Genomic DNA, 72,089 nt, shown 5'->3' on the forward strand with positions numbered 1-72,089 from the left:
TAGTGACACATCAACATTAGCTGTTGGCGGAATAGATGGTATCTTGAGATTGCTAAATCAGAACGATGGCAGTGTTGTTTCGAGTTGTGTTATGGGAGATAAATTGTTTTCACTAGATCCTCTGTTTTTGAATAATAAATTGTAACCTTTTTGGATTCTTTTTTGACAACATAGTTTTCACTCTAATTCAAATTTTTGAGAATAGGACACAGAGTAACATTTTTGTAGTAAATGTGAAAACAAAAAATCCTGACTTGCTCACAACAAACGATCCTTTATTTGTCTTGCATTCTGCATTCATACAAATATTTATGAAAACAAAGGCAATTGTTCAATGCATACCTTGGAATGTATTTGCATCAATTATTACAAAATTTATTAGCATATATTCAATGTATATTTTGGAGTGTAGAGTGGGATCCTTGGGGTGTTCCAGATGATTACAGATGTAAGGTGATTGAGAATGATGCACCAGTTCCCAAGCATGTTCCTCTCCCTATAGAATTTGACAAGACGCTAGAGGCACTTTGATAGAACCAGCAGGGCTACTGGCTTCGAGGGCCTGCTCCCTTAAGAAGAAGAAGAAGCAGAAGAACTAAAAAGGAGAGGAATTCTGTGTTTTTCATTGATTTCCCACTTGCTTTATTACATGGCTATTTATTATGATTCCTTACTAACAGAATTTGTCTCTTTGTGATTACAGGAATATTACAAAATGCCCAAAGGAAACGCCAGACGATGAGACTGTTAATGAATTAGAATAAATTTGAATGAATCTGATTGATAAGAAGGAGCCCAAGTATTTGACTGCATGAAATGGGAATAAGTCCCTCAATACAGAATGACATTCACAGAAACAGACTTACACTTATAAAACAGGAACAGAAATAGTGCAGGTACTTGGAGGGGTGGTGGGTGGGCTTCCTCCCTTCCCAAATGTTACTCACAATTCTCTGTCTTTCCCCTCTCCACTCTTCTCCCTTTATCCCATTCCCATTACTCAAATCTGTTTCCTGGCCCTAGATGCCATGTGGACAGGTTGTTACAAGCCACTCTCTCTATGTACTGATGACACTTCCCTTGCACACTGCCCAAAACAGCCTCTAATCTCCTACATTCCCTCCTAGTTTTCTTTATACCCACCCACTTGTTATGGATGAATATGTTTCACTGGTGCTGCAAGTGGCCAGCTCCAAGGAGTATCATGCTTTGTAATTTGACAACTGAGGATGCTCTTAACTGCAACTGTAATAACTAATGAAGGGGGTCTGGGGATTAAAGAAATATCTAAATTCAATGTAGCTTTGCTTGGCAAATGGATATGGGCCTTAGCTTCTGGTCAGCAGCATTTATGGGCTAGAATCATTAACTCCAAATATGGAGGTTGGACATAGTTCCAGTTTGGACGAGAGTAAAGGGGATTTTCCTACTGGTGGAGGGACTTGAGGAAGCTTTATCATCAGAAATGTGGCTATCCAAGAAATGTGGCTATGTCTTCACTTGGAGGCTCCTCAAGGACAGGCTCCCCACTAAGGGTAATCTCTTAAGAAGAAATGTGGCTATCCAAGAGGCTGTTTGTCCTCTCTGTGGTCAAGTGCAGGAGGAAGTGGGTCATCTCCTCTTTAATTGTAAAAGGAAAATAGGTCTATGGTGGGAATCCATGAGATGGATTCAGGCTGTAGGACCTCTTCCAGCTTCCCCAGCAAGCCATTTTGCCCAATTTTGTGATGGGTTTGGTGCAGACATAAATGATAGCAGTTGGTGTGGGTGGTGGGTTGCTCTAACTAGTGCTATATGACAGCATAGGAACCTCCTGATCTTTCAAGGAAATCCTTTTGATTCCTCCAAAGTCATGGAAGAGGCTATGTTTCTAGTTTGGTCTTGGCTAAAACCTAGAGACAAAGGCTTCAACACTAGTTTTAACCACTGGTCTTCCAACATATCAGACTCCTTTGGTTCATCTATATGGGGTTGCCTTTCCTGCTGGGTTAGTTTGGGTTTTCTTTTGGAGGGCAGCACCAGAGGTGCTTTGTATTTCCTTTCATTCACTACCCCTTGTACTGCTTACATTATCTTAATAATATATTATATTTTCTGCCTTAAAAAAAACTCTACAAACAAAATATCCTACTTCGTATTTAATAAGCAATCAACAGACCTTTCTATTTCTATTTTTTACACGTTTAAAACTCAAACATATAAAATATAAAATATATAACAAACTAACATAGATAAAGACAAAAAAAAGAAAATATAAACTCACCTCATTTTTTCACTAGAAGGAACAGATTGTACGAAGGATAGAGGTTGAGATATTCCAGTGGTTGTAACCTATGAACAAAGAAGCTATCAGTAAAGCAATAAATAATTATACCCATTTGAATTCAGTTTAATTTTTTATGACAATATTGAACGCAGCTGCAAGTAAAAATGTTATTATGATCACAAATAAATATCAATCAAATTTGGTAACTAACTTAAGCAATTTGGTCTTCAAGTTGGTGTGTATCAAGCAACCAAATTGACTGGTTCAGAACTTTATTTTTCAATATTAAGGATAAATTTACCTAAATATTAATTTCTCAAACTAAATTGAAAATTTTAAAAGTTAATGATTAAATTCATTTTTGTAATATGAAAAGGATTTAAATTGATTAATAGAACTAGTATGAAAGCCACCAAATTGATGCAGTGCAATTTCTAGAACAGCACAACAATCTTATAACCTTGACAAATTTTTGCAGTTTCCTTGACAAGTAAAGACAAGTCAAACATCACCATGGATGCTTTGCATTGTGACTCAACTTGAGGAAACCAACCAAATGATGAAAATGGTTCCGGTTTTGATTACTACATGCATTCCAAGCTCATTGACTGATAGCTGTCAAATCAACCTTGAGAGGAACTATTCTGATGACTCCCCTATTATCCTCAAATCCAAGATCATTGACTGGGGCCCTAAGCCTTTTAATGTCTTTGATGTCTGGTTAAAGATGAAGCACTACCAGCAAGTGGTGAAGGATTGCTGGTCTGCTTATCAGCCCATGGGGTGGGGGGGCTTTGCCTTAAAAAACAAGCTTAAGAACCTTAAACACAGGTTGAAAAGATGGAGTAAGGAGAATTCAACAGATATATATACTCAAATAAAGCACCTCCAACAGAATATGAATGAGTTGGAGAATTCTATGTCATCTCAGCCTTCAGAGCAACAAATCAAGCAGCTGAAGGAACTTCAATCTAAGCTATGGGAAAAGGCTAATCTCCATGAATGTATCTTGAGACAGAAAGCTAGAAGTTGATGGGTTAAAGAGGGGGACAACAACAGTTCGTATTTCCACAAACTAATCAATTACAGTAGGAGGAGAAATGCTATCAGGGGTTTGTTGATTGATGGTTCTTGGGTTGAAGACCCTCTCTTGGTTAAGGCTGAGGTTTTACAGCACTTTCAAAATAGATTCCATGAACCTCAGCTTCAAAGACCTAACCTAGATGGAGTGCATTTCAGTGTCTTATCTGCTTTTCAAAAAGATAGCATGGTAGAACCTTTTAAAGAAGAGGAGATCACTTGTGCTGTGTAGACTTCTCCCCTTGGTGGAAGGATCTAAGAGCTGTTTTCCAGCAGCAGCATAGCAACAGTCTCATCAATAATATGAGGTGGAAGGTGGGTGATGGGGTCCGGATTAGGTTTTGGAAGGATAAATGGAGAGAAGGAGACTTAACCCTACAAGACAAATACCCAGCATTGTACCAAGTGAGTACACAGCAGAACCACTCCATCAACTCAATGGGCCTCTTAGTTGATAACAGATGGGAATGGAAATTCCAATGGAGGAGAAATCTCTTTGATCATCAAATTGGTACAGCGACAGCTTTCATGGCAGACATTGAAGATGTTCACATACAACCTTCAAGTAGGGACCTTCTTTTATGGAGTGCTGACTCTGGTGGTTCTTATACCACAAAGTCAGCTTACAATCTCTTAAAGGCTGAGGACAGACATGCTTCTAAAGACGGCGCTTCCAAGATTATTTGGAGTTTGAAAATTCCACCAAGACTGACTGCGTTTTCTTGGAGAATCTTCAAGAACAAATTACCTACCAAGGATAATCTAAGGAGGAGACATGTGGAATTGCCTTCTTATAATTGTCCTCTCTATGATACGAAAGAAGAAATTGTTGGTCATGTCATATGTATTCATGTATAAAAACTAGGAATGTTTGGTGGGACATTTTGAGTTGGGTCAATAGAGTGGGTCCTTTCCCCATTGAACCTAGATATCATTTTATGCAATTTTTTAATAGGAGTGGGAAAACCTCAGTAGACAAGACATGGCAAGTGTTATGGGTAGCTCTATCTATGACTATTTGGAAGCATAGAAATTCTCTAATATTCAAAAATCAGACTTTTCGCCCCGAAAAAGTCATGGATGAAGCTTTATTCCACACTTGGTCTTGGTTAAATTGTATGGAGCAAGATTTCCGTACTCATTTTAATCAGTGGTCTGTTAGATTGAAGGAAGAAATGTCGTAGGGTTGTTTGATTGTTGGGTATCCAGCTACTGTGCTTTTATCTATAGTAGTTGGGTAAGTGGAGGTGGAACTTATTCCAGCATGAAGGGCAGCTGTGGGCAAGAGTCTTGCAATCCAAATATGGAGGGTGGAGAGGTCTAGAAGAAGAACCTGGCAGCAATAAAGATTCATTGTGGTGGAGGGACCTAAAGCTAATCTTTCAAGCCTCACAAAAGGGCGAGCAACTCAAAAAAGGAACCATGTGGAAGGTAGGGAGAGGTGACAGGGTTAAATTTTGGGAAGACGAATGGATACAAGGTGAGGCCTCATTAATCACAAAGTATCCAAGACTGTATGTAGTCTCCCAACAATAGAATCAAATAATACAAAAGTTGGGAGAATTCAAGGATAATGTATGGGAATGGAACTTGTCATGGAGGAGGCCGTTGTTTGATAATGAGATAACAATGGCTTCAAATTTCCTAACGGACATTGGGACGAATACAATACAGAGAAACAGAAAGCATGAGTGGGTGTGGAAGGAGTATCAAAGCGGAAAATTCACAGTGCAGTCAGCTTATAAATTATTGACAAGGGAAGCAGTTGAGGGGGAAAGGGATCGAGCATTTGAGGAGCTGTGGAATTTAAAGGTGCTAAGCAAAGTTGCAGTTTTTGCTTGGAGGCTTCTTAGAGATAGGCTGCCTACTAAAGTTAATTTGTACAGGAGACAAGTAGAGGTTGCGGATACAAGCTGTCCATTTTGTGGAAATATGGAAGAGGATGCAGGGCATTTATTTTTTCACTGTAGCAAAATCCTCCCCTTGTGGTGGGAAACACTATCTTGGCTGAATATTTCAGTAGCTCTACCGATTGACCCAAAGCAACATTTTCTCCAACATGGTTCCATAATGGTTGGTGGCACAAGGATTAATAGATGGAAGTGCTGGTGGCTTGCTGTAACTTGGACAATATGGCAGAAAAGAAATAAGATTATCTTCAACAATGAGTCCTTGGACAAAAACAAACTGATTGATGATACGTCTTTTCTTTTGTGGACATGGTTATCAAATCTGGAGAAAGGCTTTGCAGAACACTTCAATCAATGGTCTACTAATATCAGACAGGGCTTTTTGTACTAGTATATTAATCTGGAGAAAGGCTTTTTGTACTAGCAATTCATTTTAATTATGGCAGGGTGTAGCCTTTTTGGTTCCTAATCAGAGTCTATTTTAGTCTGATCTGGAACCAGATTATGGCCATCCAACTAATTGAATCTCAAGTACCTCTGGTACTTTTCTCATATATATGAATATATATAATTATATTTGCTGAGCAAAAAAAATATCTATAGTAGTTGGGTTTGGCAGGATTTGCCTTTGTATGTATTTTCTATTTTCAGTACATCTAGTACTGAACTATTATTAATATAATTAATTTTTGCTGTGCAAAAAAAAAAAAAACCAGACCAACTTTGGAATAGGATTCTGGTTTCTAAATACAATGGTTGGAGGGGTTTGGGTCAGGGGCCTAGAAAGCTATACTTCTCTACTTGGTGGGCTGACTTAAGGGTCATCATAATGGAAAGGAAAAACATGCATTCCTGAGTCTAAATTAGCTCTGTCTGGTACTTTATCTATTCTAATATAAATTATCTTTGCTTTCCAAAAAAAAATGCATTCCAAGCATCATCATAGCTCAAACCACTACACTCTTTATCAGACAAGGCACCACACTGGACAGGAGAATGGGACCCTATTTTGAAATCCCTCCAGCATGTCTCATAGCACTTGTAAGCAACTATAATGACTTAGTATCGTCTTAGTCTAATTTAAATCTCCAAATTCACAGAAACATGAACGGGTAACAAAATATATTGTTTGGAAAAACAATCATATTGCCTAGTCTCAGCTTACTCAAATATCAATCATATTAGTTAGTCTAACTAGGGTTTCGAAACATCACAACAGAGATAGACCATTGAACAATGGATTTTCATCATTAACATACAACAGAGACATACCTTCGATGGCTTCCCTGGGAGTCTTTAAGCCAAGCACAATGGACTTCCAAAATCGAGTCCCACCCTTTCCGGGACTTGATTTTTTCCTAGTTTTCTTCGACCTGCGAAAGTGAGCAAATGTTCAAATGAGGAACGCCTAATGTTAAAACCAAAGGACGTACCTCAAAAGATAAGTGCCAGACACGCACTCCATAAACACGAACTCGACAATGTGGTTGCAGTCACGGAAGCGCAACCCAATTTGCAACAAACACGAACTCAGGCAGAAGGAGAAACAACAAGAACGCCCTGGGAGTACCCTTTCCGGGACTCTTTCCTTTCCTAGTTTTGTTCGACCTGCGAAAGTGAGCAAATGTTAAAACGAAGAACGCCTAATGTTAAAACGAAAGGACGTACCTCAATCGATAAGTGGCAGAGACGATCTCCACAAACACGATCTCCACAATGTGGCTGCAGTCACGGAAGCGCAGGCCAGTTTGAGACAAAGACGAACTCAGGCAGAAGGAGAAAGAAGAAGAACGATAGGGTTCAAGCGCGCGGGTTGTGCGATTTCAGAATTTTAATATATAATGATAACAACATCAGTTTTTTAAAAATAACCAATGTTAACATCAACTACGTAACATCGGTTTTCTTAAAACCGATGTTAACATCGACTCGATAACATCCGTTTTTACAAAACCGATGTTAACAACAGTATACTAACATCGGTTTCGGAAAATTACTTGGTTGCCGAAAAAACAATCATCTTACCGTTTGTGATTCGTGAATTCCATGAGGGGGAATCCCTTTAGGTGCAACTTGCTTTGTCAAATCCTTCAGTTCATCGATGGTACATCCTGAAGGAATTTCAAATTTCTTTAGATTTTTTTCTGTGAACGCGCATCCTATAAATTTGTTCTAGGTGGCATGTTCCATCTCCCGTTGTAATACAGGAGCGCGTCATGAGTAGGGGTCATAGTGCATTCAAGTAAGTTTATTACTTTATCTGGTGTTCTTCCAACGGTGCATAATAACTCAATCGGACCAACACACAAAAATTGATCATTACACATTAGCATTGTGTTGACATCATCATCATTTATAAATTGCATACATTGAAAGCAAATTTGGTTACCTGTATGGGTGAATGAATGGCGGTAGTGAATTTCATCCAAAAATTGTTTGTCGGTTAGTTGAAGGGTATTGTGTATTCTGGTTTTTAGGTTTGCAAAATCACAACTGTTTGGTACTCGAATGGGCATCGGAGTGGAAGTTTGGAAGTAAACCCCACTATCATTGTGAATAATCGATCCATTTGGAAAAATGAAACCCAGCCTTGAGTTGACAATCGTCTGACTGCTAGTTTCTCCTAAAAATGTCATACTTTGTGTATCAATTTGGAGAGTATGTGAAAGCATGGCAATGTGTGATTTATTAGCATTTTTCGTGTCTCATATATATACATGGTTCTCAACGATAGATTGCTTCACTTTTTTTTACAAAAAAATAGACACGCGTGAACATGTTACGTGTTTATGTTTCCTACTAAACCAATGTCGTGCATCAAAATGTGTTGTCAAGTCAGTCAATGTTGTGTCACGCTCAAACTTTAATACACATGCATATCATTAAGTGTTGTCAATTATGACAACAATGTATCGTACATGCGTAATTGATTTTGGTTGCACTAACTAATTTTTTTCTTAACGCAATGAGTACTTAATAATTATCCTTTAATGGCTTACAACAAATTATATCGCATAATGAATACAATTAGATAAACAATGCATGTTCAGTCTTCATTTAGGTCGACATAGTCTCTTTTGAATGACATCAAGCTTGTGTACTGCTGCATTCTACTAATATATGGAGTTGGCCACTACTTTGTTTGAGAATAACAATTGGTTGACCACAACAACGCTAGAGGCAGTCTTTCAAATAAACCTGTTGTGCGTGAACAAACATTATTAACTCAAATGAACTAGGGAAGTGATTGCATAATTCTTAGACTAACTACCTTCAATGTACCTGAATAAAATGATTTCCAAACACGTGACCGACACATATCATGTGGTGCACAGAAGAACCGGGTGGTGGTTGACTTCTAAGTGGAAAAAATGTCATGCTTTGTTGTGGGGACAACAATACAAGGATTATGTTATACCGTGATGCAATGACATATCCCATCTCCGTTATATCCATCCACTTGTCCTTACTAACCTGAATCAAGCAAACATACACATCTAAGTTATTTAAAGTTTGTTCTTAAAAAAATAACCTAAAAACATACCTTGGAAAACCCATCAACAAGTAGGGACAACCTTAATTGTTCAAATCTCTCTATGGCACCGAAGAGGTTGGTGTAGTCATGCGACCATCTATCAAGTTCTTTAATCAATTTGTTGCGCACTAACGGTCAAGAATCTTCCCCCATACCTAATAAAGCGGCAATGGATCGATATCCACAGTTATCATCCGCTTTCACATCCACAACGTTGTAAATGAATCCCTATAAATGGCGCAAATTGATCCAACATCGGGATGATCCTTGTTGGCTTTGACGGTTCAGAAGATGATGCACTATGTTTCACTGAAGAGTTGCTGCTTTCAACAGAATGAAAAGCATCAACATACTCCCAGTAAGATGGATCACGCTTTGTGGATCTTTGGTTTCTTTTCATCGGTTTCGTCGGTGCACCTTTAGTGTTGACCTTTGACGGAGGAGGGCACATAGAGTTTTGATCAGGGTATGCAATATCTCAAAGTTTACTCTTGAGAGTTACTTTGCCATACACATCAAGTTCCTCAAATCTTTTATATATGGTCTCAACCTCTTCCTTGATGCTCACTTCGGCCTCACATAACCCTTGATCTAAAAAGCAAAGTCTCCTCCAGAACATATGGACTGAATCCATTGGGATACTGCCAACAATATACCTAGAAAGCTCACATGCACAAGGAAGACCATGCGTGCTTCTCATCCACAACCAGAAGAAGAGGGATCATTGTCGAGATAACGTAGATGTTCAACCTCAACAACAATCTCATTTAAAGTGTTCCTTGAAACCATTCCAATAAGCCTCTTGTATAAGGTTTTTTTAAATACATGTCCAACCACATGCGTACTGGTTTCGAAGGATGCTTTAATTTCAATGTACTGTAGCGTGATCATGTTGTTCATGGCATCCCAAACACTACACAGGTCTCCAAGGCTATTTTGTAATAGTCTTTTTAGAGCCCAATGAGTAGATTCAACCCTACATTTAAAATACACAACAAACATGAAAAATATACAACAATTAAATACCATTTATTAATAATCCTTACTAGAAAAAAAATAAGATTTTAATACTTGTTTATTGTTGTGTTGCCTAGGTGCATGACCTTATTCGTCCAGGTTGTAGTAAATTTTTCCTTGTGTGGGATATTCCATGTGTCGTTAACATAGTCAATGAACATTGACTAAGGTGAACAAGCAATTTGAAACTTGTGAAGGGACTCAGCGAATTGTTCGGACAGACAATCAACCAAAGTACCCGAGTTATCCATCACATAGTCCCAGGCATTTTTTTGACTGATTAAAGATTTGCACTTGGCTTTGACATTCTTATCAATGTGAAACCTGCACAACAAGTTTGTACACTCCGGGAACACAATTTTCACTGCATTCATCAGTGCTAGGTCTTTGTCAGTCAAAATAACAATAGGGAGGCGATCGTTTTTTTAAAAATAGACCTCGAAATCGTTCTGAAGCCCGTACAATATTATTAACACGCTCACCCTCCAGATATGCAAGCGCAGCAGAGAATGTCATCATCGTTGGTTTCACCCCAACAAACTCAAGTAGTGGGTGACACCAAAATAGATCACGCACCACAACTTCATCCTTCAATCTATGCCAATGAATGTATTGATCATGTTCAAGAAGCTTCATTAGATGTTGCATTTCGGTATTAGCTCCTCTAATGGAAGAACGATATGCACTTCTTGCATTGTAAATTTGTTTGATTGTCAAGCAATTATTGACCTTATGCTCCTTCAACATTAGCAAGATGTTTTTTGGTTTCACCATCGACTTTGTCATATCAGCAATAATTTTCTTTTCATCCTTGGTCAATCACCCAACGTATGGATGTCCAACTAAAGACTTGGCCAATTCATGATTGTGAATCCTACAAATCAACTTCACCATCCAACCTTCCCTTCCATGCACTGGTTTCTCACGAAGCCTGAAGGGACAACCACATTTCTTACTCCAAGTGTCTCTTCTAACAAATTCATTATTCCTACACTTGTGCAGACCACTCCTTTCACACCCAATTAACACAAATGAACTTCTTCCTCTGCTACCAGTATCTATGTCAGACCTCATAATCACTGCAACAAATCCTTTTTCATGGGCAACTGTTTGAGCCCACTGCAAAACATTATCTCGAGTACCAAAGACCTACAATGCAACCCCGATGTATTAATTTTTATACGAAACATACGTTCAACCAAATGACTCAAACTAATGAACATGATTACCTGACAGGTATTAAACGCATTCGAACAATCAACATGTGGTTGATCCACACCACATTCTTCTTCATTATCATAATCCATATGAACTTCTTGTGACATTGTATAGTCATACGTCCATTGATCTTCGTCCATCTTAACGACGTATTAATAAATTATGCATCATACACATATTACCACAACTAAAAATTGACTAAATAATAACTAACATACATATTAACAACTAATACAACTACATTCAAAATGTAAAACTAAATTATTTACATAAACTAAATTTAACAATATAACTAACAACTAATTAAACATTTTGCTACTACAACAAAATACAATTATTTTACCTAAATCATTTAATATTATACCTAATTATCCACAATTTCAAAAATATGAAATACAAATATTATAAATTATAGTATTCATATATATATTAATTTTTTCACATTTCTCCTTGCTAATGCCATATTTTTCACAGACAATGTCGTCCACACCATCCTTGTCGGCTGCAAGTGCTCATTTCCTAGTCAAGTCAGATTTAAACTGCCTCTAGTGCTCGCCGACAATCTGAAGAATTTTCTTCTTTGTCCTACTGTCAGAAACTTCAGGGGTTTCAAATTCCGCCTGACAAACAATAAATTAGGTTTTATTGTAAGTAAATAACAAATTTAGACTATTAAAGAAAATCAACGAAGAAAACTCAAATACCTGAATATCCTCCCATATCAAATCCTTTTGAGTAGTAATGGGTAGCTCCCAAGAGGACTTCAGGAGCTCTATACCACAAGGTTAGTATCTGAAAATAGATACATATATTGGCATACAAAGGTTTAATATTAACCAAGGTAGAGAAAAATAGACACAAAAAAAAATCTCTTTTTACCTCATGTGTATATTAATTGCTTGATTGGCACTGAATTTAAAATGTTTGAGCTAGTCCAAGACCAGCCATTTTAAGCATCACTGTTTTTTCGGTCCGTCAAGAGCAAGAGGTTATGAGACTAGTCATTTTTTTACCAATAAATATTAATTATTAATTTATTAGGTTTTTTTTTTTAGAAAAAGAGATCAAATCTATGAATTTTTCCTTATTTTCTTATTTCATAATTACCAAATTAATCTTATATAAAATCGGTTGTATCACTAATTGTTTTATTCTAAAGATGAAATTTAGATATGGGTGTAAAATTCCTAAAAAAAAAAAAGGAAACCTGAACAACATGGTTAATAAAGTAGAAAAATATTTTAATATAAAAATAGTTAATTAAAATAATTAATATTTAAAAATATATCAAATGCTTAAGAGAATATTTTATAAAAAACATTGCATTTAAATTATATGTTATCATCTTAATGACATTGACCTCCATATTTGTATCTAAATTTCGGCCACTGATTGTATAAGTCTATAAGAGTTCATCAACCAAATGAAAAAAATTTATATAGTATTTATTAATCATGTTAGAAATGCTTAGAAAACTTCCACTAGACCCTTAGAAAGTCCACCAATCATGTTCCAACCAGTAGCAATAAAATAAACCCCTATCCCTCTGCACTAACCCACCACGTAAGAAAGGCACCCAAAGCTACACACCACTAAACCTGATAAAAGCCACTAATTGCGAACATGTCCCTACACCAATGTGCAAATCAATACATTACAGCATCACCATAAAGAATTTGAATACCATTCATAGAAAGAGAAATGAAATCCCTTAAGTTTTGCATTTATCCAATCCCAAGATCTATATTTGATTTCAGAAGCCGCAGAACCAATTAGCTTCTTCGTCACCCAAGATAATCTAATTTTGTCTATATATAACATTCGAAAATCGATATATATAACATACTATTTACTTAGGATCAATCTAATCTCGATTATAACATTCAAAAATGTATAAAAATACAATGATGAAAGCATTAAGAAAATCGATATAACATTGTTCTAACTATATTATCGACGCAATTGGAATTAAAATGTGAGTTTGGAAGGTGTGGCTTTGCACTTACAGGGCTTCTATTGCTTCTGCTATGGCTGCACTCCGATTCCGTCCACGCTGCAGTGGCGATGGATTCAGAAGAGGAAAAACTGAAAAAGCCCTAATTCTAAAACCCTTCATGTTGTTTTTATTATTTTTAAAGGGTTCATTGCGGGTTAACCCGTTAAACTATTTGACCCGAATAAATTCAATAAGTCTCACCTAATTACCCAACTGAGAACGGGCTTTCCCAAGTTTAACATGGCTTCCCCATGGCTCTCTTACACACACAACACACAGTTCTTCTCTCTCACTCTCTTTCTCCAAAAGAAACAAAAACAAGAGCACCTTTGAGGTTGGTTATTGGAAATTACAAAATAGAAACTAAGCTTAAGTTTAAAATATACGGACCTCAACTCTCTCCTTAAATCTGCCTCATTGTTTTAGCCTTGGAGTCCGCGTTCCGTTTGCATCAGTTCATCTCCCTTGTCATTCACGTACCAAAAATAAATAAAACATAAGGCGCTGTCAGATTTTCAATTTTCTTTTATTTTTTATGCTGTGATCATTATGTATTTTTCAATTCTAAAAATACTGTTTTCAATCCTACTCCAGCTTGATAGAATTACAGGAAGTTTGTAAATTTTTGTTTTCAATATACAACCCAATCGCAAGATTTAAGATTTAACGTTAAGTTAAAATAAATTTAGGTCAATTGATCTATATGTGTAATTTCCTAAAACTACTTTAAATTATTAACAAATAAAAAACAAATAATTCATACAATATAAATGTTTTGTAATTGTGTTCAAAGTAAACTGTTATATACCATTTTTTTTTTGTTTTTCTATAATCACTCTAAAAAAAATATGTCAAAAGTGAATTTTAATTAATTAACAATATAACAAAATTATATTCACATAATCACATTACATGTTTATTATACTAAAAAATATTAACGAGAAGTTAAGTCTAACAAATGAAATTATATTCACATATTCAGCATTTACAAAATTAATTTTAAATGGAATTGGTTTTGCATATTTGATTTTGATTTTGGGTGATATAATTCATGTTTAGAGATTTTTATTTTTAACACAAGTTCATAATAAAATTCAATATATATTTTTTATCTAACATGTGATAGTCTCAATGTTTATCATAACATCATTTTGTCAAACAAATAAAGTTAACGCCAAAATCTAAAGATAATAAAGAAAAGTTTGAAGACTTTGACAAACCAAATATTTGTTCAAATATTAAAATTATAATTTTAAAAAAATACAGACTAAAAATAATTAATCCGAAATGCTTTTTCTTTGTTTCTTCTTTCCTAAATGAGTATTAAAATATATTTAATTGAGTATTAAAATAACTTTTGACAAAAAAAATTCATCACTATTTAAATATAATTCTTTTTCTTTGTTTCTTCTTTCCTAAATAATTTTTTTTATTAAATTTATTAACAAAAAATTCACATAATTAACAAATGAGGTTAAAAATAATAAAAAAAATGACAAATGTAAATAAATTACATGTGAATTATAATTAACTCTAAATTTAAAGACTTGAAACATAATTTTCGTGTCATGAAAATATTTTTATTTTTGTTCCGAAAAATTTGTTTAAAAATAATGAAAATATCATTTTTTTAAAATGCTACAAATATATGAGATAACTATAATTATTTAAATTAAACCACTGTAACATATATTTTCAATTAATCAAATTAATATATACAAATATTTTAATTTACTTTAAATTTAAAGATAATACGACAATATAAATATAGTAGGATTTCATAGAATTTTTAAACAATATTCTCTACTTACCTTTTTAAGAAGAAAAAAACTATTTTTTTAATTTTATAATAATTAAATAAAAATATATTAATAAAAGATTTTAATTTTTTTATGATATAATTGTTTTTACCAACATTCTATAAAAATTCTATAAAAGTTAAACTCTATTATTAAAAACAGTTTTTTTATATTTTCAAATTAACTAATATCAAATAATTTATATAAATGTGTGTTATATTTAAATGATAATCATGAAATAATAAAATTAAAATTACAAAATTCATTTTAAAAATTTAGTTTAATTTTTAAATGCTTACCTTTTGAATTTATTATTGTTTATTAATTATTTTATTTTTTAATTGAAATATAATTAATAACGCAATATATGATTTTTTAAAAAAATATATAAATAATTAAAAAAAAGTTTATATTAACATCGGTTTTTCAAAAAACTGATGTTAACATATCATTAGTTGACATCGGTTTTTGAAAAACCAATGTTAGCGTGTATGCATTAACATCGGTTTTTTGGAAAACCGATGTTAACATCATTAGTTAACATCGGTTTTTGAAAAACCGATGTTAACGTGTATGTATTAACATCGGTTTTTTGAAAAACTGATGTTAAGAAGGATACTTGATTTACAAATATGCTACCGCGTTTAATTTAACATCAATTTTGTCCAAAACCGATGTTAATAAGCCAATGTTAAAACTGCTTTTTGTAGTAGTGCCACTACATATGGTATGGTCCAACATTAATGATTGATTTTTTAATTGTCTCGCATGAGACTCTGAAGTCTTGGTCCCAAACCTAATCATAAGGGACTACTTGGGTGCCTCCATTGTCCCTGAGGTATCCACTGAAACTAAAATGTCCCCAACAAGTTAATAGGAATTGTGAGACCTACGAGTTATTTTATAGCAATTAAGACGAATTATGTATAATTTGATATTAACGGTGGATTGAAGTGTTGATTATCGTAAATTAATTCTCATACTATAAGAATAAAAGTGAGTTGGATTGATGTTAAAGTATAAGTTTGATTAGTGTTTAAATTTAAGATTTGAGTTTAATTTCCCTTTACTTAATGTAGGGGTTTTTTTTCTTTAAAAAGAATTTAACTTGATTTTAGAACTTATGTAAAATCTTATTTTTATAGTAAGACCTCTTAAAATCTTATTTTTTTTCCCTTTACTGTCAAATATTGTTCTCTCGTTGTTTCGCCTCAAAGAGAATAAACTATCCCAACATCGTCAACTAATCCACCAACCATGATGTTGCAATTGGCCCTATCCATGATGGTCTTCAATTCCTCTTGTCGATGATGCATTGTGGCCGTTTGCAATATCCTTAATGTGTGTTCTCCGTCAGGGATTCTGAGTGAACACATTGATCCTCTATTCAACTAACTCTATCCATGACTAGTTAGGAGCATTTCTAATGAAGTAATTTTTTTGTTGATGCTTAAATGGAGCTCCCTTTGTACACATAATTTATTTTTATTCTTTCATATATAAGTATTTCATAAGCTCTTAATCTCTTCAATGAAGTAACTCTGCTTAGGTGCTTAAATGAATCTAGTTTTGTACATACCACTTATTTTTATTCTTTCCTATTAAAGCGCCTCATAAGCTCTAAATCTCTTTAATGGGACAATTCTCTTTGAGTGCTTAAATGAGTCTCATCAAAATGCTTAGATTGTTACATTTTATCGATAACTTATTTATTAAGTTATAATTATCTTTATTTATGAATTAATTAAAATTAAAAATTAAGAAATTTTTCAGACTATTACTATGTGAAATATTTATGATAAAAAATAAAATAAAAAATAGTTCAACTATATTTTATTTAAAATGATGGCTATTATTATGCTAAAATCACATAGTTACCACAACATAAAAAACTCTAGCATTAACTAAAATAATAAAAATTACATAATTATTTGCAATTTTTAACCAAAAAGCTCTAAGTTTTTTTGTCTACCCATACAATTGCATTCTTGGAAACATTTAGCCATAATTCGATAAGACATTAATCTTCCTTTGTGGTGAACCATGTTCCTTGTTGTGTTTGAGAATTGTTTTTCTCATCCTTCTTCATTGACCATTATATTATCCAACCCAACTTGGGTAAAAAAATGGTGGGGTTTATGGTTTTGATGTAGATTCGAATGGTGTGTCATGTTCTTTTTCATTACACTGGCCACCACTAGTATCAATTGAAGATCCTTGATCCATTGAAGGGTTAGTTGGTGGTAATGGAAAGATAGTAAATTTATTTGGAAATAGGAGTGTAGGAAATTGAAAGTTGGCCATATTTGGGTTATATTGTAGGCTTGGTAAATGGGGAGAATTTTGAAATTTTGTATTTGTTGGAAGCATTGACATAATTTCATTTTTTACCCTTGACTTTATATATTTTTGGTAAATTTTATCCCTAAAATTTTCACTTTTTTGGCAAATTTTACCCTAATTTTTTACTATTTGACAAAATTTATCCCAACCTTTACTCTCATGTCAACTCAACGACAGAAGGTAAAATTTGGAAGTTTCTTAAAAAATTTAGGATAAAATGTTTCAAATTAATTTGTTTGGCGTAAAATTCGTCAAGGAGTAAAATATTGAGGGTCAAAAGTGCAATTAAGCCTGCTTTCTACATATGATGGGTTAGGTTTGGGTCATTTCATTTTCATTTGTGATCTATTTGTAAGTATGTACATGCCATGAGTGGAAGGGATGCTTTGGGCTTGGGCGAAATGGGTCTAATCTTGTTGTATAAGTAGATTTAGTCACTTAGGTTTAGGTGTCGATAGAATGAAAAGGCCAAACCCGAACTTGCTCAATTTAACCCATCATAACCCATTTTTAAAACTTGATTAACTTATGGATTTTCCCAAATCCATCCAAAAGCTATCTTTATTCGGATAGAACACTTTTATGTTAGATTGGGCTCAATTTCTCACCTTTATGTAGAAGCATAATGGAGGAGCCAAATTTTGACCACTGAAAAGAAAAACATCTTCAACAGGGGAAGATATTTAAATAGAGATCCTAAAGGTGGGGTACGATTTGAAGAGGAGGGAAGGGTAATTAAGTAAGATCAGAAAAAAAAGATTAAAAAAAGTAAGGATGTATATTTAGGAATTATGAGAGGTGTATATAGAAAAAGCATATACATTTGCATAAATAGCCATTTAGGGAGTTGCTACGTGCACCCAGCAATATTGTTGGGGCACCCAACAAACAGTGAATGGGAAATATTGCCCTTCTACGAAGCCTCTTCCGGAAGAATTTCCGGAAGACGTCACTCCGGAAAACATTCGGAAGAACCTTCTTCCGGAAGAAGAAGGTGGGCTTCCGGAAGAACTCCGGAATACGTTCCGGAAGGATGTGTTCCGGAATTTTTCCGGAAGAAGGGTCTTCCGGAAGATCACTTTCTTCTTCTGGAAGAAGGTTTTTCCGGAAGTTATTTTGTTAGCTTTTTATTTTTCAAATTATTTAATTTTAATAACAAAATTACGTAATAAAATAAATAATATTATTATACATAAATTATCAGTGAACATAATTATGAGTAATATTTGTAATTCTTTTTTTACGCGCATGTAAATGTAAATAATAATTTGTGTGACACTTTAGTATAATTTAAATCATAAAAATTAATTAATTCGTATATTTTATAAAAAATATAAAATATTTATTATGATAATAACATTTAATTTGTATTACAAAACTTAATATATAATAAAAAAATAATTATAATTTATAACAACGTGAAGTAAAAATAAATTTCATTTTATAATAATAACTAAAAATAAAATAATATTTAATGCATATGTAATGATGATTTTGCCCCTGTGTTGTTTTCTTTAAATTTACTGCGTTGCCTTTTCGTTCTACACCCTTCCATTTCACCTTCATTCCCGTCTTCTTGCTATTGCTATCCTTTTCCGTAAAGCTTTGAAGATTTGGTGGTCCCATGAAGTAGCTGTTCCGTATTTGAAGATTTGGTGGTCCCGTGAAGCAGTTGTTCCGTATTTGAAGTTGTATTAGTCGTTGTTGTTCCTATTTCGTCGGAGGTACGCATTTACTGGTTTTTTTGTGTTTTCTGGGTAGTTGTTTAGAGAAGATGAATAGAAAAAAGCTATTCCGGAAGAACTTTTAACTACAAGAGGAAGTAGTTCCAGAATAAGAATGTTGAATTTCCGAAAGTACTTCTTCCGGAATGTTAGTTTCTTAACAATTTTTTTTAATTCTGTTTTAAAATTTATATATATATATATATATATATATATATATATATATATATGAATATTATCATTTATAATATCTGTATTTTCAATTGTGGATAATTGGTTTGATTGGGTATAATGATTTTGGTATAATATTAAATGATTTAGGTAACATAATTGTATTTTGTTGTAGTAGAAAATTGTTTTATTAGTTGTTTATCATAGTGTTAAGTTTAGTTTAAGTAAATAATGTAGTTATAAATTTAGAATGTATTTGTATTAGTTGTTAATATGTTAGTTAGTTAATATGTAGTCAATTTGTGGGTGTGGTTATATGATAATTTGAATATACTTCTGTATGATGCATATGTCATGTTAATATGTTTGTTAGTTAATATGTAGTAAATTTTTGGATGTGGTTATATGATAATTTGTATGTACTTGTGTATGATGCATATGTCCTTAAGATGGACGAAGATTAATGGACGTATGACTATGCGATGTCACAAGAAGTTGATATGGATTATGATTATGATAATGAAGAAGAATGTGGTGTGAATGAACCACATGTCAATTGTTCAAATGCTATTAATACGTCTCAGGTAATCATGTTGATTAGTTTGAGTCATTTGGTTGAATTAATGTTTTCTATAAAAATTAATATGTTGGGGTTGCATTGTAGGTATTTGGTACTCGAGATGATGTTTTGCAGTGGGCTCGAACAGTTGCCTATGAAAATGGATTTGTTGTAGTGATTATGAGGTCTGACACAGATACCGATATCAGAGGAAGAAGTTCATTTGTCTTAATTGGGTGTGAAAGGAGTGGTACGTACAAGTGTAAGAATAAAGAATTCGTTAGAAAAGACACTGGGAGTAGGAAATGTGGTTGTCCCTTCAGGCTTCGTGGGAAACCAGTGCATGGAATGGAAGGTTGGATGGTGAAGTTGATCTGTGGGATTCACAATCATGAATTGGCCAAGTCCTTAGTTGGACATCCATACGCTGGGCGATTGACTAAGAATGAAAAGAAAATTATTGCTGATATGACAAAGTCGATGGTGAAACCAAAAAACATCTTGCTAACGTTGAAGGAACACAATGCCAGCAGTTGCACCATGATAAAGCAAATTTACAATGCAAGAAGTGCATATCGTTCTTCAATAAGAGGAGCTGATACCGAAATGCAACATCTGATGAAGCTTCTCGAACTTGATCAATACATTCATTGGCATAGATTGAAGGATGAAGTTGTGGTGCGTGATCTGTTTTGGTGTCACCCAGATGCAGTAAAGTAATGCAATGCATGTCATCTGGTGTTTTTTATAGACAGTACCTACAAAACAAACAGGTACAGATTCCCACTACTTGACTTTGTTGGGGTGACACCAAAGGCGATGACATTCTCTGCTGGGTTTGCATATCTGGAGGCTGAGCATGTTAATAATATTGTCTGGGCTTTGGAACGATTTCGAGGCCTATTTTTAAGAAACGATCGCCTCCCTGTTGTTATCGTCACTGACAGAGACCTAGCACCTATGAATGCAGTGAAAACTGTGTTCCCGAAGTGTACAAATTTGTTGTGCAGGTTTCATATCGATAAGAATGTGAAGGCGAAGTGCAAATCTTTAATCGATGAAAAAAATGTCTGGGACTATGTAATGGATAACTGGGGTACTTTGGTTGATTGTTCGTCCGAACAGCAGTTCGCTGAGTCACTTCAGAAGTTTCAAGTTGCTTGTTCGCCTTGGCCGATGTTCATTGACTATGTTAACGACACATGGATTATCCCCCACAAGGAAAAAATTATTACAGCATGGACGAATAAGGTCATGCACCTAGGCAACACAACAACAAACATGTATTAAGAACTGATTTTATTTGTTAGTAAAGATTATTAATAAATGGTATTTAATTGTTGTATATTTTTCATGTTTGTTGTGTATTTTAAATGTAGGGTTGAATCAGCTCATTGGTGTGACACCCTCTACCCCTCACATATATATTAATAAAGGAATAAAAATTCAAATATTAATTAAAAGTATTTTTAAAACATTTTTAAATACAAGCTTTTCAAATGGGTAAAAGGCTCACATTCACTTTCTTCTACATCATATTCAAACTTGTCCAAATAAATAATAAAGTCATCTCGACTCAAAGAAGGTCATCTAAGTCTCATACAATTAATATAGAACCTATATCCTAATGTCACATCCTATCAGAGCGTGGTGTTCCCGTGTCCTCTAGCATGAGGTTCTTCATAGTCATCCACCTATTCATCTGCTCCCCCGAACACAAAGTTCAAGATCATCACAGGATCCAAACACAAACAGCAAACCGGGAGTCAAATACAATTTACTTAGCATATCTCACATTATTCCAACTACTAGAGAGAAACAACACAACATATAGTAGCCAAATACAATTTACTTAGCATATCTCACATTATTTCATCACTTTGTCATTCATCAATCACACTTTTCATCCATCAATCACACCTTTCAATCATCAATCACTATACACAGGAATCACACACTTCGATCAAGACATAATAACACATCAATTTCATAATAAACAATTAGCAAGCGTATGCGACAGTTATGCTAAGACTCAAGCCTATATGCAATGTGGTACCATGTCAGTGAAAAACCTCGTCGGGCGCCTAGGAGTACATGACAAGACAAGCCACACAATAATAAGTCAAGTCACTCTCACTAGGTAATATCATAGGGAGACCAGTCAGGGTCACAGTGTTTTGCGAGAATGCTCCAACCATATGGGATCAACATAGGCTTAAAGGAGCACTCAAACCGTGTGACCCCCAAGGCCTACACTTCGAAGAGTCCGTCAAGGCCTCTCCCTCCTGATTCAGGTCCAACCCAAAAAACATTTTAGCACACAGACTCTATCTATGAACTGTACAAAACACACGACTCCTCAATTGTTCCCAAAATAATTTTAACTCGTCGCCCTTTAAGGGTCTTATCATTAACTCGTAGCCCTTAAAGGGACTTAACATCAACTCGTCGCCCTAAAAGGGACTTAGCATCAACTCATCGCCCTAAAAGGGACTTAGCATTAACTCGTCGCCCTTGAAGGGACTTATGATCGTGTGATTGTACAATTCATAGTTCACAACTCAATGCACACAACACTTCAATGTACATATATATCTCAATCATATACATACTCAATTTATCACATACACTTAATCCCAATCACAATGGTATAATCTCAATTTAACATGATATCACACCTCATGAATCATATACAGTTTATCTATGAACTATGCAATACACACATTTACTCAATTGTTTTCAAAATCATTTTAACTCATCGGGTTCCTACAGTGGATCCCATCACAATACTCGTCGCCCTTAAAGGGTCTTACAATTGTGTGATTGCACAGTTCATAGTTCACAACTCAATACACACATCTCATCTCAATACACATGTATTTCATCATCCGTCACATGTTCAATTTATCACATACTCACAGTTTGAATCATCATTTCATAACCTCAACATAACAATTTATACAAAAGATTTTATCACAACATGGGATGTAAAACCTCTAAAATAGTTTCTCACAATTGTATCGAACTCAATTAATCAAAATCATGGGTTAAACACAAAGACATTAAGAGCACTCAAGTTTATCAATCAATTCTCATCAGGACATCAATCGGTACATAGAACACAATAATATTGCATTCATAATCATAAAGAAAAATTATAATTCAATAAACATCCTAAAATAAACCCAAATTTAGTTCTCTAAGGATCCCTACACATGTTCTCACTTACCCCCAATTGTGAATAACTCATCCCTTACCTCTGAGCGGACTCACGTGTCTTCAGCCAGCGATAGTAACATCTCTAGCGGTTCTTCCTTCAGTTATTCCTCCAACTGCTCCGATAGAATTCCCGAACGTCAGAGAGACGGAGAAGAGATTGAAACCTCCACTTGTACTGTCTTCATGCGATACCTTTTTCTCCCTCCACGAATATTATCTCAAAACTCCCAACGGTGAAAGTGTGTGCAATTTAATTTCGAACAACATATCCAAATTTCATCAAAATCCAACGGTTAACGAAACCGAGATCGTAGTTTTACCGAGACAATTTTGGGTTTCTGTGGGAAATTAAAATGATACAATGCGAAGGGTTTTTCTCTAAGCTCAGATATGATTTTCAAATTCACAACGGTTAGAATGTTAGAAATTGGGTTGCGAACGTGGTACTCAAATTTCACGAGGATCCAACGGTGAACGAATCCGCGATCGTCATTTTTCTGAGATAGGTTTGGTGGACTACGGGAAAAAGAAAGGGTTTTGAGAGGAGAAGGGGAAAAACGAAAATGAGACCAAAAAGAGGCACCTGACTTAACATAACTATTTATACCTAGGGTATTCAGCCTATTATTTGCTCTATATTTATTTATTTATTTATTTTATAAAAACAAACTCTATTTTATTTTCTATCAAACAAATAAATGAAATACCCTTTTTATTTTCTCTCAAATCATTATTTTAATTAATAATTATATCTCCTTATTTATTTATTTATAAAATCTCATCATTTTTCTAAAACTCTATTTATTTATAAATAACAATCCTTTTTAATCTAAATTACAAAAACTGGGATCTTACAATTGGGCTCTAAAAAGACTACTACAAAATAGCCTTGGAGACCTATGTAGTGTTTGAGATGTCATGAACAACATGATCACGCTGCAACACGTTGAAATTAAAGCATCCTTTGAAACTAGTACGCATGTGGTTGTACATGTATTTAAAAAAACCTTATACAAGAGGCTTCTTGCGATGGTTTCAAGGGACGCTTCAAATTAGATTGCTTCTGAGGTTGACCATCTACGTTATCTCGGCAACAATCCCTCTTCTTATGGTTGTGTGATGAAAAGCACGCATGGTCTTCCTTGTGCATGTGAGCTTTCTAGGCATACTGCTGGCAGCATCCCAGTGGAGTCAGTCCATATTTTCTGGAGGAGACTTTTCTTTTCAGACCAAGGGTTATGTGAGGCCGAAGTCAGCATCAAGGAAGAGATTGAGACCATATCTAAAAGGTTTGACGAACTTGATGTGTCTGGCAAAGTAAATCTGAAGAGTAAACTTCGAGAAATTGAATACCCTGATCACAACTCTATGTGCCCTCCTCTGTCAAAGGTCAACACTAAAGGTGCACCGAAGAAACCGATGAAAAGAAGTCAAAGATCCACAAAGTGTGATCCGTGTTACTGGGAGTATGTTGATGCTTTTCATTCTATTCAAAGCAGCAACTCTCCAATCAAACGTAGTGCATCATGTTCTGAACCGCCTCAACCAACAAGGATCATCCCGATGTTGGACCAATTTGCGCCATTCATTCAAGGTTTCATTCGTGACGTTGTGGATGTGTAAGCGGACGGTAACTGTGGATATCGGTCCATTGTCGCTTTATTAGGTATGAGGGAAGATTTGTGGCCGTTAGTGCGTAATGAATTGATTAAAGAACTTGGCAGGTAGTCGCATGAGTACATGAATCTCTTTGGTGGCATAGAGAGATTTGAACAATTAAAGTTGTCCCTACTTGTTGATGGGTTTTCCAAGGTATGTTTTTAGGTTAATTTTTTAAATAACAAACTTTAAATTACTTACATGTGTATGTTTGGTTGATTCAGGTTAGTGTGGACAAGTGGATGGATATAATGGAGATGGGATATATGATTGCATCACGGTATAACATAATCCTTGTATCGTTGTCCCGACAACAAAGCATGACATTTTTTCCTCTTAGAAGTCAACCACCACCTGATTCTTCTGGGCACCGTATGATATGTGTCGGTCACGTGTTTGGAAATCATTTTGTTCAGGTACACTATGTCGACCTAAATGAATACTAAACATGCGTTGTTTATGTAATTGTATTCATTATGCGATATAATTTGTTGTAAGCCATTAATAACCAATTAATATTACTAAGTACTCGTTTCATTAAGCAAAAAAATTGTTGGTCCAACAAAAATCATTTACGTGTGTAGCATACATCATTGTCATAATTGACAACACATAATGACATGCATGCGTATTAAAGTTTGAGCGCGACAACACAGTGACTGACTTGACTACACATTCTGAAGGAAACATAAACACGAAACATGTTTGATTCAATCCTCCCTAGGAAGGGACCAATCACTAGAACCATGAGCAAGAGGCTCCAAGAAGATTGGGCTAGAGCTGCTGAAGAAGGCCCTAGGGTTCTCATGAACCTTAGGGTAGATTTCTGAGCCCATGGGCCAAGGTTGGGTCCAATTATCTTTGTACATATTAGACTAGGATGTCATTATATTTGGTCCTTGTATATAGGGCTCCATATTGTAGGTAGGGTACCCTAGAAATATAGGATTTTTCAGCCCTTGTATTTTTGGGCACCTAGACTAGTTTTTGTATTAGGGGTAGTTTTGTAATTTCATATGCACTAAGTGGATATTTGATGTGTGTGGTTGGAAATAAATTTAATTGAATTGGTAGAAGCCCAATCCAATTAAATTTTAGAGGGGGAGGTGAGCATTTGCTTACTACACCCCATTGCCACATCATATAGTCACACTTTGTGCATGTCCTTCATGCTTTTCATGCCTCATGACACCTAAGCACACTTAGTGGAGAATCTTGTAATTGATCTTGGATTAGTGGGCTGAACCATAACTAAAATTCACTAATCATAATTAGTGAAATTTTGGCTCCAAAGTTTGGCTCCACAAATTCAATTTCAAATTCAAGTGAAATTTGAATTTCCCTCCAAATTTTGTGTGACACTTAGGCTATAAATAGAGGTCATGTGTGTGTATTTTTTTCAACTTTGATCATTTGAATATTAACTTCAGATTTCAGAGCTCCTTTTGAGCACAAAATTTCGTGCTCTTCTCTCTCTCTCCCTTCATTCATCTCCTTCTTCCTCCAAGCTCTTATCCATGGCCTCCTATGGTGGTGAGCTTCTTCTAGACTCATCTTCTCCTTGAAGTGGCGTCTCCTCTCTCTCTTCCTTCTCCATTCCGCTGCCATTTATCTTCCAAGAAGCAAAGGAATCCATTGATGAAGAAGATCCTAGGCCTACAAGCTCCAATGGAGCTTGCATCAATGTTCACGCGCGTCTATTTTTTTGTAAACAAAGTGAAGCAATCTGTCGATCACAACCATCTATATATATAGCAGACACGGCTAATAAATCACACATTATCTTGCTTTCACATAGTCTCCCAATTGATACACAAAGTATGGAATTTTTAGGAGAAACTAGCAGTCAGACGATTGTCAACTCAAGGTTGGCTTTCATTTTTTCAAATAGATCAATTATTCACAATGATACTGGGGTTTACTTCCAAACTTCGACTCCGGTGTCCATTCGAGTACCAAACAGTTGTGATTTTGCAAGCTTAAAAATCAGAATACACAATACCCTTCACCTATCCGACAAACAATTTTTGGATGAAATTCACTACCGGAAGCCATTCACCCATACAGGTAACCAAATTCACTTTCAGTGTATGAAATTGATAAATGATGACGATGTCAACACAATGTTAATGTGTAATGATCAATTTTCTTGTGTTGGTCCGATTGAGTTATTATGCACCGTTGGAAGAACACCAGATGGAATAATAAACTTACTTCAACACACTATGCCCCGTACTCATGACGCGATCTTGTATTACAACGGGAAATGGAACATGCCACTGCAGAACAAATTTGTTGGATGCCTGTTCACAGGAAAAAATCCTAAGAAATTTCAAACTCCTTCAACAAGTACCATCGATGAACTGAATGATTTAATAAAGCAATTTGCACCTAAAGGGATTCCCCCTCTTGGAATTCATGAATCACAAACGGTAAGACGATTGTTTTTCCGCCAACCAGGTCGCTTTGAGTATTCAGATACGCTTATAAAATATGAAATTAATGAGCTGAAGACCAACGAAGAACTGCTGAAGGTGTTAGTATAATCTAACTAATGGAAAAAATATGGACCAATAGAAATTTTAGCTGTCTTTACTAAATATGTTGTGAAATTCGAAGACGAGGTCACTGTGACATCGCTAAACAACTGAATGCAATGCTAATTTTTTTGCTTTTTCGTTGATGTAACCTTTATCTGTTTACGGCGTGTTTAAATCCCATAATAAAGTTCATTGTGTTATTTCAATGGTCCAAAGATAATTTATTTTAATTGTTTGACCTTGAAACCTTACGCATACTTAGAAGGGTCTGATTTCTATTTTTTTGGATTTTCTGCCTCTTTTTTAGGTGTTATTTGATGGAACCAAGGAACATAAATAATTTTTTTGGGTTCTTTGACGTCCAAACATGACAAATAGCACCCCTCCAATGTCTTACGCCACTCGCACACCCACGAAAAAAAACCCCAAACATGGGTACTTAAACATAAAAAAGGGTCTGATTTCTATTTTTTTGGATTTTCTGCCTCTTTTTTTAGGTGTTATTTGATGGAACCAAGGAACGAAAATAATTTTTTTGGGTTCTTTGACATCCAAACATGAAAAATAGCGCCCCTCCAATGTCTTACGCCACTTGCACACTCACAAAAAAGAATCCCAAACATGGGTACATAAACATAAAAAAGGGTCTGATTCCTATTTTTTTGGATTTTCTGCCTCTTTTTTTAGGTGTTATTTGATGGAACCAGGGAATGGCAATAATTTTTTTGGGTTCTTTGATGTCCAAACATGACAAATAGTACCCCTCCAATGTCTTACGCCGCTCGCACACCCACGAAAAAAAACCCCAAACATCGGTACTTAAACAAAAAAACGGGTATGATTTCTATTTTTTTGGATTTTCTGCCTCTTTTTTTAGGTTTTATTTGATGGAACCAGGGAACGGCAATAATGTTTTTGGGTTCTTTGACTTCCAAACATGACAAATAACGCCCCTCCAATGTCTTACGCCACTCGCACACCCACGAAAAAAAAAACCCCAGACATGGGTACTTAAACATCAAAAAAGGATTTGATTCCTATTTTTTTGGATTTCCTGCCTCTTTTGTAAAAAAAATTATTTTTAATGTAATTCTTACGAACAAAACTCATGATTTTAGCTTCACTTTTTTTAAAAAAAAATTAAAACAATCCAAAACTTCACTTAAGGACCACGATCGAAATCAGAATCGATATGTCAGTTAATATCATAAAATAATAAACTGTGCAAAACAAGTCAACTATATTAAACTAAAAAAATGTAACAAATACAAAAAATCATGTCAACTACAAAACAAAAAATAGATACAATAATCAATGCTCTATGCGCCGTCTCTGTCGAGCCCTGACACTTCCATTAGCACTGGCTCCCCCTCTGGCAATCGTTAGGCAATCATGCATAATATCATATAACTCTGTGCCTGCAGTGATCATCCTAAGGTTGAGCACACGCTCCAACCTCTATGCAATCGCCTCATAGCCGTTATAATCATCCAGTGACAGTCATTAAAAACATTTATTATAAAATTTAAAATAAATAACAACTCATCAAACATTAAACACGCAAAAACTCTTACCACTGCATGTGGAGGGGGGTCAAATGCCACTGGTACCTGGGGGCTGGGCGGCTGCATGTACTCCTCAGGGTCTGCGGCAGGTGCATCTCTGGGCTGGTCACCTGCCTGGATCGGTATCATGAATGGGTGAGATATCCGGAAAAACCTCTCCATGTAATCCGCAGATACTTGCCCATGCACTAGACAAAGCTCACCCACAGCTAGTACGTGGTCCACAAAATGCATCCACCTGTCATCTATATCATCATGTGACAATCGAGCACTAACAGGCGGCGGAGGGATGCTCTGAATGTAACCAAACTGCCGTAGTACCCTCTCCAGTCGAGCTGTGACCACCATAGGACCCCATCAAAGCTGAACCTGGAATGATGAAATCAGCTCAAAGGCCCTAACCCCCCGATGCTCAGTGTAAGGCAACCAGGACACATCTATGACGGTCAAAGCATCACAACGTGCCCTGTACGGTGCTCCTGTGATTCCCTTCATATGCGCCTTCGACGTCAGCCACCGGGAAGCACGTGGGGACGTCTCCTAGTATGTATCATCTATGACGCACTGATGCACACTAGGAAAGTGCTCATAGATCCAGCACTACAAAAAAATGAGGTTAACATAACATAAAAACATGTTTAAATCATAATCGAACGTAACATATTTAAAAACACAAAATTTACCTGTAACAGAGTCAGGTACCCCACAATCTGTCGTGTGGTGGTCCTAGAAGCCTCATCTAACTGGTTATACATATGAACCAGCGCGGCAACTCCCCAAGCATAACCACCACTCTGACCCAGGTCGCGAAAAGCGTCTAGGTACACCACATGAACATAGTTGCACTCTTATTAGCAAAAAGAGTGCAACCGACCAGGTGCAGCAGATAAGCACGAGCTGCTACAATCCACTGTCGGGCCTGTCATCTCATCTCATAAATGTCTCGAACCCATCCCAGCAGTACGTATGTCCCACGTGATCGTGCTGTCTCGGCTCTAGCCTCCTCAGCAGACACCTCAAGCAACTCGGTCAACAAAAATATCGTCTCCTCCGCAGAAAGAGCATGAAAGTTGTGCAACGCGCCAGTGATAGGCAAATGGAGGAGTGACGACACATCATCTAATGTGATTGTCAACTCTCCTACCGGAAGGTGGAAGGTGCTGGTCTCGTTGTGCCACCTCTCCACAAATGCGGATATAAGTCCAGGATCGCCAGTAACAACTGAACAATAGATCAGTGGACTTAATCCTGTGGCACCAACCAGTCCTTCAATCTCAAGCACTGGCCTCCCAATCAATGTCACCTTCCTCCCATGTGACACCAACTTCAAATTAGGACGTTCCTGATTTGAAGTACAAATTATACAATTATAAAAAAAATTAATGACAAACACACTACAAAAAAAATATTAAATAATGGAGGTTATTTTGTGGAGGTTTTAGAAACCTCCTTAATTTATTAAAAACTACAATTTTTTGTACTTAATTTGCGGAGGTGTTATAACCTCTGCTAATTAAATATTATTTTTTCACTCTTTTCTTTTTAAAATAAAAAAAAATCATATTTTTTCCCGGCAAAAAAAAAATTCCCTCTAAAAAATTTACAAAATCCCAATATGTACTGGTTGTCCCCAACCTTCAATCCCTAATTCCACCCCTCACTTCCGCTCTCAACTCAAGTACAAGATTCTCTCTTCACTCTTCTTCTTCTCCTTTCTCCGCTCTTCAATTGTTTCGTTTTCTTCTTCGATTTTTCCTTTCGATAAGAGTATCTGTTTTTTTTTTCTTTTCCCTTTTCCGATTCCCTGAACAACCATCCTACGCTAGGGTTGCAACTATTCCCTGTTTTTTTTTCTTTCTCGGTACCGCACATTTATACTCACATGTTCTGTTCTTTTCCCACTGGGTCTGTTGTTGCTGTCTCATTCTGTTCCTACGACTCAGATGCCGATCTTTGACACAAATGGGGTTGTGAGTTTTATGGGAAAGTTTCTACCTTGATTTTTGTTTTCTCTGTGGGGTTAAGGTAACCATGATGGGTATGATGAAAGTTAGCATCTTTGTGTTTTTAACCCTGATGATCACAATGGGTTGTTATGGTGTCACAAACCCGAATGATCTCAGAATTCTGAATGATTTTAGAAAAGGGTTGTTATGGTGTCACAAACCCTTGTGGCCCTCCTTCATGGTCTTATGTGTACTGTTCTGGAGGGAGAGTCACTCAGATTCAGACCAAGAATCTAGGTCTTGAAGGATCGCTACATACTTTTTTCTAGGTTGGAGTTTTATCAAATATTAATGGCAAAATGTTTGTTTTCATTAATGCTGATTACAGCTGCAATTCCACAATCTGTATGCACGATTGTTTCTAGGGGAAATCAGTGTTACTTAATCACCTCCAGGTTAGGCTAAACATTTAATGCCTCCTTTTTCTGGACCTTTTTTTCAGTCCATCCTCATTTTGCTAATTGAGTGCTAAAAAATAGATCATCTCGATACTCTCTTTTCCTAACTTCTTTTATTTGTATTGTGTTCAGTGTCACTGACGTTTTTCCTCAAGTCTGAACTTTGCTGGCGGTGCATGTATGATTTTAAGGCCACATGACTACCTGATACAACAGAGTTCTATTGTAAGTATTCAAACTTCAATCTAGTCGTCCTAATAAAGCATGGACAGAACTCAAATTACAAAATTTTGAGGGATAGAGTTAGGACCTAAGGCAATACACTAATAAGGGGTAGTGCTTTATGATTTGTATCACCTTGTAACCCATCACAATATACATAATCTATATTCTCTCATTTTTCTCCTTCAATACCTAAAATCCTATAATTTGATTAATTTCAACATTCCCAATTGCCTTTTAAATATGGGATTAATAGAAATATTGTCTTTTAAATTGTGGTTCATTGAAATATTGCTTTTTAAATCAGGGTTCATAGAAATTCTTCCAACGCAACAAAAAGAAAACCATTCAAAACATCTCTCATTCTCTTCCATTAAAAATTTGAGCGATAAACATACTCCAGAATTGCACACAGAGTTGGTAAGAATTTTGAAGCTAAACGAGGAAGTGGTGATGAATGTGAGAAATTTCTATACTTATGCAGAAAAAAAATTAGGAGCTGTTTCTTGTTCTTTGTATTGTGTGCAGGCTGTACATTGTCATTTGGTAGGAATAAAATTTTGATTCAACCAAAAAAAAGTCATCAAATTTAACTTGCCTTGTTTTGTGTTGCTCGTATTTCAATGTACTTTGCCCGGTGAGCAAACTTCAATGTATTATGTGTATGGAAACTGCAATGTAGCCTCTAATTCTTGATCTTCTATTTGATTCATAATTATGCAGTGATTGGAATCTGAAGAAGCTCTTGATTCTCTGTTTTGATTACAAAAAGATTGTATAATGTGTAGAGAGTAGTGTGATTGTGTGATACTCAAACTATAAATGTTCGACGGTTGTACATATTGGCTCATCAGCATACATGTCCAAAAGGAAAGGATTTATACAAATGAAGTGATTTTTGGGGCATGGCTGGCATTGCATTATAACTATTTTTTGTATACCCAACAAAGCAATATGAAGGGTGTAAGCATATGAAACAAAATACTAAGCCAATGTTTTATTACAAGCCCAAGTCCACTAATACAAGCACTAGTATATAACCAACCCTCAATAACTAAGGAAATAAACCAGGAAACAATTCCTTAGGTTGCTTCCTCATTTACATGACTAATTGATTTCACAGTATATTCTGAAGATATGCTAATATATTCTAACGTAATCTGAACTCTGAAGATATTCCTAATATTATGCTGTAATGGTTAACATAATACAATTTTTTTACCTCTTCTACACCACTTTCTGTTTTCTTGGCATTCTAATTTTTGAGCTACATATATTATTGAAATTTATCATGTGGCTTCTTTTTGTGTTTAAGGAAAATCAAGGGCAAGAGATGCTGCATTAAATGCCATCCAGTCACCTTTACTGGATATTGGTATAGAGAGGGCTACTGGAATTGTTTGGGACATAACTGGTGGGACTGATCTGACCTTGTTTGAGGTGGCTACCTACCCTTTGGCACTTAAATATTTCTTTCCATTGTGCCCATAATTTTTTCCCTTCTCTTTATTATTATTATTATTGGCTTCCTTTTTTCCTCTGCTCCTTTATTATTTTGGACTTTCAAATCTCAAAATATGAATCACTAGATAATGTTAAGGGCATTGGATATTGAAGAACATGGATGCTGTCATGGTTGTAATTGTGGTTTGTTAGGTTCACCAATGTTGTGGCACTGTTATTTATTAGGAAAAGATGTTGGATTTAATAGATGTAATATATCCAGACTTATAAAGACACTGATTGGGTCTGGTGGAACAGTATCCACCTTTTTGGGATCTATCAAAGGCACAACACTGATTTGCTTAGATACACTTTGCCTAACTGAAGGCTTCGTTTGTGAAAATTGAAATTGCTTAGATACACTGATTTGCTCAGATTAGTAGTGCCAGATCCAACTCTAAAATTGACTCAACACCTTACATTACACCCCCTTTATTGCTAGTAGAACAGATGTAAAAGCGTTCAGCCTGGGCTTAGAACCATTGCATATAATAAAATATAACTGACTATTGATTTCATTAATAATGATTCACCTAATTTTGCAGTTAACTGAGCTGACATTTATAACCTTTTTAACAATTGATATAAAATCCTGACACTGAAATCAAAAGCTGCATAATTTGTTGATGTTACTTGTTTATCCTATTGCCTTTCTGGGATTATATTATGCATGAGATGGAAAATATCTTTGATGGTCAGATACTGGTATATCTAACTTTTTCTTTTGACAATGATCTAATTCAATTTAATTTTAAATTCCATCTTTTGTTTTATAGTTGGGTGATGGGTTCCCTAGTGACCTTTTTGGAGGTAGCATTTGAATAATAAATTGTGCTAAAGAAACTCAATCGTGCATTATTTTTTTGCTTTTGAAAAAGAGTAATGCCCATCAATTAATTGTTATTATTATCCAATACAGATGCATATATATATGGTCGGGGCATAAAAATGTTAGGTTCATTTAAGCTTTATACATAAATGAATAATAAATTATGTTAGTTTGTTGCCAGAGAAATCGGATTTTCTTGAGTCTTCAATTAGATACATTAACAAGAACAGGTTCTAGTCAGTCATGAAGAAGTGATAATCACTGTTTATGTTATTAGTATTAGTCATTACCTTAGCTATCTAATTGTAACTTGGAATCAAGTTCTAGAATGTGTTAGGAGATTTTGGAGTTGTGTTCTGTTCAGAGCATGGAGTGACACATGCATATATATATATATATATATTCTTTTATCATTTTGGACTTTCAAATCTCAAAATATGAATCACTAAATAATGTTAAGGGCATTGGATATTGAAGAACATAGATAATGTTATGAACCACACTTCTGAACTTTAATTTGGAATTTTGGACCCATATCCACTAAAATCATGATTCATCTACTCATGATAATGTACTGAAACAATTTTTTTGCATTACTTTTTTGTTTGTTTCTCATATCACCTGCACCTACATTACTCTTATTCTTGTCACTACCAATAACATTTAACATCGTATGTTCGTTTATGAGAGAGGGTGGGGAGTAGGGAGTTTTTTGGTGGGTGGAACAGGAATGCTTTGGGTCAATTTTTCAGTCAACGCGTAGCCTTTTTTTTATTCTGTTTTTTTTTTCATGGATTAGGTGCTTTTTTTTTTTACAAGAGACAGTTCTATGAGTGTAGTAAATAAAATTAATCATTACGAGTGATAATATTTCTGTAAGTGTTATTGTATTTGAATATCCAAAATTCAAACCTATTGTGGATTTGTAGCACACTCGCTCCAAAAAATAAGTGGTTAATTTGCTTATTCTTTTTTTTCTATTAAGGTCATATATATATATATATATATATATATATATATATATATATATATATATATATATATATATATATATATACTAACTTGTCGTATATAATACTAACTTAATTTCCTTATTTTTTTTAAAGCTTGTAGCTGAAGTTCTTGAGAGGTGCTGAAATTGGTTAGGCAATAACAAAAGACACATTCCTCTGCTTTCATTTACTGGAAGTTCAAAGGTACTTCATCTCTCTCTTATTTTGATTAAACATTGTAATCTTTATTTTTATGTTTTTACAACGTACATTACATTTTCATGATAGTATTTTTATGTTACAACCTCTACTAGTTAGCTAACAAGTGTAATTTATTATAATTTTTTGTAATTCATTTTTTTGTTGGTTCCATTGGTTTTTATTCTAAATACCTATTCTTATTTTATAACATATATGGTAGTAGCTGTAACATAAAAATTAGTTAGAATAATTATTATAGTTTTTCTTCTTAATTTATATTATAATTTTGTGGGGGACTTACTTTTTTTTAATACATATTATACTATGTTATATTATCATAGTGTGATAAATTATTTTAATAAAATTGTTTAGGTATCTTTTGTAATGGATAAGTCATGGATTTCAAAGGCCAGAAACTCAATTGATTACTCCATTGGTTTGAGTAAATTCTTAGATTTTGCTTTTAAGAATGGAGCTGTAGGAGAAATGATTTGGTGTCTATGTCCAAAATGTGGATTTATGAAATGGCAAACTAGAGACATAGTTGAAGATCACTTGCTATATAAACCATTTCCTCAAAACTGTTATATGGGATCTTCATGGTGAAAAGCAAGCATTAGAATCTTCTCAAGTGGAAGATGTTTTCCAAGATAGTGGTGTTCAACCTCAAAACCCAATGGAAATGATGATCAATGACGCATTTGAACAATATAGGCAACATGACCCTAATGTAGGTGCATCACAACCATTAAATGAAGATGAAATAGTAAATGATGAACCAAAAGAAGATCATAATGGCTTTTATGAGCTTCTAAAGGACGGGAGCCAAACATTGTATGAAGGAAGCAAGTACACAAAACTAGAATTTATAATCAAATTATATCATATAAAAGTTTTGTGTGGATTAAGCGATAAGGCAATGACTATGATATTGGATTTGTTAAATGACGCATTTGAAAAAGCAAAGTTTCCTCCTTCTATTTATGAGGCAAAGAAAATTATTAACAAGCTTGGTCTTAATTATAAAAACATAGATGCTTCTCCAAAACACTGCATGTTGTATTTGGGAGATGATGAAAAAAGTTTGGATGCTTGTAAGCATTGTGGTACATCTAGATGGAAACCCAACAAGAAGAAGAAAATAGCTGCAAAGGTTTTACGTTACTTTCCATTGAAACCAAGATTGCAAAGATTGTTCACATGTCGTAAGACTGCAAAAGATATGAGATGGCATGTTTTGGAAGACAATAAAGATGGGTTGTTAAGGCATCCAAGAGATGGAGAGGCATGGAAGACATTTGATTTAATCCATCCTGAGTTTTCTTCAGATCCTCGAAATGTTCGTTTAGGCCTTGCTACTGATGGTTTTAATCCTGCTAGGACCTTGAGTTCTACCTATAGCATCTGGCCAATTTTCTTAATTCCATATAATCTTCCACCTTGGATATGTATGAACCACACTTCCTTCATTCTATCAATGATCATTCCAGGCAAGCAATCTCCTGGAAATAACATAGATGTGTACCTAAAGCCCCTTGTAGAAGAGTTATGTGAGTTATGGAGTGGTGTGGACACCTATGACTCATCCTTAAATGAAAATTTTAGAATGCGAGCAGCTCTTATGTGGACAATTAGTGACTTTCCTAGCTTAGGCATCTTATCTGGTTGGAACATACACACAGGATTGGCTTGCCCAACTTGCAATTTAGATGCGGAACCTTGTCGCCTTCGAAATTGTAACAAGTGGTGTTTTATGGGGCATCGTCGTTTTCTAAGTAGAAATCATAAATTTAGATTGAACCGTGTTCGCTTTGATGGAAGCATAGAAGAACGAAACCCACCATTAAAATTATCTGGATCTGAGATTTTTCGACAAGTGGAACATATTAATACTACATTTGGAACTGGAGCTATTCAAAATGGAACAAGAAAAAGATCTAGACAAGAAGTCACACAGTGGAATAAAAGAAGCATATTCTTTGAACTTCCATATTGGGAGTCTAACTTGTTACGACATAATCTAGATTTTATGCATATTGAAAAAAATGTATGCGACAATGTCATGTATACATTGCTCCATGAGAAGGATAAATCAAAAGACAACCTTAATGCTCGAAAAGACTTAAAAGAAATGGGCTTAAGGCCTGATCTTTGGCCAGATGATAATGGAAAGTATCACCTTGCTTTGTTTTCACTAACACGTGGTACCAAAAAGTTATTTTTGAAAACTTTGAAGACTATTACAGTACCAGATGGTTACTCAAGTAACATTTCCAGATGTATTGATGAGAAACTTAATAAAATATCTGGGTTAAAAAGTCACGATTGCCATATTATTATGGAACAATTGCTACCACTAGCAATTCGTAACTTGTTGCCAGACCATGTGACTTCTATCTTAGTGGAGTTCTGTTCTTTTTTTAGAATACTTTGTGGTAAAACTTTAAATCTTCCAGAACTTCAGTTGCTCAAAGATCGCATTGTGGTTACACTATGCCACTTAGAAATGTTATTCCCTCCATCATTCTTCACAGTTATGGTTCATTTAACTGTTCATCTTATAGAGGAAGCAAAACTTGGAGGCCCAGTGCATTATCGATATATGTATCCAGTAGAGAGGTAAAGATTTAAATAATTTAAATTTATGATGTTATATTATAAATATCTTGCTTGTACACTCTTTAATTGTTAGTTATTTCTATAGGGAATTAGGTCACTTAAAATCCTTTGTGAGAAACAAGGCACAACCTGAAGGATCCATAGCTGAGGGGTATTTAGCTGAAGAGTCTCTTACCTTTTGTTCTCGGTACATTGAAGATATCGAGACAAGGTTCAATAGACCTAAATGTGTTTGTGATAACCCAATTGATAATGAGACCTTTTTTGTGTCCTCTATCTTCCCACAAATTGGAAAACCAGTAGGAGCTTGTTCAATGTTCACTTTAACTCCAATGCAAAAATTGCAAGCTCATCGATATGTGCTCCTTAATTGCACTATAGTCACACCATTTGTGGAGTAAGTAAAGTGACATAAACTTTTATTGTTATACTACTTATAAATAATAGTCATGTGTATTGATTATAATAATTAATTTATGTAGTGAATTTAGAGAATTCATAAAAAGGAGTTCAAGAGGAAGAAGACCTTCGTCTATAGAGATAGAGAAAAAAGTCAATAAAGAGTTTGTTGATTGGTTTAGAAAGCGGGTGAGTAGTCATTTAGTGGATAAGGATTTTTTTACCGTCTTTGTTTCAAACTCTAACTTCCAATTTTTTTAGATTATGAATCCAGATACAATGAATGAAATGTCTACTGATCTAAAGTTTTTAGCACGAGCATCAAAGCCAATTGCATCTACATTTACTGCATATAATATTAATGGGTTCAAATTTCGAACCTTGGCTCGAGAAGAAGGATTAAAAATTTCCCCTAATTAAAAATCTATTTCACTTTTTACTCAAGTTATGAATTCCCTTAATGACAATCTTCTTAAATATTAATTCAAATGGGAAGTTGGAAGATATCATTGAGATTAACTACTATGGTCGATTCTCTGTTATTCTTTTTAAATGTAAATGGGCTGATACTACACGAGATAGAGGGTATAAAAAGGATTGTTGGAATTTTAATTGTGTTAACTTTGATAGATTGATTCATATTGGTGATCGTGAAGAACATGAACCATACATTGAAGCATCTCAAGCACAAATGGTGTATTATGTAGATGATGTTGTCAATGAAGGATGGAGTGTTGTTGTACACATAAAGCCAATAGATTTATATGACATGGGAGAAGAAGTAGAAGAAAATGCATATGAAAATGAGTCATACCAAGAGCAACAACTTGAACAATTTTCTAGGCTTGATGATCAATATGTACAATTGGCTACAAACCATCTAAATGATGATATAGTTGATTGAATTGTAACTCCTAAAATAGTAAGAAATTCACATTTGCCTAAATATGATATAGTTGATTGACTTATAAATGTTGTTATTATTTCATTTATTAATTATTTTAATCTTGTTTTAATTTTGATAGTATGTCATCTTAAATTTTATTATTCTTTATTTATTTTTCTCTTAATATTGTTGTCATGAATATGTAGTCATGCCAAAGGTGAAGCGTTTTAGAAATCCACAAAAATCAGCACCTCAACCACAATGTCCCTCACCATGTGATTCCACACAAGCTCCTGAAGTCCCAACTGGTAATGTCCCTCTTTCTCATGAATCAACATCTGAAGTTCCAGCAATGAATCCTGAAATTTCTTCCCCGCCAAGTGATTCCACACAAGCTCCTGAAGTCCCAACTGGTAATGTCCCTCTTTCTCATGTATCAACATCTGAAGTTCCACAAGAAGATGAAACAACTAGACGTCATGTTGGGCGTGAGTCTACACACTGTTGGACTGTTGAAGCAATAGGTATACAAGTATTGTATTTTATTTTTATTTTTGTAATTATCATCATATGAAGTATATTACATTTTCTTATTAAGAAATTCTTTTACTGTTAAAGACTCTGAAGAAACGATCAAGAAGATTAAGGTGAAAGTTAGGGGAGTCAATAGCTTACCTAGGGAGTTACGCATCATTGTGAATTTTGATGACCAAGGCCAAGCAATTGGTGAAGCACAAGCCTTGCTTGCAGGATTTCTTGGAACACTAGCAGCTGATTGCAAATTATTTCCTATGGATTATGATAGATGGTCTGGACCTTCAGGCGTACCTAAAGCTTATTTTGATGATTGCTTTGAAACAATTTTAAAGGTATGTCAATTAGTTATATATAACTTTTTATATCTACACCACTTAGAAACCTTATCTTTACTATTTTTCATATATATATATATATATATATATATATATATATTATTTTGCATATGATATTTGATAAATTTGTCTTTTTTTTAGCCTCGATTTTATTTTAAGATTAATGAAGCTGGTGCAAAACGGTATTGCAAATTGAGTATGAGAAGAAAATGGGCTGCAAATAGGCAAAGCTTATGGAATGAATTCAACGATCCAACCAAAACAAGAGATGAAATCATAAAAAATGTGTCGATAGGCATAGATAAAGATCAATGGGCTCGCTTTGTTCATTATCGTCATAAACCATCCACATTGGTACAATTAGATTGTTTTAATTATTGAATTGTTTTTATAGCTAGTTATATGATTACTATTACAAGTTGTAAACTTGAAATTGCTTTGCATATAGGAACTTTGTAGGAGAAATAAAGAGATTCGAAGCAAGCAAGTTATTCCACACACTGGTGGATCCAAAGCTAATCCTAGAAGAAGAAATGAGTTGGTAATGACACTAAATGTTAACTTTTACTAATTAAAAAAGTTCAATGTTTACTTACTCTTTATTTATCTTAGTTGTTAGAAACTGGGAAGCTACCAAGTCGTGGACAATTATATATTGAAACTCATAAAAGGAAAGATGGATCATTTGTAAATGAAGCAGCAAAGACTATAGCGGTATGTTTTTCTTTAGTAACATTGTTTTCAAGGATTGTGCTTAATCTTAAAACTTTTGTAATTCCTTTTATTACATGTTTGCAGGAACAAATTGAAGTAGGATTGACTCAAAGCATAGTTGATGAATCTGAAGTTTCTCCTCTTGATGTTGTTGGTAGAGTGTTAGGGTTAGAGCACTCTGGGAGAGTGTGATGCATGGGATTAGGAGCTGTTCCTTCTAATACATTCAGGAACACAAGACTTCGAGCTTCTAGTCTGAGCTCTTCTTCATCTGGTGTTGGCTTTCCATCTTCAAACCAATGGCAAGAGAAATACAACAATTTAGAATCAGCTTTTAAGGCCTACATGATAATGAAGGAAGGAAGGATCCCTGAAGAATTAGCTAGTTATTTCACTCCTGATCAAACACATGTAAGTAATTAATATGCATACATCATTATAGAGAAATACAACAATTTGTAATTGGTACGTGTGTTTATTAAGCTAATTAATTTACAGCTTTGTAGGTAGATTTTATAGTTAATCAACAATATTAAGGTAGAATTTTATTGATTTTGGCTAGCTCTTAATACTCTTTATCTCAAGTTAAGTCTTTAAGTAAACATACATGACCAAGGTAATAACCATGCATAAGTTTAGAATATTAAAACAATTGTTTAGAATTGATTATTTTTATTGATGGTCATTATGATTTAGTATGTGTGATACACCCTTGTATATAGTATATGTGACTAAGTGTTTTTACTTTTCTTATTTCAGCTAAATGATGTTTCAAGTGTTCCTAATACACCTTTGGATGCAAGAGGATCTTCTGGTGCTAGCAACCCTTAGTTTGCTTATAATGTATTTTGGATTTAAAGTTTAGTACAATACTAATATTACTTTGTTATGGATTTTATGTCATACTTTGATTTATAATAGAAATTTGAATTATAAATCTTTGAACTATATGCTATTATTTTGGTTATTGATCCTCATTATGAGTTTTTTTATTACATTTTTTTATCGATATCATAAGAAAATGAAAAATTATAATACATGTAGATTATGAAACTAAAATGAGTATACAAAATCATTATATACAAGAAAATAAGGAGAATTAGAAAATCAATTGTAAAACATATATTGCTAGCATGATTTAAAACAAAACCCCTCCATAGTATAGTTTAAAACCTCTTTTAATAAACCTCCGCATTTAGCATAGGTTTAAAATCTCCTACAAAAAACTTCCATATTTAGTGAAGGTATAAAAACTTCTTCCAATAAACCTCCACAGTTAGCGTAGGTTTAAAACCTCCTTTAAAAAACCTCCACAGTTAGCGTAGGTTTAAAACCTCCTTTAAAAAACCTCCACAGTTAGCGTAGGTTTAAAACCTCTACAAAAAAACCTCTGCAAAATGTTCTCGATACCAGAGGTTTTCGAAAACCGCCGCTAATTGCTTGTGGCGAATCTAACTGCGGAGGTTTTTGAAAACCTTCGAAATTTATTTTGCGGAGGGTAAAAACCTCCACTAAACGAAAAAAATAACCTCCATTATTTAACAGATTTGTTGTAGTGACAAATCAACAATGATAAATAATTAACAAATTAAAATACCTGTCCACTCCAAACGGCGTGTGCAACATGGTCTGCAAATGATGTCAGCACTGATGGGTCACGTGGCCCACCTAGGAATCCCTCAGCATCATCAGCATGTGACCCCTCAGCACCATCATCACCCTGTATGTCCACAGTCATCTCAGGTGCATCCTCAGCCATATCAGGGACATCCTCAGTCATGTCAGGAACATCCGCAGCCATATCAGGTGCATCCACAGTCATCTGATGAACACGTTGCCTATGGGCTGATGCAGTAAGCCTACGCCTCTCAGGAACATCAACTGCATCATGGTCATCCTGTCTATCTCTGCCTATAAGTCTATCTATAGCACGACCTAAACCTCGTGTTCTAGCCATGATCTGCAAATCATGTGGAACACGTATTTTTTTCGGTCAAAACATACACAACTTTCTTTATAAAAATAAAACAAGTTTATTTATAAAAAAATAAGACTAATTTAAATCAACTTATTTGAAAACACACACAACATAATTTAAAAAAAAAATAAACAACTTCATTTATAAAAAAAAAACACAACTAATGTAAAAATAATTAATTATCCGCAACTTAATTTAAAAAAAATAAAAAACTTCATTTATAAAAAAAAAACCCAACAAATGTAAAAATAATTAATTAGTAAACATCCACAACTTAATTTAAAAAAAATAAACAACTTTATTTATAAAAAAACACAACTAATATAAAAATAATTAATTAGTAAACATCCACAACTTAATTTAAAAAAAAATTAAACAACTTCATTTATAAAAAAATACAACTAATGTAAAAATAATTAATTAGTAAACATCCACAACTTAATTTAAAAAAAATAAACAACTTCATTTATAAAAAAAACACAACTAATGTAAAAATAATTAATTAGTAAACATCCACAAATTAATTTATAAAAAAAAATACTTCATTTATAATAAAATAAACAACTTTATTTATAAACAAAAAAACACAACTAATTTAAAAATATATAATCAGTAAACATACACAACTAAAATTATATACAAAAATAAAACAAAAATGGGAAAAAAATTTCAAAACATACACACCTTAATTTATATCAATTATAAAAAAAATTAGTATTTAAAAAAAAATTCCAAAACACACACAACTTTATTTATAAAAATAAACAACTTCATTTGTAAACAAAAAACATAACTAATTTAAAATTAAATAATTAGTAAAATACTCAACTAAAATCATATAAAAAATAAACAAAACCAATTAACAAAAATAACCAACTTAATTTATACAAATAACCAACTTTATTTATAAATAAAATACACTAATTTAAAAAAATAAACAAAACAATATGTTAAAAAAAGAAAAGAAAACAATATTTAAAAAAAAAACTTCCGGAAGAAGAACACCTTCTTCCGGAACTTCCGGAAGAACCCTACACGGATCTTCTAGAAGCCACCACCATAACCACCCTTTTTCCATTTTTTCCGACGTCTTCTACCCTAAGGTTCCACTAACCTAAGGTTCCACTATCCTAGCCTAAATGCTACAACTATACTGCATAATAAAAGCAAAGGAAGGATAGGGACACCTACCTTGAAGGCAAATGGCGTGTCTGATCCAATGAAAACAAGCAGTCGGGCTCGCGGAGAAGAAAAGAAGCAGCAGCGAAGAAGGAGTGAATGGTTCTGGAAGAGGGAAAGAAAGCTTTTTAAAATTTTTAAATGAAGGGCAAAATGGCCCATTCAATAAATTGCTGGGTGCACCTAGCATATCCCTTCTAATACAAGTCCTCCACATTTAAAAAAAAATAAGAGAAGCCCAAAGCGTCTCCATTATCATTTCAATTTTATCAATATAATTAATAAAACAGTTCAGGACCACAATTTCAACATTGTTTTGTCCACTCTTAATTTCATACATTTCATACAATAAAGAAGTAACTTCTACTGCACACATCTCATAGAGTTCTGCTACCGCTCCTTTCTCTGGAGGAAAAAAAGCTACCGCTACTCAGTCTCAAATCTCCAGCAAGTGTGCTTCTCCTTGCACAGATTCTGCCACACACTTTTCATAACATTTCACACTTTTTTTTCTTCCTTTTTCCTATTTATTGTGCTTTGGTTTTTGAATATTAAACTTCCTCATTTTTCTCTTACCAAAAATCATTCTCTAATCTAATGTTCTTCTTCATGTGTTCATCACGTATTCTTCATCCTGTTCTTATTTTCTTTTCTTCGCCTACATTCTATCATTTTTTTATTCTATTTTTTTATTTATTATTTTGGATTGACAAATCAATTAATACCTTATTGGTGTGAAATGAACATAAATGATTATATCAAAAAGTGGATGAAGAGATTGAGATCTTGAACCTCTCAATGGAACAGAAGATTATTGTGTTTTTCCTTTCATTGCTTTCTCTTTTTGTTGTTCTTCTTTCATTTCCCATCATTCCTTTTCTTATTTGATTTGTTTCCTTCACTTGATGGATTGTTTGTGCAAACAACGGCTAAGGTTTTTACAAAAAGAATTCAAGTTTGTGCTTTCTCTATTTTCTCATGACAAGTCTTTGAGTTTGTGATAACAATACTACAGCAGCACCCAGCAGGCCCAAAAGGACATTGAAGACCCAGCATACATGAGTAATTACATTTAAGCTACAACCAGCTTAGGAATTCCCTTGCTCTGCATACACAAGCAGTTATAACATAATTCAGACATTTTCCAATTTTGTTATTAGGATATTATGAATTTTGTTATTGTTTTGCCTTGTATTCGAGCATGGAAAGAGGCAAGTCTGGTGGGTGGTGTGTTATGGCATGGCAGGAGCAGAGGTAGAGGCAGCCATGTCTGACAGGTCGGACCAATTGTTACAAGCAGTGTGCTTTTGCCTTGTATTCGAGGACAAGGTAACCTCCTGGTGTTTAAGTTATTTTGAGTAAAAGATAAAAGCTGAGTGATAATTTTCCTTCCTGTTATTTCATATTTCCTAGTATTTATAATGGTAATAACACTGGGTAAGGATTAGCACTAATGACCTCAACAAATAAGACAAAACAATAAAAAAATTAGAAAATATATGAATTCTATTATAATTGCTTATGTATGTAGAGCAAGGGAATTCCTAAGTTGGTCGTGGCTTAAACGTAATTACTTAGGTATGTTGGGTCTTCAATGTCCTTTTGGGCTTACTAGGTGCTGTTTTAGTATTGCTATCATTTCCCACCGCTGGAAAATAAACCTTGTTCCTAAGGTTGGGCAACAAAAGCAAAATTGAAACAGGGGTGGTTTTAGAAAAAAAAACATGTGAGGGAAGTTGCTTTGTTGGTTGGCTGGTTTTGGCCTTGACAATGATAACCCTCGAGGGATATCAACAACGTGAAAGTCGAGAGGGTTGGGTTTGTGACCTACGCCGCAGAGCAGACAAGAAGAGCTATGAACGTCGAAGTTTCGGTTCTGGCTTTGGTGGTCGTGGACGTGGAGGCAACATGGGACAAGGGCAATGCAGGGTAGGAAAGCACCACAACAAGGAGGAGAAATAGGTCCCAGTGACGAAGTTGGGGTGCTTGGTGAAGGAAGGGAAAATCCGGAGTAGACCTGCGTCACCATGGTGGGGGTGGAGGCAGTGGCTTCAGTGGATACAACCGCAATGGCGGTGGATATGGTGGTGGGTGTGGCGGTGGATTTTGTCGCCGATGACTTACAAAGAAAGAGGTCGAGGGGTGACGACGAGAATGTCGGGTCCAACAAAGATCGTGATAGAGATAGAGACAAAGAGCATGACCACGAATGTTCCTCTGGTCGTCACAGTAACGAGAGGGAGAGAATCTGAGAGAGGTGATACGAGATTGTCGGCGATGGAGGAAGGTGGAGCCAGCATACTCGAGCGTGCATGACTTCATTAGGGAGCCAAAGTTGGTGCTCTTCTTGATGTTCATAGTGGTGGTGAAAGAAAAGGTAAGACTCGGGAGGTCGATTTCTATGGCTCCATTGTCATGGATCCATAGGTAGTGGATCCATGAATAGGGGTGATTTGGGAGAAGATAGAGTGGGTGCAAGAGTGGATAATCAGTCAAGGATGACGTCTAGTTTAGCGGCCATCTCCAGAGTCTTGGTGGTCATGGCAGATAGGTGAGGTGGTTCTGGGTGAGGTGGCACACAACCTCTTTAAGGCGATCTATGGTGATTGTTGTGAGCGACCATGGTTGAAGGCAGGGGTAGGGGTTTCGGCAAAGGAAGAGACAGGTCTAGCGGGTGGTGTGTTTTGACATGGCAGGAGCAGAGGTAGAGGCAGCCATGGGAGGCAGGTCGGACCAATTGTTACAAGCATAGTACTTTTGCCTTGTATTCGAGGACAAGGTAACCTCCTGGTATCTAAGCTATTCTAAGTAAAAGATAAAAGCTAAGTGGTAATTTCCCTTTTTGTTATTTCATATTTTTTGGTATTTATAATGGTAATAACACTGGATAAGGATTGACACTAATGACCTCAACAGATAAGACAAAACAATACTAGAATTCATAATATCCTAATAACAGAATTGGAAAATATCTTAATTCTGTTATAACTGCTTGTGTATACAGAGTAAGGGAATTCCTAAGCTGGTTGTGGCTTAAACACAATTACTTGGGTCTTTAGTGTCCTTTTGGGCCTCCTAGGTGTTGTTGTAGTATTATTGCATGTCTATTAAAGATGTAGTTGTGGTGAAAATCTTATTGTGCCAGTTCTGTTCTTTTGTGGATTGTGAACTCTTTCTTGTTCTCTTTTTTGTTGGTATTATTCTGACTCGATCTCAACAATCGATAACAGAGGTTGATCTTTCTCACTTTCCCTTATTTTTTTCCTTTTACATTTTATATTTGTTTTGACATTGCATTTACTTTTTTTCTCTTTTTTTATTATGAGAATGTAAATGTCCAGTTTAGTGTTGGGATATTCATTTGGTAAAATTGAGGATGATGGTTTAAGATTTTTAGTTTAGTGTTGGGATTTTCTAGTATAAACTTGTGTTTAATCTTTTTTCTATCGATTTATTGTAGATTATAGACTATTGCAAAGTTGAAGAACCACACGACTCAATCAATCTTATAAGATCCACAATAATGACATCATAAAGCCAAAGGAGACACTACCACACTTCCACCAAAAAGGTATATTATACATCCCGATAATTGTATGCACATGCGTCATTTTCAAATGCCTTTTATGGATAATTGATACAGATACAACATGTTGTCATACTGGACAATATGTTTTGTACTTTTATACATTATTAAAAATCCAATTGACACAACAAATTTTATTTGGAGCTTTTGATTTACTTTAAAACACACAATAACTCTTTTTGGAGCTTATGATTTATTTTGGGTGACTGGACTGATTATTACATACTTGATGCCATCACTATTGCAAAAAGACCCTAAAATGACAGTTCTAAACCGCTTTCAAAGACGGTTCAAATTGTCTTAACTAAGAACCGTCTTAGAATATACACTTTCTAAGACGGTTTTTTAAATAATCGTCTTAGAATGTTTTATTTAAAAAAATTTATTGTCATTGGTATAATGTGATGCAATCCTCCCTAGGAAGGGACCAATCACTAGAACCATGAGCAAGAGGCTCCAAGAAGATTGGGCTAGAGCTGCTGAAGAAGGCCCTAGGGTTCTCATGAACCTTAGGGTAGATTTCTGAGCCCATGGGCCAAGGTTGGATCCATTTATCTTTGTACATATTAGACTAGGATGTCATTATATTTGGTCCTTGTATTTAGGGCTCCATATTATAGGTAGGGTACCCTAGAAATATAGGATTTTTCAGCCCTTGTATTTTTGGGCACCTAGACTAGTTTTTGTATTAAGGGTAGTTTTGTAATTTCACATGCACTAAGTGGATATTTGATGTGTGTGGTTGGAAATAAATTTAATTGAATTGGTAGAAGCTCAATCCAATTAAATTTTAGAGGGGGAGATGAGCATTTGCTTACTACACCCCATTGCCACATCATATAGTCACACTTTGTGCATGTCCTTCATGCTTTTCATGCCTCATGACACCTAAGCACACTTAGTGGAGAATCTTGGAATTGATCTTGGATTAGTGGGCTGAACCATAACTAAAATTCACTAATCATAATTAGTGAAATTTTGGCTCCAAAGTTTGGCTCCACAAATTCAATTTCAAATTCAAGTGAAATTTGAATTTCCCTCCAATTTTGTGTGACAATTAGGCTATAAATAGAGGTCATGTGTGTGCATTTTTTTCAACTTTGATCATTTGAATATTAACTTCAGATTTCAAAGCTCTTTTTGAGCACAAAATTTTGTGCTCTTCTCTCCCTCTCCCTTCATTCATCTCCTTCTTCCTCCAAGCTCTTATCCATGGCCTCCTATGGTGGTGAGCTTCTTCTAGACTCATCTTCTCCTTGAAGTGGCGTCTCCTCTCTCTCTTCCTTCTCCATTCCGCTGCCATTTATCTTCCAAGAAGCAAAGGAATCCATTGATGAAGAAGATCCTAGGCCTACAAGCTCCAATGGAGCTTGCATCATAATGTTACTCATGATTTAAAGGTAAGTGCAGTAAACTTAACAAGGTTACAAAATAACTCACTTGATAAATCACAAAATCTTCCCTACCTACAGAAAATGTTACAAAGTAGCTGCTATGAACTTGTTTGGTGCTTAAAGCAATTAGGAAGCCACAAAACAATATTTAGGGGAATTGCAGTTTAATATAATTTCATTTTTACTATTGGAATTCCCTACCAAATGTCACTTATACCTATACTTTGTTTACCTGATGTAACTACTCACTTAATGCCAAAATGCTTTCCATATCATTACATTATATTGTCATACTTACTAGGATTTCAACATGCTAACAAAAGTAACATCAATAAAGCTAGCAAACCAGGATTTCTATGTTTGTTGCATTTGCAGCCTAAATTATACTACCATGACATCGACGTGGAAAAAATAATTCAAATCATTAAATCACTCACAAATTCCAAGTGTGTTGAACTTTCCTTCAACGGTTTGTAGCACTGCTCACCATCGCAAAGTGCTATGTAGATCTGTACTAGTCAATTTCCAGTATGTTCATGCTCTATTCTCGTCTTTGGTAGGATGCTGAATTGATTTGCCTGTTGAACTCTTTGAAGTAGCAATCAAATGACTACTGATAATGCTTATATGATCTTCTAGCATTGAGAAAATGAAAAATCAAGATAGGTTATAGGTTTTAGACAAGGAAATATTATGATGTATAAGTTAGGAGAGTTTTGAAAATTCATACCATATACTTTATATAAACAATAGAAAGGACAATTTATTCACAACCAAATGAAATAGCAAACATTATACCTTTGGAATTTCCCAAAGAAGAGTTTAATGTAGAAAAAGGGAAGTTACAACTTACTAGCAGACAATAATAGGGTCATGCAATAATCAATCATTTGCTACATGTAGAACAACTCATAATAAGGATGAATGAAACATATATCGTAACCAAACTTCCTAGTTCATTTGTTTAAATTAAATAAGATGAGGTAGGAGCTGAAAGAAATCAAAGAACAAAGGGTATTGTTGTTATGTTATTCTCATGCTGATAGACATATAGACAATAAAGTGAGAAGTAGTATGTGAAAGTCATGTTATTCTCATGCTGGGTTGAAATCCATTCACTGATAATCCTCCATGAACAAGAGCAACTTGTCATGTGATGTAAGAGGCAGCAGGCAGACAAAGGTAAGCCACCAAGGAAGAAACTTCTTCAGGTTCTGCGATGTGCCTAAGAGGAGTTTGGGATAACATTTCTTCTACATACTTCTTGTTGCAAAGCAGCTTACACGAAACATGATTGTAAAACAATGAGAAAGAATTGTTACATATAAAAAAGAGTTGCTATTTCATAATTTATTATAAATGTATCAATCTAAACACAAAAGTTCAGCAAAAATGAGTAGACATTATCACTAAAGCCATCCATAAATCTTATCATATCTCACAGCTTAACCAAACAATCCAAGAGACATAGAGCTGTAGACTCTAAATAATTTAAGATATTAAAGATCTTTAAGCTAACAAAGGATCTAAATATCATTACTTTTGTCATGTTTTGGAATGCAGATCTCCTATGATGAATTCTGCGTTTATAATTAGGTATTTATTTAACAGAAAGTATGGTAGCCCTCAAAGGGAAGTCTTGAAGTTATATTAACCCAAATAGTTGTATGTTGGGATCCAATTGCAAGGTATGAGACTTGAGTCCTATATTGGAAGTATGAAATATGAAATTCCACTATGGGATAATAATGTCTTGGATTCTCTAACTGCAATGACTAGCTTTTGTGATATGATTCTCCCAAGGTTTTTATCAATATTGTCAAATTCATATGACATTGAAATTTAAAGTTTTCATCATTGTCAGGGGAGAAGGCCATTAGTGATTGTAGTAGTGTTTTATAATTGAGACAGGCATGAAATCTCTGAAAAAGGAAAAAAGGAAACACTGCTAGCCAAGGCAATAAAGAGAGGCTTGGTGACTCCAATCATTTCCCCACTCACTCATTTCTCAACCTTTCTATTTTCGTCCCTCCTCTCCCATAGTTGAATCTCTCCCTAGAATTTTACGCTCCTTGATGTCATGTGTGCACTGAATAATACATAAGGTTACACTTTTCACTCTAGGGAATCAAATCCTCAGCTACCTTCCCATGTTTCTCCCCACAATACACCTTAATCTTAGGGCCCTAAACATATCAAGTGCATAGAACAAGGATACAGTATGTTGTATGTACAATAAATATTAACTAATAAAGCTACTATTCCAAATTTTCCACACATGTTATTGAAACTAGCATAAATACATTTTAAGGAAGTCAAATGTATTATATTCACAAAATATACTGGAAGAAACATAAAAAGAGGAAGGCAAATAGCTCTTAGTACATCTATTTGACATGTTTTCCTTAACAGGTTGAGCACAAGCTTGATGGCAAATACACACTGTTAAATAAACATGCAAATATTGGATCAACCTGTAGTATTATTGAATTTCAATGGACTACAATTTACTACGCTTTGAAGAGATCTGACAATTAGTTAACTTCTTGCACCGAGACTTACAGATTAACTAAATTGGTGACCACACAATAACATTATTTGCCCATTTGAAATTAAATATTTCAATAGAAATTGAGCATCAGTAGCAGTATATAAGATGTCAACAAAACAGACTTGAATGTAGTTAGCATTGAAGAAATGACCTTTGTTGGAGTGTTAGTATTGTAGCAGTATAATAACAACTTTGGTAACCCACTAACCCATGTGATACACGAAAATTTTATTAAATTTTATAAAGAGTAAAGTAAGTTTTTGATCATCAAAATATTTCAAAAAGTTTGATTTTAGTCTCTATAAATTTAATACATTTTTAATCCTTAAATTTACTACAAGTGACGTGATTTTAGTCATTTCTTAGGAATTAAATAGACGTGTTTTTTGGATACATGTAGAGACTAAAAGCATGTTAAATATTTTAGGAACTAAAATAACATTTAGAAATATTTTGAAGGACTAAAAAATACTTTATCCTGTTATAAATATATTTCCACACTAATGTATACCATTAAAGTTTTAAAATTACAAAAAAAAACACATATACTTCAATTTATATAACTATTTACGTAATGCATCATTTTTAATTTAATTTGATAGTAATATATTGATATATATTATATTAATAAAAAATTTCTTTTCGAGAATATTTAATACTTTTGACACTAATTTATTTTATTTATTATTTATTGTAAAAAACAATATTTATTTGGAATTTAAAAAAATATTTTTTAAATCCTTCAAAAATTAAAAATTTCACTAATCTAATTTTTCAGTCATATAAATGTAATATTATTTTCATTTAAGAAAATGTATTGTTTTAAATCTTAAGTCTTCTGCTATGTATCAAAAGAGAATTTTAATATGCTTTATTTTGAAGAAATATGTGATTTAAAAGATATTAAAAAGATAATTACACAAAATAGGAAGTATTATATATACCATGGAACTTCAGCTTGGACCTTTGGGTTACTGAAAATTTCAGTGTCTCTTGTTTGTAGGGAACTAGGGATAGGCTCTCCTTGTGGGGTGTAAGAATCGTAAATGACCTTAGCAAAACAAAATATATCTAGTTAACTTCATAATATCTATATTTAAATTTCAATCAACATGCCATGTGACCTCTTTCAAGTATAACAACCCTAACCAAAATATTGTTACCGCCACGGTAAGGATCTTTGAAAATTGCTTGAGGACTGGGAGAAAAAAAAAGATTAAAATTAAAACTGCAATGGTGTAGAGTAAGTAACATAAATAGAAGTATCAGTTCCAAAATTCTTACTATAGGATTACTTCACTATTATCACCCTGTGCCTGTCCAGTGCTAGATCCATCATAGTTCCATCTAGGGAGCTTAGAGGGATCTTCAACAGGCTTTGATATTGTCTAAGAAATGAAAATATATGTGTATGATTATCGTGAATAGCATGAAACAATTCAAATGACAATGGTAGGAATAATTTCTCTTAGCTTATTTAGAACATTATAAATAACATACTCTTGATTTACTGCGCACATCAATTCCTATCCCCCTCAATCCTGTTTCAAAAAAAAAAATCAGTTTTAAATACCTTGCATCCTCACTCAGAAGCAGGAAAAAGGAAGTAGTTAGTTATAATTGGATCTGGTGAACTATGAGATTCAAAAGGAGGCAGAATAGAATGAATACCAAATGTACTCAGCAATTATCTTGTCAGTGAATGGAGTGATATCCAAATTAAGTAGACCCTCGAGCCTGTTGATGGTGCTATTGTCAGACTTAATTGCCAGCACTCTAAATTTAGCAGAACTGGTAAGTGAAACTTTCTTATTTTGTTTCCACAATAAAGAACCCCACATGTTTGATGTAATGGGAGTTGCATTGGGAGAGGATTTTGAGATTCTCATCTGCCATTGCGTAGAGGGAGCCAAAATCTGTGCCATGTTCTGCAGTTCTTCTCTTTAGTACACAAAGTAGTTATGAGAACCTCAACTCAGATATGAATCAAATCAAATTATAATACATAATACAATTTTATGTTAAATAGTAAACAAAAATATTACTAAACAACCTTATAATTTAATGCATAATGTCTATCAGCTATTTTGTAACCACCATTAGATGATGACTAATCAAGCCACACATAAAATCATTGCAAAGTCACAATTGCTCCTTATTTTGTCTTTTAGCCCATTCACAAGCCATATATTTTGTAAGCTGATTGATTGCATCTGAAAATAGCATTGGACGGGAAGAACTCATTGCCCTTAATGACACCAACATTTTATTAATCACAAAAACCAAATTAGTATGAATATGATAAGCACAAATTATAATTTGTGACTTGTTAAGCACCCTGTTCGCACTACTTAATAGTCTATACAATCTCAAGCAACAACAAATAAAGGAAATACCTCTCTAAAACACTCAAAGAGATATGCACATTCTGATTCATTTTCATTGCATCATATTTCTCCACTTGTCCTTCAAATCAACTTAAAAAAAAATAATTTCATCAAAATCAAAGGCATAAGTTCAAAACAAAAATAAATATCAACAATTTTTTAGAAACATACTTCAGTTCTCTCATCAAGTATATCTTTATGAGAATCTAGGATTAACTTCCAATTTTGCTTGCCATACCTTTACATATAAAACAAACTTTAACAAGAATTGGAAATGTAGTGAGAAGCGGATTCGTAGAGCGAAGCGGGCACTGAGCACACTCCTGGTTTAGGGAACAAATCTACTGCATGAAGGGGGTTTAGGGTATAGATCTGGCATCATTTAAGTGGCGGCGTGCGGTTGCGATAGTGTTTGGGTGGTTGTGGTGTTGACAGTGGCAGCATGCGGAAGCGGTGGTGTTTAGATGGTGGTGGTCGTGCGAATTTGGTGGTGTTGCAATGGTTGGGAAGTCGAAGATGAATGGAGGCACCGACTGTTGATTATGGTGGATGTGGTTCAAAGAAAAAGATGAATACAAAGAAGAGGAAAATACCTTCTTTGGCGCCGTGATTTTAGAGTTATGAACATTTTTGTTGTGGAGTTCTCTGGATCTGGATTTTCCCTAAATGAGTTTGAGATTTTTGGTTTTTCCCTAAAATGAGAAGCACAATGGACGGAGGTTAGGAGCAATAAAGGATAGAGAAGTGGAATTGCAGGCACGAGAAGTAAAATTTAATTTATTATTTAATTTAAAATTAAAGACGGTCAACAATAAAAACGTCTTAGTAACTATAAAAACAAAGACGGTTTCCTAAAAACCGACATAAACACCTTTTATCAAAGACGGTTTTTATATAACCGTCTTAAAAAAGTTATATTTAATTTAAAAAATGTTACCACTTATTTTTCTACATCGATTTTTAAAAAATCGACTTGGATTTAACGATGTTAAAACATCTTTTTTTAGAAGTGTATAATGAACTAGAAACTTGACAATTGTATGTGTAAAATGCTTAGCAGGAGAGAGATAATTTATGTTTGAATTATAGTTTGTGACAACAAAATAAAACATTGAGAAATGCATATTGTAGGGACAACTGATATTTAGATGCAATGGAAATTATATTCCAAGTTAGCATAGGGACAATTGTGTTGTCAAGTAGTCCAATATTTTTCACTTCCACAAGTTATTACAAAACCAAAAATTTGGGTTCTATCATGAAGGAAAGAAGATAAGTTAGACGAGATACAATTTGATGACATATAAAAAAAATGTGTCTTGATGGTACTTGGGAGTACTTGGAGTTGATAAATAGATGGTATAATTTTATTTTAATTTTCTGTTTATCATGCTTTGTAGGGATTGTATCATTTTCTTCAACATTTACAGCAAAATCATAATGCTTTTTTTGCAAGTACAACAAAGCATTCATAGACCGGTATAATATTTTATTTTTGTTTACTTTTTTGTTATAAAATTATTGAAAGTCCTCAATGGACACACTTGGATAAATATTTGGATGTTGAGAGAAAATAATGTATTTCAAGTTTTATGATCTATTGATGTTATATCATGTGTGGTATGGTGTAATATTTGGCATGTTGTATTACAATAACCAATAATTATGATATTGATGTATTTATATCCATTACTAAAATTATTGGTAGTAGTAATCGACATAGGACCTGTTTGGATACAAACAGGTTCATAATATTATACACATTTAGTAGAGAAGTTCTCAAAAACACTTCTAACCTTGTATCTAAACAGGCTCATAATATTTTACCTTAATTTCATGATATAAGTATTGAGTATTTTAATATAGACGTATATTTGTCTTAAAATATATCGTTTATGTTCTTTATTTTGGTAAACATTTTATTTCTCATTTATAAAATTTTCTATTTCTAAATTATTTAATTGTTTTTCATTAACACAATAAATTATTATTATTATTTAATCATTTTAACATATATACAAGTTGAGACCCGTGAAACACATATCGCTTTACTAATATTTAGGGGTATAAACGGGTTAGTTTGGGTTGAGTTTAATCAAACTCATGACCAAATCCAATCAAATTTGAATGGGTTGGTTTGAGTCATTTTTTAAGAGAAAAATGAAACACAACCCAAGTCAACCCGATTGTAAACTGTTTGAGTTAGATTGGTTCAACAACTCAAAACATTTAATTTCATCTAATGTTTTTTAAAACATAATGTTTTTTATAAGTTGAGATTTTTATTAAATAAATCAGACACAACTATTTCTTGTTAAATTTTTTATTAAAAAGAAAATTTTATAATGTTGTCAGAGTACTTCACTCCACTAACTCCTATTTATCTATCTATTCATGAGAAATGAAAAATTAAGCATATCATATTCAAGATAAGGACTTTCAATAAGTATAGTGAGGATGGATTTTAAACACTTTTTTTCTACCAAAACCAATAAGATATTATAGGACCTACTCTTAGTAAATAAATTCAAAATATTTTTAAAAATCCATCTGAAATTACTTTGATCAATAAAATCTTTGTCTCTTTTATCCTGAAAATTTAGGTTGTCTTGATGCTTACTCAATTTAGGTCAATAAGTCTATATGATCAATAGTCAATAGTATTTGATTTTTAAAAAATTTTAAAATATATATATTAATAATAATAATAATAATAAATTAATACAAATTAATGGGTCAACAGATCGGGTCAATGGATTAGCGGATTCATATATTAAAACTCATGACCTAACTCAAAATTCAAAAAGTTTGATTGGTTTGATTTGGGTCTGATCTAAACACAAATATAATTCAATCCAAACTCTTTAGATTGGTTTGAATCAATTCAAATTTGTTAGTGACCCCACTTACTTACACCTCTACTTGTATTTTTAATAATATCGACTACCACAATTAACATTATTTAATGAATAGGGAAAAATAAACAGATGGAATAAGAATAAAAAAAAAAACAGATGGAACAAAATGCAAAATTTTTAATACGCACAGGTTTGATAATTGTAGAATGAGAAAGTGGACATCAAGAATAGAGGTGAGATACGCAAATATATAGAAATATGGTACTATTTCCTTTTTATTGTGATTCTTCGATTCCTGCGATTCAATAAAATAGTTCTCTCACGAACACACAAGGCTGCAATTCGTACCAATGGCGAAGCTCGAAGAAATAGACAATTCCGTGTCCAAAACCAAGAAGAAGAGGAATCAGGGATCCACCGGATTCTTTGTCTTCGTTGACTACCTTTACCTCTTGATTTTCCTGGGTTTCCTATGCTTCATCATCTTCAAGATTGTGGGCATTTGATTCCTCAAACCAACATTTATTTATTTATTTTACATGAACCAGGTACCTATGCCACTTCTTTTTTTTTTTTTATTTGTTGTATGCCATGAAAATTGCATTTTCCCCTCGTTATTAAGATGCTGCAATGTTATGATTAAAATTTTGAATATGGGGGCTCTCTGTGTTTATCCCTTTATCATTTTTTCATCCCTTATGGCATTGTGTTTGTATTTATAGTTAACTATTGTCATTTTGTTTTTTTACATATAATGATGGTATAATTAACCTTTACATAGCTTGTTTCTTGTTGTGTTGTGTATTTTCCATGTTATATTAGATGGTGTCATGTTTTTATTATATGATTTTTCCTTTTATATTTTACTTTCAAAGTAGATAGAAAATAGTGAAATGACTCCAACGATGTTTGTTTGCCCCACTCAATGGAAGATTTTGAAAGATTATAATGAAATTATATTGGTATTTATTATTAATAAATGGGAAGTCTTGCTTCATTGGAGATCAATAAATGTCATTATTGGTAATCTTATTGAACGAATTAATTGAGTTTTCTTTTTGAAAGTTTCTTTACTTTTTAGGCCTTCGATTTCTTCTAGTTTTTGAAATATGCTTAATTACTTTAGTTACATTCCAAGACTTTGCGTGTGTGTATGGTGCTACTATTACCTTAGTTTCTTAAGCATTCTTTTGATTTTCATCTACTTCGTTTCCTTTTATGTTGGCGCGCAGGATATACCATGACATGTCGTGTGGCAGATCTAATTCCAAAGCTGGAAGGTTGTGGCATGTGCAGTTTTGATCCGATCCTTGCATGTCACTCTTGGATAGGGAGGATTCTGCAATACCCTTAATATATACCCCTAAAGATACTCATATTTTCAGGTGATCTTTACATAAAATATGATCAAATTAGTTACCCAGTTATACAGCTCTAAATTATTGTAACAATTACTTAATTTGATATAGATTCTTTCATGCCATTTGTTAACATGAATTGTCACGTTACCAGTGAGAAATATGTTAAAATAATTATGGTAGGACCTCATATATATATATATATATATATATATATATATATATATATATATATATAGCATGTTTGATATGATATTACCTCAACTGTAACTTAACTCTAATAGCCACATCACATCAAAGGCAAAACTAATAAGAATAACTGTAACTTTTCACAATATTTACATGCGTTCAGCCTTTAGAACACAAAACCAAACATGCTGATAGAGTCTTACATTTACTTTTTATTTATATCTCATAACAAAGTCGTCACTTTGACAATTAACAAAAGATAACTGGGATAAAAGTACAGTCGGGATGTATGAGGGGAAATGATACGCATGAAAAAGAGAAAAAATGATTGACATGAAACATGATGTAATGAAAAATAAATAAAAAAAAAGATGGAAATGAAATGAAAGATAATATAAATATGTAACAATAATAACTCTTAGCAAAAGATAACCCATAATTATGATTGTATCCCTCATTATATTTTTTTTTATCTAAGATGAAATGAAATAAGCTTTTTCTTTAAAAAAATCCAAATCCTATGTAATTCAGTTGACACTTTTATTTCACATCTCACCTGGATACCAGGATTTTCTACAGTTAGAAAAACAACTATGTTCATTAAATTTTAATTGTAATATAAAATCAGGAGTATAGATTTTGTGCAGTTGAAAAAGCAGTTGTATGGAATCCAAATCCCGTGCAGTACTTGTTAAGGTCACTGTAGTGATGCCCCTTGGAATATATAGCATCCTCCTCCTATGCGTTGAAAACTTTTGTTCTGGAATACTAAATTTACACAATTCAATACTTCTTTAATGTAACATCTAATCCTTTCCTACATTAGGGATCAAGTAAAATTAGGTAATTATACCGTTTTCTACCAGTATGATCTCTTTCCTTGAGCATGATAAAGAAAGATCATGATAGCTAAAATTCATATTATAAAGGGTTTATTGCAGAGATGTAAACTGATGGTGACAACAGAGTATTATTCTTTTTCATATACATTGGAATGGGGGCTAATTTTGAAATGCTGATAATTTTAGTCTCTAGATCAAAGGACAACTGACTCAATAGTGTAACCTATTCTCTTATTCCGGAGAAGCATAAATTATTAATCCACGACCTTCACATGACCATAGTTCCATTCAATCCATATCCCCCTACTAGACATGTCGTTTAAGATTTTACAATTTATGAAAAAGAGTTAATAAAACTTGATTATATATTATGTGAAAAGTGACCAAAACCGCAATAAAACAAGATCATGTAATAATTTCTCTCATGAAAAATGCAAGAATAAAAATGACTTTATGATAAGTGGTTCATAATCAAAATCTTTATAAAAAAATTGAATAACATTTCTTTTTCATGAAAAATAAGCACAATTAAAAATGCCAAGTATTAGGTGAATCATGTATGTGTGTTTAGAGTCACATAACCGCTATTTTGCATGTGAAAGAGGTGTGGTAGTTGGGTTTATTCGCTTGTTGATAACACACCTACTAGGTATTTATGCACTGAACTTCTGTCTTTAGTATGATGTGAGATATTGAGGAAAATATATGAATTTGTTCTTGTTAACGGTTTGACAAGTATATCAAATGTTCAAGTAGTAAAGACTTGAAAATCTAAGTGTCGATATTTACAGGAACTTTGTTTTGTACTTACGTTAGATAATTTACAATTTATAAGAGAAAAAGATAAGATGAGGTAAAAGATGAGTAAAAGGAACAGTAACTAAATAGATATTAGTAGACAAAGGAAATAATAGAAGACAAAATAATTAATAGGAAATTCAATGAGATGAGAATATTAGGATCTAACATGTCTTATTTGTCTAAGATGTATTATTTTTTATTTTTCTCTATCAATCAGGTGAATTTATCCTACTCACATCTATTAGAAAATAATGAAAGAGAAGAAAGAATTCCCTAAGAGAGAGTTCTCAGACTTTAGGTGTGTATTAGAGTGCTCTGAGACTCGATGTGTTCTCTCCTTGGCTTAACTCTCTTTTTATAGTTGCTGGAGTGGATTAGGGTCAGTGTACTCGTGCTTAGCGCATTTTGCTTGCTTAGCGCTAGTGCCTGTATTCGCGCTTAGTGCGTGTTGCTTGCTTAGCGTGGGTGTCTGTATTCATGCTCAGCGCGCCTCTTCCTCGCTTAGCACTAGTGCTTATTTTCGCGCTGAGCGCACCTTGGGCTAGGCTTTTTTTTTTTTAAACTTTTTGCTTATTTTCTTCATCTTTTAGGCTTTTAATTCCTCCTTTTTGTATCTGCAAGCCATGAATAGGAAAAACATCAATTCTTAACAATTAAGCATGAATAACTGCTAATAATTTTAAGGATATTTTTATTATAAAAAATAACTCATATTTAGCAGTTATCAAAATCTCCAAAATTAAGAACTTTGCTTGTCCCCAAGCAAAAATAAAATTGAGAGCAGGCTCTGAATGCTCCAACACTTTCAATAGTTGCAATTTTTTAAATTCCCTCTGCTCGACCTTCATGCATTTGCCATGATCTTGCAATGGAAGCATAAACAAACATTGAGATAGAATTGGTCAGTAGCAGAAATCAATCAGGTCGGCTTGCCTCATTTTTCCTCACAAGGTTTTAGTATTTCTGTCTGCGCACAAGTGTCTTGAATGAGTGTTATAAAATTTCTACGACCTACAATTAATATTCCCAATTTTTCACTTCATCTCAGTTAAAGTTATCCTGCTTACACTTGCTGGATCACTAATAACTTTTATTGGCTTGTAAAGTGGTCTGGCTAATCAAAGAAATTATGACTTTTCTTGGTTTTCAAAAATTAGGGTTATAAGAGAGCATTTATCCTAGAAAAACTTCTATTTATTCAGCCTAGGCTTATTTGTTTTTCAGCCTCAATTTATTGTTCTAACAACACTTATGACACCTATTTATTTTTTGCCCTTATACTTCTCTTTTTTTTTTAAAAAAAAAAAAAGAAAAGAAAACTTTGGGCTTAAAAGCTTTTTGAAGGTGCCTTATTGTATGATGTATTATCTTTCTAAGACAATCTTTATCCTAGCCCTCCCCCCAAGTTAGGGGCATATCATGACTAAAACACTTATGCTATATTAAACCCTAAAACAAGGTAGAAGATAATTAAAATAGGCTTAGGGGTTTTACAAAAACATGATTATCATTTTGGCTCAAATAAGGTGTAAGGGATAAATTTTTATCAAAGGTTGGCTTTTTGGCTAAGTGGCTGAAAAATAAAAAGAAACAGAGCCTTGATCATTTTCAGCTCATGTAATTAATCTAACGGTCTAAGAACGATGCAAAATCAAGAGACTAAAAATAGACGTTCTCTCACAAGTAAGTTTCACATAACTCACCGAGACAAGACAAAGTTGTTGGCTTATCGAACCATGATTTCTTTAAGATAGACTAACCTTTTCTCTCTTTGTTGTGATTCATACTCCACTACTTGAACTGACGCTTGCCTTCATGGAACCAACATTTTCACAAAATTTGAATGCAATGTTTCAAGTGTTTGATTCCTTTCAGAAAAGCCTTAACAGCAGTGACTTCATAAACATCATGCAATTATTTGAGAGAAAACAAATAAAACAAAAGATATAATAACCAAATTTAAATAACATTTATTTATAGACCAAGTTCTTAAAAAAATAAAACATAAAATCCTGCTTCTTCAACCCAAGTCTAGCCATGATCAGCAGTTGTTAGGTCTGCCATAATGTCATCCCCAGCTTCGGCCTCAGTAGTCTTTCTGACCTCAGAGGGCTCACCCCCCCCCCCCCCCCCCCCCCCAATCAGTAGAGGGCTGGACTCCTAGCCAAGCAACCTACTGGATGAAGGCCTCTAGGGTCGTTAGTGGTGGATCCATCCCCAGGTGTACGGAGAGTCTGTGGAGACCCTGGACAATGATTTGTTGGCCCTGGTAGATGGACTGAAGCATCTGACTATGCGGGTCCATCGGGGCTGAGGTGGATGGCGGCTGGCGGCGTGCGAAAGGTGGTGGAGGTGGTTGCGCTAGAGGCGGGGTATCTAGTGTTGCGGCTCTGGCTCAAGCTCGACGGGGCCCCGAGAAGGTGATGGATGGGTCAATGGGGTTCCAACAATTCTTCCTTATGTATGCCAAGTTAATCATAGGGCTTAGTGACTCAAAGGTCAGGGTTTCAGAAACGACCTTCTGAGCGTCACACAACATTGTAATCAATGCCAGGAACCCCAAGTGAGAAGTGCTGGACTGAGCTATCTGTCCAATTTGGCCCAAAATGAAGCTGCCTAAGTCCATGTCCATCTTCATCACCAAGCCATATATAAACCTTGCTTTGTCAACATTAAGATTAGAAGTGTGAGAGGTAGGGGCAAGATTAAAATACGAAAGTATGCTCCATGTTTAAGTGAGCATGGTGAGATCCTTTCACAACAGGTTCTGTGGGGCCCCATCTAAGTTTAAGACAAATCCTCTGCCAGGTGTGCATAGGGTTGTCGAGATGGCTTGATGATTCGGGTACGTGTGAAGATACTAGGAGTACGCCGGATATTCTTCTTCGCAAGCAAGGAAGACCGGGTGTCAAGGGAGCCGTTGATCGTCTCTGCATCAAACTTAATGACCTATCCCCGCACCCTGTAGTATTTTAGAGCTCTATCCTCTGGGTCATAGATTTTGGAGTAGAATTCCTTGACCAGAGCAACGTCAATCTGCTTCTCTGGGAGTTTAGTGAGTACCCGGTGTCACTGCCTTCATTGGAGCTCTCCGTAAAATTCATCAATGTTGTCTTGATACCTGTGCCAAGCTATCTCTATAGCGAAGCAAGAGGAATCCCAGGTGGATTCCCCGCCTTGAGTGGGCACCGATCTTCATTTCCGTGAGACCATTTGTAAAAATAACAATAAGACTGGATTTAGCAAAAATAGGGGTGGAATTAGTAAAAAAAAATAAAAATAAATATGGTGCTAAGTCGCTAGCAGTCACTTAGCGCCTTGTCCCGAGTCTCTGGGATTAGCATTGCAATCTCGCTTAGCGCAAGCTAGGCGCCAAGCGAGTTCATCCCAATTCATAAGTGCGCTAAGCGCATTGATGCTCGCTTAGCGCACCTGGCCATGTTCTTTTACCGCTAAGGACTCGTATAGCACATTGTGTCGTTCTTAGCGAGTTCGTTATTCTTCATGGGTGTGCTAAGCTTGTGTTGCTCGCTCAGAGCGCCTGACTAAGTTCTTCCACTAATAAGAACTCGCTTCGCGCTAAGCGAGTTCATCACATTTTCCATCAACTGGCTTGTTTCCGCTAAGCCTAATGCGAGGCTTAGTGAGCTGGTACCTAGAAAAGAAAACCCAAAAAATACAAAGCACAATCAATTTACTTTAAACCAAGAAACAAATAGTGGATTTGAGTGACAGGAGAGGAAGTTTTGTGATGTGGAAAGAGGATGAGTGGAGAGAAAGAATAAGACAAGCGTAAGAAATATTAAAAGTGCCTGGAAGTTGGGGAGGTTTGGGCAGTTTCGAAAACTACCAGCAGTTATGGCACTTGCGCTTAGCGAGTAGTGGCCACTAAGCACACCAAAGGCAACGTCCCTTGGTATCCCCCCCAAAAATTTGAATTTAAATTTACCTGCACGCTTAGCGAGAGTGTCTCGCTTATCATGGGTCTCGCCAGATGCGCATTGAGCATGCAAATGCACGCTTAGCGCGGTACTTTGTCATCCCAATAACCTTTCTTCTTCCTGCACCCCTGAAATCAATATATACAACTGCTGGGCTTTTTTTTTCTACAAGAATTGAAGAATAAGAATTAACAAAAATTATGGGTTGCCACCTAGTAAGCGCTTAATTTATCGTCTATAGCTAAACATTGTCCTTCCTTTTATGGATCATTCAAATAGACAACACTTGTTAACCTTTCTAACTGGCCTCCATTGTAAATTTTTAAGTGTTGTCCATTGACGATCCATTTTTTCTCAAGGGTGCCCGTTGCAGGATCCACCAATTCCATAGCTCCATGGGGTCTTACTTCTTTGATGACAAACGTCCCTGACCACTTTGACTTTAGCTTCCCAGGAAGTAACCTAAGTCTGGAGTTGAAAAGCAAGACTTGTTGCCCTGACTAGAAGTTTTGTCTCTATAGCTTCTTGCAATGATACACCTTTATCTTTTACTTATAAATCTTGGATGATTCATAGGCGTTCATCCTTATTTCTTCTAACTCCAGCAATTGTAACTTCCTCTTCTTTCTAAATGCAGCTTCATCAAAGTTAAGCAGTCTAAGGGCCCAATAGGCCTTATGCTCCAACTCCACTGGTAGGTGGCATGTTTTCCTATAGACCAGCTGAAATGCTGATAGGCCCATGGGAGTCTTATATGCAGTCCTATAACCCTAAAGAGCATCATCCATCTTCAAAGCCCAATCCTTTCTTATAATGTGACAGTCTTCTCAAGGATTCGCTTTAGCTCTCTATTTGAAACTTTTGCTTGGCCATTTGTCTGGGGATGCTAAGGTGTGGCCACCTTATGTCTGACATTGTAATGCTCCAGAACCTTCTTTAGTTGAGCATTGCAGAAGTGTGTTCCCCCATCACTGATTAGGGCTCGTGGTACTCCAAAACGGGAAAATATGTTTTTTTAAGAACTTTATCACTACCCTGACATCATTCTTGGGAGTGGTTATAGCTTCCACCCACTTAGACTAATTATCAACAATTACTAGGATATAGATATTCTCGTATGAAGATAGGAGAGGCCCCAAAAATTCAATCCCAAGCAGTCAAAGATTTCTACCTCCATTATGTTTTGCAGAGGCATCTCATTCCTTCTAGAAATTACCCCTTTTCTTTGGCATTTTTCACATTGACACACATAATCATGAGCGTCTTTGAAGATTGAGGGCCGACAGAAACCTGCTTGTTGCACCTTTGATGTTGTCCTATCTCTGTTGTGGTGACTTCCATATGGTGAACTATGGCAGTGCCAAAGGATGCTCTATGCTTCCTTCATTGTAACACACCTCCTCAACAGATTATCTGCTCCTAGCTTGAACAAATGTGGATCATCCCACACATAGAAGCGGGCATCATGTAAAATTTCTTCCGCTGACTCTAGTTAAGTTCTTCGAGGATGATTCTTGTGGCTTTATAGTTGGCCACATCAACAAACCAAGGGGTTGTGGTGGCTTGTAAGAGAAACTCGTCTGGGAATTCTCCCCTTACCTCCGGTTCTTCTTTGGTCACTTCTTCATTCTTCAATCGGGAGAGGTGATCAGCTACCACATTCTTCGATATCTTCTTGTCCTTGATGACTATATCAAATTCTTGTATGAGCAGGACCTATCTAATAAGCCTTGGTTTTGAATCTGCTTTGGTGAGAAGGTGCTTGATGGGGCCATGATCAGTGAAAATCACCAACTTTGACCCCACCAAGTATGGCCTGAATTTTTCTGAGAGACAATGGCTAGCATCTCCTTCTCCGTAGTGGCATAATTCATATGTGCTTCATTGAGAACTTTGCTAGCATAGTAAACGGTGTGGAATGTCTTGTCTTGCCTTTGTCCTAGGACTGCACCCACTGCATAATCACTAGCATCGCACATCAATTCAAATTTTTTTCTCTAGTCAGGTGCGATCATCACCGGGGCGGTCATGAGCTTGTCTTTCAGGGTCTGGAAGGCCACTAAACATTATTCATCAAATTTAAACACAACATCTTTGTTCATCAAATTGCTCAACGGTCTTGCAAGTTTGGAGAATTCTTTGATGAATCTCCTTTATAACCCTACATGTCCTAGGAAGCTCCTGATGCCTTTAACATTTAATGGTTGTGGCAACTTCTCAATGACATCAATCTTGGCCTGATCTACCCCAATCCCTCGGGCCGAAATCTTGTGGCCCAAGGCTATGCCTTCTTGAACCATGAAATGACACTTCTCCCAGTTTAGAACTAGGTTTGTTTCCACGCATCTTTGTAGCACCATCTCCAATTTCTTCAAGCAGCATTCAAATGAGGACCCAAATACCGAGAAGTCATCCATGAATAACTCGATACTTTTCTTCACCATATCTGTAAAAAGGCTAACATGCACCTCTGAAATGTGGTCAATGCATTACATAACCCAAATGGCATTTGTCTGTAAGCAAAGACGCCAAAAGGTCATGTGAAAGTCGTCTTCTCCTGATCCTTGGGGTCCATCGTAATTTGATTGTATCCATCCAAGAAGCAATAATAAGCCTATCCCGCAAGCCTCTCCAACATCTGGTCCATGAAAGGAAAAGGAAAATGGTCTTTTCTTGTGGCTTCGTTGAGCTTGCGGCAGTCGATGCACATTCTCTAGCCAGTGACAATCCTTGTTGGGATTAAGTCATTCTTTTCATTTTGAATGACTTTCATGCCCCCTTTCTTTGGTACCACTTGGACTGGGCTTACCCATGCATTGTCGGAAATGGGATAGATAAGCCTAGCCTTTAGAAGCTTGAGCACCTCTTTCCTCACCTCTTTCTTCATTGATGGGTTGAGCCTTCTATGGGGCTATCTGACTGGTCTATAGTCTTCTTCTATCATTATCTTGTGCATGCAATAAGTAGGGCTGATTCCTTTTAGATCTGATATGTGGCACCCAATTGCCTCCCTATGTCTCTTGAGGACGTATACCAACCTGTTCTCTTTTTCTGTTGTGAGATCATTGTTGATCACCACAGGCTTGGTCTTGTTCTACTCTAAGATACATACTTCAGGTGGTTGGGTAGGATCTTTAGCTCCACCTTGGTCTTCTCAGAAGCACTATCGCTTTTCAATTCTTCAAAATTGGTCCCCCATGCAGGAATATTTTCTTCATGATCTAAGTCTTCCAAGCAAGTCCTTAGATCCTTCTCCTCTTCACTGGTAAGACAATCTACAGCATTGATCAAAGCTTTCTCCAGTGAAGTCTATGTGGCTTGAAGAGCACCAACGTCTTCTTTATTGACCTCCTCCACCTTGAAGCACCTCTTATCTTCCTCTGGGTATTTAATCGCTTCAAAAAGGTTGAAGGTTACCTTTTGGTCATCGACGCTCATTTTCATATTACCATTCCCCATATCTACTACACAGTTGGCAGTCGTCATGAAGGGTCTGCCTAGGATAAGAGGAATCTTAATATCTTCTTCTATGTCCATGATAACAAAATCCACTGGAAAAGTAAAGTCACGGACTTTGACCAGGACATCTTCCACTACACCCGTACGGTCTTATGATTGATCAGTCTGCGAGCTGGAGCGTCATCTTGGTAGAGTCTATGATCGAGGTCGTACCCGAATCAAATAAATATTAAAATGTAGTAAATAGGAAGTGATCCTAGGTCGTTTCCCAACGAGCAATGATAAACCAAATGTTCATAACAGATAGTAGGAAATAGTAACAAACTGGGGGGGTTGTTTGCTTTTGTAAATTAAACAGCGAGTAAAATTGAATTAGAAAAATATCAGAATAAAAATACGTTGCTTCCCCTTGATTCACAAGCAAGTCTCTTATCCTAGGTTGTGAGAATTTATCCTTATTCAGTTCAACCACTTAATCCAACCCTAAATTAAATTACTAAGCGAAATTCAACATAAGGCATTCATTATGTGATTAAGCATCACATACACCAATTACTCATAAACGATCATTAGGCATGAACGTAAATTAAGTGCAGAGACAATTAATCAAGCACTAAGCATGCATGAATTAATAGCAACAAATTCATAGTAATTAGTGAAGAGGAAAAAGAACTGAACAGAATTTAACAATAATAATAGAACCTCAAAGAGAACTGTGCTTGATCCTCAAGAGAAAACAACGCTGTGGACTTAGCCTTCCATTAATCAAATAGAGAACGAAATTTTATTGATAAAACTAAAAGTCTGAACTGGAATTGTAAAAAACAAAAATAAAAGAGAAAGAGAAGAGAGACTCAAACTAAAAATGAAAAATAGAAGAGAGAGAGGAGAGAGAGAGAGACTAAACTAGAACCTTGGTGTTGTTATATAGTTTTTCAGTCCCAAAGCTTACAAATATGTTTTAAATCCAAGCCCATAAGTAAAATCAAATCAAATCTAGATAAGATAAGATAAGATATAGATGAAATAATATCTAGATGAGATCAAATCTAAATAATATCTAGATAAGATAAGATCTAATTTTGTAGAATAAATTAGTCTGCCCTCTTCAAGTTCAAGCCCAATTCTGGATTCAAGCTCAATCCTTCATTAATTCCTAAAATTAGATTAAAAACATCAAATTAGCTGGATGGGCCCAAATAATAAAACTGCCTAATAAATATGACAATTAAGACTAATCAGTATTTAAAATGGTGCAAAAAGGGTTAAGAAATAGGAGAAAATAATAGCACATCAAAACCCCCCATACTTAGCCTTTTGCACTCCTAGGCAAAATGAAATAAAGAACAAAATCCAAGGATATCAAAGAAAGACAAACAAAAACATTTACATATTTCTCAATGAACATCAAGGAATGAAAGGAATGGGTAACATCTAACATGAAGAGATCCAAAGAGTCAAGACATTCGTCAAAAATCATCCAAGCAACCCAATCATGGCAAAATAGTTAATCAGCTCAATAATGAAAAATGATTAAGCCTCACGAGATATACACTCTATCTCTCAAGTGTCTAGGCTATTATTTACTCTCGAAGCACCCATGAAAACAAACACCACATAGACTTGGCAAAATTATAAAATTGACAAACGACTTGACAACACATGCATATGAGGATCAAAAGGTCTTTAAAGGTTGTAATGGGGCCAAGGACAAGGTAGGGAAGAAAAATATGGAATAAGTAGCTAAATCCCAAAGGAATAGAGGAGCAATGGGGAATAAGTGAAAATTAAGCACAAGTAGTAAACCCAAACCCTCTAATATCAACAAAATCAACCAAGGCTCCCAAATCAAGTTCTCATATCAAGACCTTATTTATTCAACTTCACTTCTTTTCTTCTTCTTTTTTTTTTTTTTTGAATAGTACGAAATTGCAGAATTTGCAGCAATTGAATTTTTTTATTTTTTTTATTTTTTTTTTCATTTTTCATTTTTTTTAATTTTTTTTTATTGAACAGTACGAAATTGAAGATTAAAGAAAGAACTAGGCAATATATATATATACATCAAGCATGACCAAAATAAAACATTAAGCATGGCCAAAAATGATATCTTCCAATGAAACATACCCCCCCACACTTATTCCCAAAACAATTCCAAAGCTCCAAAATTCCTTAAGGGTAAGGTGATATCATGGTTTTTCACTTAAGGCTTGTAAAACAAAGAAAGGGGAAAATAGGCTCAAAGGGGCTATCAAAGAAATTAATTCAAGGTAAGTCCATTTGGCTAGAAGCTTATAAGAACGAAATTGCCTAAATCATTTCCAAATATGCATGTGAATTAGGAAGCATCAACAAGAATCAAGCCAAGGCTATTGTGCAAGCAATCAATGGGGCAAAACACACCAAAAGATTATGATGATGGATGGCTCAAATTCTCACAAAGGTAAACTTATCACTTTCAAATTGAGCTTTCAAAACTATCATGGCATGTAAAGGAAAAACAATGATTTCAAGTCACAAAATGTCAAGAGACTTTTATTTTCAGAACAATTACCCATTAATTGAACATATCCTATAATTCAAAGACAAACATGCAAATTTAACACAACAAAACTAACAAAATTAAACTAGAACCCAACAAAACTAACAAAATTAAACTAATTTAACACGACTAACAAAACCAAAACCAAAGAACACACTCCCCCCCCCCCCCCCATACTTAAACAACACATTGTCCTCAATGTGGCACAATTAAAAGATTAAAAGCAATTAAACCATCAAATAGAATCGGACAAATGTAATAAAAGTAAAGAAGGAGATAAGAAAGAAAAACTCCCTAAGTCATGGTAGAGGAAGAGTAGGGTGGAGTAAGGAAGTCTCTTCCACCACTACGTCCACTAAAGAAGGGTTTGTGAGGAATGGCTTAAGTCGGTGTCCATTGACCTTGAAGCTCTTGTTTGTGGAGTCGCTTTTGATCTCAACTGTACCATAAGGAAAAACATTAGTAACAACAAAAGGACCAATCCACTTAGACCTCAACTTACCACTCATGAGTCCAAGCTTAGAATTATACAATAACATTTTTTGCCCAACCATGAAGTCCTTCTTAATTATCATGCTATCATGGAACTTCTTGGTCTTTTCTTTGTAGAACATGACATTCTCATACGCTTCTAGGCGTATCTCATCTAACTCACTCAGTTGCAACTTTCTTTCCTCACCAGCTTGATCCATAGAGAAGTTGCAGGTCTTCACTGCCCAGTATGCTTTGTGCTCAATCTCCACTGGAAGATGGCATGCCTTTCCAAAGACAACCCGATAAGGAGACATTCCTATGGGTGCTTTGTAGGCAGTCCTATGTGCCCAAAGAGCATCATCTAGCCTGGTACTCCAATCTTTCCTGCTTGGTTGCACAATCTTCTCTAAAATTCGTTTGATCTCCCTGTTAGAAATTTCTGTCTGTCCATTGGTTTGGGGGTGGTATGGTGTGGATACCCTGTGGACAACCCCATACTTTTTAAGCAAGGCATGCATTGATTTGTTGCAAAAATGGTGATCACTAACCATTGCTTTAGGTACTCCAAACCTGCAAAACAGATTAGATCTGACAAAATCTACAACAACCTTAGCATCATTAGTTCTAGTGGGCTTGGCTTCCACCCATTTTCAAACATAATCAACTGCAAGGAGAATGTAAACATAACCAAAAGATACAGGAAAAGGGCCCATGAAATCTATACCCCAGACATCAAACACCTCACAGAATAGCATAGGTTGCTGAGGCATTTGTTGTCGCTATGAAAGTGCACTTCCTGCTCTCTGACACTGCTCACAAGTGCTACAAATATTCCACGCATCTTTAAAGATGGCGGGCCAATAAAAGCCACAATCAAGCACTTTGTGGGTTGTCCTTTGAACACCCAGATGACCTCCCGATCCAGAAGAAAGACAGAACTGCAGGACTGATTCAGTCTCATGATCTGGAATGCATCGTCTAATGACCTGATCACTGCACAATTTCCACAAGTAGGGGCCATCCCAAATAAAATGCTTAGCATTACTTTTAATTTTATCTTTTTGGGTCTTAGATGATAATGGAGGAAAAACAAAAGCAACTAAATAATTGACAATGTTAGCAAACCAGGGAGTAGAAAGAGAATCAGAAATACTATACAATATATATAAATGATCATTCGGGAAATCATCCCGAATGGGTGAGTCCTCATCAGACACATGTTCGATCCGACTCAAATGATCAGCAACTAAATTTTGTGCTCCGCTCCTATCACGGATCTCCAAGTCAAACTCTTGGAGCCAGAGCATCCATCGGATCAACCTAGGCTTTGAATCGGCCTTCTGCAACAAGTACTTTAAAGCTACATGGTCAGTATAAAAAATAATGCGAGTACCAAGCAAATAAGAACGAAATTTTTCAAGAGCAAAAACTACGGCTAGTAGCTCTTTCTCAGTAGTAGTATAATTCGCTTGGGCAGCATCTAAAGTCCTACAGCATAATATATCACCCTTGGTAATTTATCAATTTTCTGAGCAAGGACAGTCCCCAATGCATAAATTGATGCATCACACATAAGCTCAAAAGGGGTTGTCCAGTCGGGTGCCTGGATGATGGGGGTGGCAGTCAATGCTCTTTTGAGGCAATCAAAAGCCTCTTTGCTTTTATCATTAAAGTCAAACTCCACCTCCTTTTGCAACAAGTTGGATAGTGGAAGGGCTACTTTGCTAAAATCTCTTATAAAGCGCCTGTAGAATCCTGCATGACCAAGAAAAGATCACACCTCTCGCACGCAAGAGGGGTAAGGCAATTGTGAAATAACAGAAATTTTTACAGGATCTACTTCAATGTCCTTATTGGAAATAATGTGGCCTAAAACTATATCTTGCTCAACCATAAAATGACATTTTTCAAAATTTAGAACAAGGTTAGTTTCAGTGCATCTATTCAAAACCTTTTCCAGACTATCCAAACAAATATCAAAAGAGGATCCATATACAGTGAAATCATCCATAAACACCTCTATGCAATTTTCTAAAAAATCACTGAAAATACTGATCATGCACTGTTGGAAGGTACCAGGGGCATTGCACAGGTTGAAAGGCATCCTCCTATAGGAAAAAGTGCCAAAGGGGCAGGTGAATGTGGTCTTTTCCTGATCCTCAGGAGCAATAGTGATTAGCATATAACCAGAAAAATCGTCAAGGAAACAGTAGTGAGATTTACTTGCCAGGCGTTCAAGCATCTGGTCAATGAATGGCAGGGGAAAATGGTCATTTTTGGTAACCTGGTTCAGCCTCCTATAGTCGAT

At 34.9% G+C, this 72,089-nt stretch overlaps 4 protein-coding genes and 1 long non-coding RNA gene across 5 annotated transcripts; 2 read left to right on the forward strand and 3 right to left on the reverse strand.

Annotated features, from left to right (window-relative positions):
- Positions 1-4,975: 4,975 nt before the first annotated feature.
- LOC102668081 (uncharacterized) lies at positions 4,976-5,647 on the forward strand. Its single transcript, XM_006593000.1, has one exon. The coding sequence runs from the start codon at positions 4,976-4,978 to the stop codon at positions 5,645-5,647; it is 672 nt and encodes a 223-aa protein (XP_006593063.1).
- A 5,038-nt stretch (positions 5,648-10,685) lies between these two features.
- Positions 10,686-13,396, reverse strand: LOC102661140 (uncharacterized). Its single transcript, XR_417090.4, has 4 exons — positions 13,033-13,396; positions 11,731-11,818; positions 11,038-11,646; positions 10,686-10,957 (listed from the first exon to the last, which is right to left on the reverse strand). It is a non-coding gene; the product is annotated as an uncharacterized lncRNA (long non-coding RNA).
- Positions 13,397-29,709: 16,313 nt separating this feature from the next.
- Positions 29,710-41,140, forward strand: LOC102661367 (uncharacterized). Its single transcript, XM_006592353.4, has 11 exons — positions 29,710-31,002; positions 31,138-31,230; positions 32,543-32,667; positions 34,666-34,755; positions 38,863-39,180; positions 39,275-39,525; positions 39,670-39,882; positions 39,977-40,069; positions 40,141-40,242; positions 40,327-40,653; positions 41,002-41,140. The coding sequence occupies exons 5-10, from the start codon at positions 38,865-38,867 to the stop codon at positions 40,432-40,434; spliced, it is 1,083 nt and encodes a 360-aa protein (XP_006592416.1). The 5' UTR covers positions 29,710-31,002; positions 31,138-31,230; positions 32,543-32,667; positions 34,666-34,755; positions 38,863-38,864; the 3' UTR covers positions 40,435-40,653; positions 41,002-41,140.
- A 10,724-nt stretch (positions 41,141-51,864) lies between these two features.
- On the reverse strand, positions 51,865-52,894 carry LOC100794457 (glutamine synthetase leaf isozyme, chloroplastic). Its single transcript, XM_041007194.1, has 5 exons — positions 52,602-52,894; positions 52,431-52,464; positions 52,215-52,318; positions 52,080-52,128; positions 51,865-51,981 (listed from the first exon to the last, which is right to left on the reverse strand). Exons 1-5 carry the CDS (start codon positions 52,853-52,855, stop codon positions 51,865-51,867), a joined length of 558 nt encoding a protein of 185 aa, XP_040863128.1. The 5' UTR covers positions 52,856-52,894.
- A 10,050-nt stretch (positions 52,895-62,944) lies between these two features.
- On the reverse strand, positions 62,945-64,049 carry LOC100795513 (uncharacterized). Its single transcript, XM_006593003.1, has 3 exons — positions 63,859-64,049; positions 63,601-63,774; positions 62,945-63,020 (listed from the first exon to the last, which is right to left on the reverse strand). The coding sequence occupies exons 1-3, from the start codon at positions 64,047-64,049 to the stop codon at positions 62,945-62,947; spliced, it is 441 nt and encodes a 146-aa protein (XP_006593066.1).
- Between the last annotated feature and the right edge of the window lie 8,040 nt (positions 64,050-72,089).

Source organism: Glycine max, chromosome 12, assembly GCF_000004515.6.
Source record: "Glycine max cultivar Williams 82 chromosome 12, Glycine_max_v4.0, whole genome shotgun sequence".
Lineage (NCBI taxonomy): Eukaryota > Viridiplantae > Streptophyta > Magnoliopsida > Fabales > Fabaceae > Glycine > Glycine max.

Coding starts and splice junctions, on each gene's coding strand:
- LOC102668081 (XM_006593000.1), top strand. CDS start 4,976: ATGGCTTCAAATTTCCTAACGGACATTGGGACGAATACAATACAGAGA.
- LOC102661367 (XM_006592353.4), top strand. CDS start 38,865: ATGCCAAAGGTGAAGCGTTTTAGAAATCCACAAAAATCAGCACCTCAA. Junction 39,181..39,274: donor TTGGACTGTTGAAGCAATAG/GTATACAAGTAT, acceptor TTACTGTTAAAG/ACTCTGAAGAAACGATCAAG. Junction 40,070..40,140: donor CTAGAAGAAGAAATGAGTTG/GTAATGACACTA, acceptor TATTTATCTTAG/TTGTTAGAAACTGGGAAGCT.
- LOC100794457 (XM_041007194.1), bottom strand. CDS start 52,855: ATGGCACAGATTTTGGCTCCCTCTACGCAATGGCAGATGAGAATCTCA. Junction 52,319..52,430: donor ATGTGCGCAGTAAATCAAGA/GTATGTTATTTA, acceptor TTCATTTCTTAG/ACAATATCAAAGCCTGTTGA. Junction 51,982..52,079: donor GTGGCGGTAACAATATTTTG/GTTAGGGTTGTT, acceptor TGTTTTGCTAAG/GTCATTTACGATTCTTACAC.
- LOC100795513 (XM_006593003.1), bottom strand. CDS start 64,049: ATGGGCCTATCAGCATTTCAGCTGGTCTATAGGAAAACATGCCACCTA. Junction 63,775..63,858: donor GAATCATCCAAGATTTATAA/GTAAAAGATAAA, acceptor TTTCAACTCCAG/ACTTAGGTTACTTCCTGGGA. Junction 63,021..63,600: donor AATGGAGGCCAGTTAGAAAG/GTTAACAAGTGT, acceptor TTTCTTTTCTAG/GTACCAGCTCACTAAGCCTC.